The 71917-nt window shown below is 44.4% G+C and overlaps 2 protein-coding genes across 2 annotated transcripts; both read right to left on the minus strand.

Annotated features, from left to right (window-relative positions):
• Positions 1 to 7465: 7465 nt before the first annotated feature.
• Positions 7466 to 35791, minus strand: SHISAL2A (shisa like 2A). Its single transcript, XM_068963210.1, has 3 exons — positions 35613 to 35791; positions 22045 to 22195; positions 7466 to 7699 (listed from the first exon to the last, which is right to left on the minus strand). Exons 1-3 carry the CDS (start codon positions 35789 to 35791, stop codon positions 7466 to 7468), a joined length of 564 nt encoding a protein of 187 aa, XP_068819311.1.
• A 14357-nt stretch (positions 35792 to 50148) lies between these two features.
• GPX7 (glutathione peroxidase 7) lies at positions 50149 to 57690 on the minus strand. The gene is made up of 3 exons (XM_068965863.1): positions 57538 to 57690; positions 52570 to 52831; positions 50149 to 50868 (listed from the first exon to the last, which is right to left on the minus strand). The coding sequence occupies exons 1-3, from the start codon at positions 57670 to 57672 to the stop codon at positions 50705 to 50707; spliced, it is 561 nt and encodes a 186-aa protein (XP_068821964.1). The 5' UTR covers positions 57673 to 57690; the 3' UTR covers positions 50149 to 50704.
• Between the last annotated feature and the right edge of the window lie 14227 nt (positions 57691 to 71917).

Below are 71917 nucleotides of genomic sequence, written 5' to 3' on the forward strand. Positions count from 1 at the left end.
TTATCAGCTCTGGGGGAGAGCTACAGCCACAGAAGAAACGGCTTAAAGACGAGGTGAATGGGGGAGGGGTGCGGAACAGCAGGGAGCTGCGAGGGGCTTTGGGTCTCCATGGTAACGCAGGGCAGCCTGGAGAGGAGGCGGGGCTTGGGAACCGGCTGCCGCAGGGTTTGAAATTGAAGGTTTCACAAAGAAAGCTCCCTTCTCCCAGGAGAAAGGCCTTCTCGGAGACAGAGCTTTGCACTCGGACAGGCCTCTGCGCCGAGTGCATTCTGCTTTTTGCCTCGTGTTATAGACACGGAGAACAGGTCCCCAGATAGGTCGAGAGTCTTCAGCAAGTCACTGGCAGGGCAGGCATTCCTGACCTCTGATCCGCTCTCTGGTCTGTACCGGAATGCTGTTTCTCTGAACGCTGGTCTCCCCGTCTGTACAATGAGACAATTGAAAGAGTAGGTTTCCAAGGACCCTTTGCGCCCTGAGAGTGTTTGATCAAACTATTAGCAAACACAATGGAGGTGGTGAATGCTAAGATGAGGATCATGCAATCTGTGAGGCATGGACTGATTTGTCTCTGGGTCCCCCACCCCAACACGTGGCGAGGCACAGAGGGGACATCTGGTATTTGTGGAATGAATGTTTGTGTCAATAGACACAGTCATTCTTTTGTTCCAACAGGTTTAAAGAGCACCTACTAAGTGCCAGGGTAGTTCAGAGAAGGTCTCACTCACTGAGGGCTGAAGCCCTGTTGGCCAAGGAAGCCCTGAGTGCAAGAAATGGCTGCCAGGCAGGTGCAGGTGAAGGAGAGGATGTCTGCTACCTTGGACTGCCCTACAACATGCGCGGCATTCATGTCCTGGGGCTTCCTGGCCAACCGTGATTTCTCCCAATCCCCAGGCTCCGGAAGGGCAGAGTTCATTCTCAAGGATCCTGCTAGACGATGAGGAAGGCAGCCAGGCCAAGAACTTTTCTTGGAAAAGCTCAAAAATTTCTGTGGAAGATAAGGCTGGAGCAGATGGCCCCTGCTGGCTTCTCCTAGGAGTGCCCACTTTGTTGTTTGTTTTCTTTCCCAACTGGCTTATAGGATGGAAGGAGGGCGTGCCTCTTCCTCACCTGCAGGGCAGAAACAGCACTGCACTGGGAGTCTGAGCCTTGGATTCCAATTCTGACTCTACCTCCAGCTCAGTGTGTGGGCTTGGGCAGGTGGTTTTTCTTCCTGGTCTTACTTTGCTTGAATTTGAATTGAACTGAAGTTGCTTAGTCGTGCCCGACTCTTTGCGACCCCACGGACTGTAGCCTACCAGGCTTCTCAGTCCATGGGATTTTCCAGGCAAGAGTACTGGAGCGGGTTGCCATTTCTTTCTCCAAAAACCAAAAATATATGGGGATAGTGATCTTCATAGTGGTGTAGTAAGAATCAAATGAGAAAATGGTTATGAAATCCCTCTTACCTCCCCACCAAAGTCATATTTGTCATTTACTGTGATCCAAAGATTTTACAAACTTTATCTATAATCCAAGCAATAATCCTGCAGTGTTGGTGTTTGTTATTTAGCATATGAGGCTCAGAGGAGAGAAGAAGTTTGCCCGAGTTCACACAGGAAGCCACAGAGCCCAGATGCAGACCTAGGTCTTTTTGACCAAAGTATATCAGCAGATCCCTTGGAATCTCATTCCTTCACCAAATGATATTTATTGAGCATATACCATGAGCTAGGTGGCAGCTGGGGTGGGTCAATAATACACAATCAATGTTGGGAGGAAACAGATGGCATTTCTCAAATTGGATACTTTGAGAAGGGTTTTAATAAAGGGATTATGTAATGCAGGGAAGAGGAATAGGGCAATACTGCAGGGCAACTAATATTGAGGCACTAGTTACTACCCTTAGGCTTAAAGGAGCAAGGAGGGAGCAATTACAAGAATCTGGAGTCAAAGAGAGCTGTGGTAAGGGCAGTCTGACAGGAGCTATGTTCTTGGTATAGAGATGCCGCCAATCCATGATGTAACCTCAGGGAGGAAGCTAGGGGAATTTATACTCTGCTTGGACTTTAGTTGGCCAAATCCTACTAGAATCCAAGGGCACAGTAATGCCTTAAGGTAAACCATACAAATCCTCCTGTTAAGATATGGATCAAGGTCAAGAAAGGAAGAGAGTGGGTCTAGAGTAGCAAACAGAAGATAACACAAAGACCTTTTTTTAACTCTAAGGAGGAGCTCACCAAATAATGGAGAAGACAGGTATATTCACAATTGTAATGAAATATGTGAAAAGAACTATATCAGTAATCTATCCTTGTGTAACAAACTATACCAAGACATATGGCTTAAAATAATAACCATTTGTTAATATTTGCTAATGAGTCTATGAATTGGCTTTGGGCTGGGCTTAGCTGGTGGTTCTTCTGCTTATCTCACCTGGGATCACTCAGTAGCTGCAGTTAACTGGTAGTTCAGCTGGGTGCTGGTTGGCCTGGGAGCCTCAGTGGAGAGCTCACATACGTTCTGCATGGTCTCTTCTACCAGCAGGCCAGCCCAGGCTTCCTTACATGGTAACACTGCATTCCAAGAGGGTGAGAGAGGAAGCTGCAAGGTCTTTTGAGGCCTAGGCTCAAAATAGCACAGTGTAACTTCTGCCACTTGCTGTTTGTCAAAGCAAGTTGCAAAGTCAGCACAGAAACAAAGGATGGGAAAATACATTCCACTACTTGATGGGAGGGGTGGCAAAGTTACATTGTACTAATGTAACACCATGTAAGTTTGTATAACCTATCTTAATGGTAAGCCATCTTTCAACCATTGGAGAAATAACAAAATCATAGCACTTTCCAAACTATTCTAATTGTGTATTAACCTATCAGTCTTCCCCCAATAGCCTAAGAGCTCCCCAAGGATGTGAATTATGACTGATTGATTTCTTTGTTCCTAGAGCTCAGGGCAAGGCACCCCAAACATATTAAATGTAGTTTGTTAAATGACTATGGCTGGGGGTGGGGCTGGTGAATGGTCTACTTGTCCAAAGCAGTGGCTCTTCCCCCAATAGCCGAAGAGTTCCCCAAGGATGTGAATTATGACTGATTGATCTCTTTGTTCCTAGAGCTCAGGGCAAGGCACCCCAAACATATTAAATGTAGTTTGTTAAATGACTATGGCTGGGGGTGGGGCTGGTGAATGGTCTACTTGTCCAAAGCAGTGCAGCCACAAATGGTACTCTCTTTAAATATGAAGTTGACATTATAGAACACTTTCCCTACCTCACTGAGACCCTTTGAATATTGCCATGGTCCACCAGGGTCAGATTCAATCCCCACATCCTCCATAAAGGTGTTCAGACTACTTCTTTCCTCCTGTTTCAGAATCTCTGCGACTCTCATGGCCTATACACCACAGCTTGACATTGGCTTTCAAAATCTTATTGCTCTCTAGGGGTCTCATGGGTCAAACCTAGTTTTCATCTCTAGTGAGTAAATCCCTAAGGGCAGGACTGCATCATGTACCCTCAAGAACTTGTCACCATGGTGGGCCCACAGTACATCCTCAGTCAACACTCCCTACGTGGATCATGCACTCTGGGCAGGCTAGACCTTATGAGGTACGTAGAAGGCATGTAGGGAGTCATTCACACCCTTGCAAGTGTTCCCAGATCTCTGGGATAGAGCAAGGCACATTTCCCTTGGGCTCTGACCTGTGGCTTGGGATTTGTTTGTCCGCACTCTGGCCCCTGCGCTAACTGGACCCCGACTAAGAGGAACAGTGTCCCAACTGGCAATGGAATGACCTCCTCCTGACAAGAGGAGAGATGTCCAAGGCTTGAGCCATTTATTACAGGCAAAAGAACCATCACTGTCTGTCAGACTTCTGACATTTCAGGAACCAAAGGGGCAGTTATTGACTAGATCCCAAAAGCAGAGCTCCTGGGTGTCAAATTTCACTTCAGTGTCACAAAGAACGTAAAAAGCTGTCACATATGGTACCGAGTTCCTTCTAATGCTTTGAATTCTTTCCCAAGGCTCCCCCTTGCCCACAGGATGAAACCCAAGCCCCTTGATATGGCAAGACTTAAGGACTTGGCCCATATACCCCTTTAGCTTCATCCCTTACCATCTCCCACATTATAGTGTCCACCAAACTCAACTACTGATTGTTTTCTTGAAATCATCATTTGCTCTCTCTTAGCCCCGGGTCACTGTGTTTCAGTTCCCTCTGCCTTGAATGCTATTCTCCATCTTGTGCCACAAAGTCCCTTTCCTTCAAGACTTAATTTACACATCAATTTCTCCAAGAAGCCTTCCCTGAAGCCCTTGGCTGGGTTAGGGATCTCTTGTAGATACCACAGCCATGAACTCCTTGAGGATGGAAACTGGGACTTTCTTTAGCCCAGATTCTGGCAGAGAATCATTGTCAGTGATGCTGAAGGAACAAACAATTGTCCGTGTTTGAGGAGAGGCTGGAAAACCACCTGACAGGAGTGCTATAAAACCGAGAGGAAGGTTCTACTATTTCCACGTTGTAAGATTCAGTCCTCCTAATTCTTGGTCAAAGAATCAGACTTGGGCTCCACTCCATCTGGAGCATCCCCTCCCCAGCAAGCCACCTCCACCCGTGCCCTCTGAGTGTTTGTTCTCAGGCAGGCACACACACATGTTCTGAACATAACCAGGAAAGCAATTTACCAGAAATAATTGCCAGCCGGTCGATGTGTGCTTGAGAGCAGCGGTGACCTCAGACTATTTCTGTCTGTGCGTCAGCCCACCCCGCTTCCTTCCTCTTTGGCTGCCCTGAGGGAGGGGGTTCCTGCTGCACAGGTTGGGCAGCTTGTTTCCAACCCGGGACTGAGGCAGGCCAACACCAGTGTGAGCCAGCTCTAGGGGCTGATGGAATTCAAATGAGAGATGCTGAACAAGGGCCGTGGGGAGGAGCTTTACGGGGGCCTGGGATGTGTAGGTCAGCAAAGGCAGCACACAGATCTGTTTCCCACCTATCCCCACCCCGCCCACACTGGCTCTGCTGGGGAGATTCCACTAGGCCTTGGGGCCCTGCTCAGTGTGAGGTCTCCTTCTAGCCTCCCCAGCTCTGAATTCTCTTTGTTCTTCCTGGCCAGTCATTCTCAAAGGGTGGTCCCAGACCAGCACCGCCTGGAACTCATTAGGAATGCAAATTCTGAGGACTTACTCCAGACCTACCCAATCAGACACTCTGACAGCAGAGGGGGCGGGGAAAGGGGGGCGAGGATCTGTGTTTTAAGCTAGTCCTCCAGCTGATTCTGACCTTGGCTGAGGTTTGAGGACCACCGCTTAGGCCACTGATGACCATTTAAATTTTTAGAATTTACAGATCCTCTCCCCCTAACAGACCAAGAGCAGTCTAAAAGGAAGGTCCTTATAGGATTCTTCCTTTAACCTTCTAGAAGGTGCTCTGAGGAAAAATCTCTGAGGATTTTCCTGATGTGGATACCAAGAGACAGACAGGATCTGTCCTGTGAAAGGTCACAAAGTCCATCAGTGACTACACCCCCTACCTGTCACCCATTCCCGCCACACATGCGTGCACACACACATACCCTAAGCTCTCTCTACAACAAATGACTTGCAATGCTTAGGCTGTGCTAGGCTTTTTTCTTACTGTTTTTGAACAGATTGTACTCTGGCCGTAATTTCTAATGATCCTGTCTTACCTGGAAACTGACTCATCTCTGATGATTCAGCTCAGACATCGCTTATTCCTCCCTCAAGCCGCATGAAGGGTCACAGTGGGCCCATTGCGCTTTTGTGTGCCCATCTCACCCGTCACATGGACTCCCTGAGGGGAGAAGCTGTGGATAATTCCCTGTTGTTTCTGGTAACCTGAACAGGATAAACACCACGGAAAGCACAATAGGGGAAAAGGTGCTGGGTTTAGAGTGCTGAAAATTACACAGACACGTGCCACACAAGACCACAAATAAAGCAAGACCAGAGCTGAGATCGCTTGATCTGCAGCCTAGGGCACTTCTGAGGGTGACTCACCTGGCCTTTCCACCTGTCATGTGTCCTTGGCTGGTTCAGGCCCCACGCACAGAGGTCTAAGAGTGACCATTTCACTGTTGCCAAATCCAGTGGCAGATCATGTCAATGTCAAACATGTCAAGAACCGCTTTCTGTGGCTTCTGAGTCTCCCCATCCTTGCCTTATACCCTCAATGAAAAGCCTAAAGCCACTGACAAAATAAAGATAAGGAGGATACCTGGGAGAGAGGGGCGGCAGTAGCATCCTACCCTAAGATTCCTTCGCTGTCAGACTAATAATATTTTAAAACCTAATAAGAGCTAACGCAATGCTTTCCATTTGCCAACCTTGTTCTAATTACACGGTTGAAGTGATTTAGTCCTCCCCCAAATGTTATGAGGTAAATATTACTGTTATCCCTGCTTGTACAGACGATTAGGTACAAATGTCACTTAGCAAGTAAGGGCAGGGATGGGATTTGGACCAGGCATTGGGCTCAGAAGTCCCTGCTCCTAATCACTGTGTTACATTGAAAAATACTCACCTATAATTTTTTAAGTCTTTGTAGCACTTTCAAGTTTAGGAAGAGAGTTCATATACATCATCTCAACACTCACCATAACCCTGCAAGGGAACTGAGGCTCAGAGAGACTAGGGGACTTTACCAAAGCCATGCTGCAGATCCTATTAACCACTCATTCCCTCACTCGATTATTCACACTCTCATTCACCTGCGGGGCTGAACGATATTACACATGGCGGGGTCCTGTGTATGTTCTCTGTAGTAATATTAATGCTATGCTCAGTCATGTCCAAGTCTTCATGACCCCATGGGCTGTAGCCCGTTAGGCTCCTCTGTCCATGGAATTTTCCATGCAAGAATACTGGAGTGGGTTGCCATATCCTTCTCCAGGGGATCTTCCTGACTTAGGGGTCAAACCCATGTCTCTTGTCTCTCTTGCAGAGGCAGGTGGATTTTTTTACCCCTGCACCGCCTGGGAAGTCCAGTGAGTATGCTCTATTCCCTCTTATTCCGTTCTTTGGCGAGGGACTCACTCCAGGAGCAATGCTGAGCTGTTGGAGAGGCAGAAGTCACTGCCTCTGAGTCCCAGTCATCTTCCCTGGATTTCCTAAGTACATCTGCTCTGTGGCAGGAAGACTAAGTCAGAATTCCCTGACTCCCCGGTTTAGGTGAGGGGTTTCTCTGAATCTCCACAGGCTCCAGACTTCTCCCTGATCACATGGAGTTGTCATGACCATTTTACTGGGGACCCATGTCTAAACTCCCTTCAGCCCACAGTGGGCCAGGCAGAGCACTGTAGCTGGGTTCACAGTGGAACCTGAGTGGATTTGCTAGGAAAAGCACTCATTTATCCTATTAGGTTTCCAAAGTCCCTTTGATTATCCCCACTCCCACCCTTTTTTTCCTTTTTTAACACCAAAAAGAGACTCCAGAAGAGGATGGTGTAGAGACATTTATTGGATGTTTATGGGGCTGGGTATAGTAGATTGGGGACGGGAACTTCCTCAGGGCTCCCTGGAAGGTCACCGGCGGTCACTGTAGCCATGAAGCAGTGCTGGAGGAGGCATTTGGGATCCTTAGCCTGCTCCTCATTGCAGTCCAGCCATGAGTTCAGGAAGGGGTGACTCTGCCTGAGAGGGCTCACTCCTGGCACCTCCACTGAGTTGCCCATGTTTCCACCTTGGCAATCAGGGGGTACCTCATCAGGGTCTGGAAAACAGCAAGCCAAGGGCATGGGGCTTCCTCCTGTAAGCCCTTCCTTTCCATCAGGATCATATTATACATGTTGGCTAGCTTCCCTGAGTGCTTACCTTGGACAGGGGTGGGCTCAGAGTCTTAAATGCATCATTCATTTAAACAAATATTCATTAATAGTATACCACATTGTGAACTACGAGCTATCAATGTTTCTCATGAACTTAAAGTTTAATGGAGCGGACAGACAATAAACATTTGCTAGCAGATATGAAGACTTCACCTTCACCATAAACTCATAGGGTGCTGCTACTGCTAAGTCACTTCAGTCGTGTCCGACTCTGTGTGACCCCATAGATGGCAGCCCACCAGGCTCCCCTGTCCCTGGGATTCTCCAGGCAAGAACACTGGAGTGGGTTGCCATTTCCTTCTCCAATGCATGAAAGTGAAAAGTGAAAGTGAAGTCGTCCAGTCATGTCTGACTCTTAGCAACCCCATGGACTGCAGCCTAGCAGACTCCTCCATCCATGGGATTTTCCAGGCAAGAGTACTGGAGAGGGGTGCCATTGTCTTCTCCGAAACTCATAGGGTAGGTACTATTAAAAACTCACTTGTTAAATAATGATTCAGGCTGACTTCACAGCTAGCCTGCGGGGAAGTGCAGTAATTTAAAAAATGCATATTGTTCTTTACTTTAAGAATGGATTTCATGACCCTCTTCACCGACTGCTTGATCCTCTCCTCGTTTTATCCTGGACTTGATAGGAAGCTCACTTGGCTGTGTTATTTCCCACTTCCCATTCATGACATTCTGCTGCAACCTACTTGGTTTCTGCCTGTAACACAACTTAAAACTTTTTGTCATTAAATCCCATGGTTACTTATAAATCATCGTCTCCTTTGACTTATTGGGAACATTTGACACAATTAAGCACTCTTGCCTTTTTTGAATAAAAGATGTATCAAGTGTTCAAGCTAGAAATCAAGTGTATCCAAGTGTTAACTCTCACACCTTCTCTCCCTACCCATTCCCAAGGTCAAGCAATTCACTCCAGGTCCTGTTAATTCCACCGTTTCACTATCTGCTGTACCCACCCATTCTCTCCATCCTCAAGGCACCACACTAGATCTGGTTTTCATTTTCTTCTGCCCAGACCAAAAGACATCCTTTGATTGGGCCATCTTCCAGAGAGATCTTTCTAAGGTTAAGTGAGTCCATGTACTACTCTTTCTCAAAAGCACTCAGTGTCTTCCCATGACCTGTGATACTTGAGGTGGCATTCCAGGTTCTTTAGGTATGGGCCCCAACCCTTCTCTAGCTTTTTCACTACTACTCTTCTCTGAAGAACTCAATGCTTTACTACACCAAAATTTTATTGTTCCCTGAATGGGTCCATTCCTTCATATTTCTGAGTTTCTGCTTTTACTGTTTCTTCTGTCTGGAATGGCATTTTATACCTTCTTTATGTAGAACACTCCTATGCTTTAAAACCCATTGATGGAAGAGACCAAGGATGAATGGTGCCTCTGAAAACAAGGAAAGAGGGAATTTCAAGAAGGAGGCTGTATGGGACACAGGAGTTGGCTACGCAATATCCATTCCACCCTCTTTCCACCCAGCAATTATGTCTGGTTGGGACTGACCCCATCTCAGCTCCAGCAGAGGGGCCCGATTGATATGAGGCTGTCAAGTAATCCTGTCCCTTTGCCACAGGGGCGGGCATTCAGTGCATAGCATTTCCCTGGATATAGTGATGGGCACATGACCTGAGGTGGTCCAATCAGAGTCAGGCCTCCTCCTCCCCCAGGGGAGGGATGAAGGAAGAGAGCGCTCCTTCTTTCTTCCCCTGGCGAGATGGGAACAAAAAGAACACAGTCCCAAGGACTTCTGGAAGCCAACTGACTACCATGGGAAAAATCAGTCTGAGGAGAAAGCTAACACAAGAGGGCAGAGTTGTGAGAATCTCAGAGGATGGAGCCATAAGCCCGAGGACACTGAACTTCCACTTAAACCATTCCTAAAGCTCACCCTACTTTTGGACTTCTCATTTACAGAGCCAATAAAATTTCTTGTTTGTTTCGAACTCTCTATTTTTGATAATTTAAGCCTCACAAAAAGTTACAATGTAGTAGAGAGTTTCATTGTACCCTTCACCTAGCTTTCCCTAATGATAATATCTTATATAATCATGGAGTAATTTCAAAACTAGGAGACTGACATTAATATAGTATAACTGACTAAACTACAAATTCTATTCAATCTTATCCATTTTTTAAATATGGACTATTTTGGGGTGTTCAGTACTATGAAAGTTTATCACAGGTATGCGTGTGTGCATGCATGCTAAGTCTCTTCAGTCATGTCCAACTCTTTGTGACCCTGTGGACTGTAGCTTGCCAGGCTTCTCTGTCCGTAGGACTCTCCAGGCAAGATTATTGGAGTGGGTTGGTTGCCATGCCCTCCTCCAGGATATCTTACCGACTCAACCATCGAACCCTCACCTTTCATGTCTCCTGAGTTGGCAGGCTGTTCTTCACGACCAGCGCCACCTGGGAAGCCCTATCATATGTACAGCTTTATATAATCACTGCTGTAATCAAGACAAAGAACTGTCCCATCACCACAAAGAAAAATTTCCTTATGCTACCCCTTTACGTCAGAACTTCCTCCTAAACCTAACACTGGTAACCACTAGCTCCTTCTCCATACGTAACTTTGTCATTTAAGAAATGTTACCCAGATGAATTATACAGCGTACAACCTTTGGAGATGGGCTTGTTTCACTCTGTTTAATACCCTTGCAATCCATTCAAGCTGTTATGTGTATTGATAGTTCATTTGTTTTTATGGCTGCATATATTCCATTATATGGTTGTACCATTTGCCCACTAAAGAACCTTTGGCTTGTTTCTAGTTTTTGTCTATTAAAAATAAAGCTGTTATGAGCAGTTGTGTATAGGTTTTTGTGCAGACATATATTTTCATTTCTCTAGGATAATAATATTGTTTTGAGTGGCATAGTGGACTGAATGGTGACCCCCAAATATATCAGGTCCCAATTTCTGGAACCTGTAACTGTTAAGTTCTATGGTTTTTGCAGATGTGATGAAAGTAAGGACTTTGAGATGAGATTAACCTCAATTATCTGGATGGGCCCTAAATACCATCACAAATGCCCTTATAGGAGAAAGGCAGAGGGAGATAGACACTCACAGACAGTGATGTAAAGACAGCGATAGAGACTAGAGTGAGCTACAAGCAAAGGAATGCTGGCAGTCACCAGAGACTGGAAGAGTCAAGGAACAGACTCTCCTGTGGGGTCGTTGATTTCTGCCCAGCAAAACTGATTTTGAATTTCCAGCCCTGAGAACTGTGAGAGAAGACATATCTACTATATTAAGCCACCAAGTTTGTGGTAATTTGATACAGTGGTCATAGGAAACTAATACACATAGTGAGGATGATTAACTTTATGAAAACACTGTCTTCCAAAGTGGCTATATATCATTTTAATTCCCACCAAAAATGTGTAAGAGATCCAGTTGCTCTATCCTCCCTGGGAATTGTCAGTGTTTTTACTTTAATATTCTGATAGGTGAGAAGTGGTATCTCATTGTGGCTTTAATATGTGTTTCCTTAATGGCTAATGAAGAGGAAACATATTCTCATGTGCTTCTTTGCTATCTGTATCTCCTCTTCAGTAAAGTATCAGTTCAAGTCTTCTGCTCATTTTCTAACAGCATTGCTTGTTTTCTTATTTTTTGTTTATTTTTAATTCTAATTAATTTATTTATTTTTGGCTGGGCTGGATCTTCGTGGCTGTGTGGGTTTTTCTCTGTTTGTGAAGAGCAGAGCCTACTTTCTAGTTATGGTGCGTGGGCTTCTCGCTGCGGGGGCGCTTCTTGTGGAGCAGAGGCTCTGAGGAATGCAGGCTTCAGTAGCTCAGGAGGTGTGTTTCCCAGGCTTCAGAGCACAGGCTCAGTAGTTGTGATGTGGGAACTCGTGTGCACACCTAGTTGCTCTGCAGCATGTGGGATCTTCCTGCATCTGGGATGGAGCCAGTCTCCTGAATTGGCAGGCAGGTAGATTCTTTACCACTAAGCCACCAGAGAAGCCCTGTTTGTTTTCTTAATGTTGAGTTCAGGGGATTCTTTATATGTTCTGGGTGAAAGACCTTTGTCAGATATGTGAATATTATTTCCCAGTTAAAGGCTCTTCTTTTCTTCTTAATAGAGTCTTTATCAGCACAAACATTTTGAATTTTGATCTAGATCAATGACTAACTTTTTTTTTTTTTTAAGATGACTAACGTATTTTTTTGTGCTTTTGATGACATGTCTAAGAATTCTTTGCCTAACCCCGGGTCATGACGATCTTCTCCTGTTTTCTTCTAAAAGTTTTATAGTTGTATAGGTTACATTTTGGTCCATGATTTATTTTGGGTTAATTTTTATATAAAGTATGAGCTTATGTAAAAGGTGTTTTTTTAGCCTATGGAAGTCTAGTTGCTTCAACATTATATATTGAAAAGACTATTCTTCCCCCATTGCACTGCTTTTATACTTTGTCAAAAATCTTCTGGACATATATAGCACGTGGGTCTATATCTTTGATAGGAACAAAGTAGATGATTAAATAGTTAATCTCACTAGGGGACTGTAAGTAGAAAATATATGAGAGACACCTATAAGTTAATGATCACTCAAGAAAGCAGGTTTGCTTAACCACAAAAATTACATGGTGGATTTAAAAAATATGGGAGACCCCTGTAAGTTAATGATTACTCAAGAAAGTGGGTTTGCTTAACCACAAAACGAAGCAGTCTTGCTTAGCAACAAAACCATGCCACAGAAAGATGAGATATGCCCCCAAACAAGGAAACAATGGTGGCATGAGCCCCACATCCTGCCCAGTGAGTTCAGTAAGTTAATGATCCCTTGGACATGCTCTCTGCACACATAAAAGACAGTAATTTGTAGACCTAAGTTTGACCATTGTGGACAAAAAACTCCCCTGCCCAAAGGAGGAGAAGATGATGATGGGAGCATGACATCTACTCAAGACAGACAATGTTCTTCTCCCCCTCCCCACTTTTCCTTTGATTATAAAACTGTAGCCCAGTAAGTTCTTGGGGTGAGGCACTTCTCACCTGCTGGCTTGTAAACCTCACAAGCTTCTTATTCTAATAAATCCCTTCTTATCTATCATTTTGCCTCTTGCTGAATTCTTTTCTGCACTGAGATATAAAGGACTACAGTACCAGGGCTCTTCAGCCCTGAAATGACACTCAATCAGTTTTATCTTGATCTAGGTGTCTGTCCCTCCGCCAGTACCACACTGTCGTCATTATTGTTGCTCAATAATGTCTTAAAATCAAGTAGGGTGATTTCCTCCAACTTTATCTCTTTCAATATTATTTTAGCTACTCTATCTCCTTTGTCTTTCCATATAAATTTTAGAATCAGTTTGTCTATATATACCAAAGAGCTGCTGTGGTTTTTAATCTTTACTATGTTGAGTTTTCCAATTTATGACATTGTGTGTGTGTGTGTGTGTGTGTGTGTGTGTGTGTGTGTGTGTGTGTGTGTGTGGCTCAGTCATGTCTGACTCTTTGCAACCCTGTGGACTGTAGCCCGCCAGGTTTCTCTGTCCGTGGAATTCTCCAGGCAAGAATGCTGCAGTGGGTTGCCATTTCCTCCTTCAGAGGGTCTTCCTGACCCAGGTATCAAACCTGTGTCTCCTGCATTGGCAGGCAGATTCTTTACCCCGGAGCCACCAGGGAAGCCCATGACATAGTGTATCTCAGGCCATTTATTCAGGCCTTCTTTGATTTCCTTCACTAGCATTTTGTAGTTTTTATTGTATAGATCCTATACATGTTTGTTAGCTTTATACCTCATTATTTCATTTTTTAGAGTGACCATAGATGATATTTTATTTTATCTTTTAAAGGTCTGTCTTTTTAGAAAACATTTATTTATTTGGCTGCACTGGGTCTTTGTTGCTGCACGCACCCCTTCTCTAGCTGTGGCAAGTGAGAGCTACTCTCTTGTTGCAGTGTGCCTTCTCTTGTGGAGCATAGGCTTTGGGGAACAGGCTCAGTGGCTATGGCATTAGAGCTCAGGTGCCTCGAGGAATGTGGAATCTTCCCAGAGCAGCAATTGAACTCCTGTTGTTCCCTGGATTGGCAGGCAGATTCTTAACCAGTGGACCTCCAGGGAAGTCCCTATATTTAAAATTTTAGTCTCTAGTTGTTTGTCGCTGATACATATATAAATACCATTGATATTTGGTTCTGACCTTACGTACTATGACCTTGCTAAGTGCACTTATTAGGTTTAGGAGGTTGTTTACTGTGTCTCTCTCTGTGTGTTTTGTAGATTCTTGGGGATTTTTTGTTATTTAAGCTTGCATTTTAAGGCATTCCATTTGGCACAAGGATTTAGTTCAATTTTCTATTCAATTCAAGAATCTCCTTCAGTGAATCCCACATTTAGCCTTTTCCTGGTTATCTTCCAGGCTTGGGGGTGCTTTTTAAATGGAGAGTTACAAATTGGTGAATCAAATATAGCCCTCATGTAACTTTCAGGGTGCACTTTACGAAAGAATTTCAGGTCTTAGTCTAAGAAAGACCTAGCTTTTTTGAATCAACATCTGCCTCCCTATGGCTTCTCCCACTGATTCAACTCTGTTCTCTGATGTCTCATAAAATATCTCTTCCTCATGCCCCAGGACAGCCTTGCAGAGGCCTGGAGTCCTGGGATGTGAGCCCTGAGCCTACTTTGCTCAGGGCCAAATGTCCCCAGCTCTTCAGCCCATATGCACATAATCTGGTTCTCAGACCAAGCTGGTCACTCACCTCTGATCACCTTCTGACTGATTAGTCAAGGTTCTTCTTAAATTGTGGGGCCCTGAGCCGCAGGCAGTCAAGGGTTGGGAGGAATCCTTGGGCTTTTAGGAGTTATAAAACCGTGGCTTAAATCCTCATCCTGATATCAAATTATTACACTACCTTGGGCTAACCCCTTCTCCTCTTTGGATCTCAGTTACTATTCTATCAAATGGGGTGGAAAGTAGGGCTGGCCTCATTTTCCTATCTGTTTTCCCTTGAATTCCAAATTGTAAAGAATTCTGTCTCTTTAATGGACTGCCTTTATTAGGTACTAGCCTCCTCACGCCCCATGACCATTTTCTGTTAATCAAAGAGTTCTGATTAACAGGAAAGAGCCCATGCTAATTACCCTCCTTAGCCTAATACAATTCTAGCTCACAACAAAACTTAGTCCCAGTGAAACCTTTGAAATACTGGAAATTGCTCAAGAATCCTCTTTGCTATATCTGGGGACCCTTGAGTGATATATTTGGAACCCAAAGTTGTGAACCCATGGAGTAGACGCTAAAATGTTAACCTCTGAGATGTGATGGCCGATATGTTCTAATTCAATTGGGGGTAGAGAAGGACCATCATTCTCTTGCTTCTAGACTCTATAATTCTGTTAACATGACCTGAGATTTCACTCATGTTTTTTTTTTGGCAGATACATCAAAATGCAGGTTCACACTGAACTTGTGGGCCCAATATGCCTTTTTTTTTTTAAACATGATTCTTCTTCCCAGATGCCACAGATTCCCTCTCATGAGTATCCCAGGGTCTTCAAATCCACAACTCTTCAATCCCCTTCTAGGGAAACTAGCAAAATAGGGAGTGGTCCAACTCTTGAGTACACTATTTCTGCCTCTTCCTCTGGCTGATATATAAAGAAAGTTATTAAAGTCCCTCAGTGGTGCCTGAAGCCTGGGGGAAGGAGAACCATCTTATAAAGGTGCTAGCCAAGAGGAGAGGAGGATGCCTACAGGCACATATAAAAGATTCAATTTTCAAGTTACAATAAGAAGATTCATGTTTGGCTAAAACACGCTGGCACAATCATCTTATTCAATTTTTCTAACGATTCTCTGAGGTGAATGTTATTATTTCATGTTATAGACAAACACAGAGAAGGTTACCATTGATACAGCTATTAGTACTGGATCCAGGATACACTTTCAGTTCTACTTGATTCTGAAGCTTGGGCTCTTTCCACAGAGCAAGTCTACCCTTAGTATAGGTTAGGAAATCTGCTAGGTGCTGGGGATTCAAAGGCATTTAAGACATGATTCCTATCTTTGACACATCACAGTCTGAGGCGACTAACGTGTAAAAATCTAAATGCCTAACAATAATAAAAATGAGGGTTACTCACTTTTAAAAGCCACCATGTATTAGAAACCGAGCTCCAATGTAAGCATCATCTCTAGTTTTATTGCTTTCTTAGTGGGTATTATTGTACACATTTTACAGAGTAAATTAAGGTCCAGGGAGAAGTGACTCACCTAAGGCCACACAGTGAGAGTAACAAAGCCAGAATCAGAGCCAGGTTCTCTGACATCCCAGCAGGGTTGTGCTTTCCCATCTTTTTTCAGGGACCTTTTGGCCAGTCCCCCCATTGCCTGGGGTCTTAGCCTGTGGTGACCATCAGGAAATGAGTTCTCAGATTTTCTCCCTGATTGGAGATAAGTCAAGACTGACTTGGAGAAGGCAATGGCACCCCACTCCAGTACTCTTGCCTGGAAAATCCCATGGACAGAGGAGCCTGGAAGGCTGCAGACCATGGGGTTGCTGAGGGTCAGACATGACTGAGCGACTTCACTTTCACTTTTCACTTTCATGCATGGGAGAAGGAAATGGCAACCCACTCCAGTATTCTTGCCTGGAGAATCCCAGGGACACGGGAGCCTGGTGGGCTGCCGTCTATAGGTTCGCACAGAGTCAGAAGCAACTGAAGTGACTTAGCAGGCAGCAGGCAAGACTGAGTCATCGCTGAGGCTTGTTTGGGTCATAGGTACCACCTCCCCAAGTGTGGTTAAGTAAAAAGCAGAGGCCTCTGAGGAAGTGCAACACTTCCTGGAAGGTCAGAGGGCCTGCTATAGGAAAAGATCTTTGGCTCTGGAAGCAAAGTATTGGCCAATTGGCTGGGTGACCTTGGGCATATCACTGTCACTTTCTGGGCCTCAGCAACCCATTGATAAACTGAGAACATCAGGCTCGATTCCCAGGAGCCCTAAGAGTTAGAGGGACTTCCCAGGTGGTGCTAGCGGTAAAGACTTCACCTGCCAATGCAAGAGATCCAGGAGACCCAGGCATAGGTTCAATACCTGGGTCGAGAACATCCTCTCGAGTAGGAAATGGCAACCCACTTCAGTATTCTTGCCTGGGGGAATTCCATGGACAGAAGAGCCTGGTGTGCTACAGTTCATGGGGTGGCAAAGAGTCAGACATGACTGAGCATCAGAGCCACAAGCCAATTAATGCCCAGTAGTTCTCTGAGGTGGTTGTTAACTGTATTCAAACCAGCAATGAATGAGAGAGGTGAGAGATGAGTTAGTGAAAATGATTGATTAATGATATCCCCACCAACATTTTTCAGAGGAGGATGAGTCCCCCCACCTCCCATTTTTTTATCTCTTATTAAAGGTACCTAGGTTAGAATACTTACCTCACTCACCCCATCTGTAAAATAGAGTTGATAATAACCTAAAGTAGCTGAACAGGTTAAATGGGATAATGTGTTTAAAGTCCTTGGCATAGTGCCTAGCACAAAAGTAGGTGCTTGGTCAGTCTCTGATCAAGCTAGTTCCTCACAAAGTACAAGAATGACAGAGCTATGGTCTTCATTGCATCCCAAGTTTGAGGGATGGGTGGGATAGGGTTGACGGGACAGTAGAGAATCCCTGGGAAGCAAAAGGAGCCTATCTTCAGAAACTGTTCTATTTTCACTCCGCTCCTGTCAAGGAACTCCCCACCCCACCCTTACCCCCAGGCTCAGAGATTAGCACCCAAGGTACGGTGTGTAATGATTGTGGGTTTTAGAGTAGGGAAATCGGGGTTGTCATCCCCGCATCACAGGCCCACTAGCTGTGTAGACTTGGGCCAAGGCTCTGATTTCCTCTGTAAAATGGGGCTAATGATCTCTCTATGGGCTTCCCAGGTGGCACTAGTGGTGAAGAACCTGCCTGTGAGCGCAAGAGACATGAGAGACTCAGGTTCAATCTCTGGGTCGGGAAGATCCCCTGGAGGAGGGCGTGGCAACAGTATTCTTGCCTGGAGAATGCCATGTCGGACAGAGGAGCCTGGCAGGCTACAGCCCATAGGGTCGCACAGTTGGACATGACTGAAGCAACTTAGCACACATGCATGCACACACGCTCTCTCTACAGGTCCTACTGTAGAAGGAGACAAAAACAGATGAAAGTCTGTGTAAGGGGGAAAGCTCTGATGAGTGTAAGGTAGTGGCCTGTAAACGCTGATGCTGGGTTTGATCAGCCCAAATGTTGGGTTGATGCTGTGGGTTCAGAGGAAGGAGAGGACAGCACTTCATGAAGAAGAAAGGAAGGAACTAAGAGCTGAGTTTAGGCAAAAGACAGAGAGAGCTGAAAGCTGTTACTTAATAAACAGGAAGTGCATTTTCCATTTTAGAAATAAGAAGCAAAAAGCAAGAACACAAGTTGTATCAAACCCTGGTGATTGAATAAGCAAAAAATCTAGCCAGTGGCTGAGCAGTGAAAAGCAGGAGGGTGGTCTTCATTCACAGGACTGCCAGGCGAGCTGTGTTTCATTGATTTAGAAAGGCTGCAGGTGATAGGGTGGGGGGAGATGAGGGGAGCAGGGTACAAGCACCCTACACACCTGGCCTGGTGAGGTAGAAAGAATAGGACTTCGGAGGCAGAAAAACACACACATTTGAATTACAGCTCTGCAATTTACAAACTGTGACCCCTGTGGGCAAGTCATCTGACCTCTTTGAAACAATGTTTTCACATCTGTAAGATGGGCGATAATAATACCTACCTCACTGGGGTAGTTGGGAAAATTAGACAAGATAGGGCATGTAAAGTTCCAAACAGTGTCTGGCATCAAGTAGGGACTTCCCTTCCTCAGCACAGGGATAAGGAGAGGAAGGAAGGTGGAGATGGAGTTGGCTCTATCATTCACTCACTAGGTATGTGGGCCTTAGTCTCCACATCTGTAAAATAGATTTTAATAAGATCCATACACTGCCTGGTTATTATGAGGAGCTGCCGGGAGCCAGCATGGGAGATCCCACCCATGACAAAGTCATGCGGAGGAGACCTGACAGGCAAGGCGGATCAGGACTCGAGGGACTCCCTGGACCTGCTCGAGCATCTGCCCCAAACCAAAATCTGTCTGTCTATTGTCTATTATATGATGCCTTTCACCACCTCTTCTGACGTTAACAGGGGGCTATCCCCGACCACCTTTCTCTGGAGAAAATCAACTTAGGGCTCTAGCTGATAAGTCTCCTGGGCATGAAAGGAGAATTTCAATTCAAACCCCACTGTTAGCATTCTAGCTTGCTTGGCAGCTTTATCCAGACTCTTGCAACTACGCATATGATTGTTCACAAACCATGACACGGGAAGCCTAAGCATTCTAAAAATATAGAGCCCTTCAAGGGATGAAAAAGTTTTATTAAAATAATACTGGTGAAGGGTTTCATTGTTGAGCCAATGCTTGCTGCTAAGTTCCCATATCCCTTATCCATTGTGTGCCTGGGAGTGCATTAGTTAATATAGTTGGAATGTAAGAAAAACAAGTAGCAGCCTTGGTATTAACCACATCAGACCTTTGAGCTAATAAGTTCTTTTTTGTAACCCAATGCACCTTTGCTCCATGAGAATGTAACTCTGTTTAGTACTTTCTGAGGCTCACACAGATTAGAGGTATAAAGAAAAAACACTTCAAGGGAAAACAAGTTTTCTGGTTGATCAACCTTTATCAAAAAGGGGTCATAAAATGTCAACAGGGCTCCAAGGCCAGAAGATAATGTACACAACATAAGACCCCTGTTTATGGGAAAGGTATGCAGAAAAAATCCTGGTTTCGATAAGGGCAAAACTGCTGAAACGTTTGAGCTGATTCTGCATGACTTTGCATCTTTCATTTTCCTCTATGTACAAGTCAGGGTATAAAAGCTCTTTTTGAAAATAAAGTTACGGGCCTCGCTCACCGAAGCTTGGTCTCCCCATGTCATTCACTCGTTCGCCGATGCCGTTCATCCTGAGGGTATCCCTGGACTCTGCTGAGGCTGGACCCCAGCAAGGAGCAAATGAAATTGCCTATTTAGAGTTAATGCATTCCTGTTAATGACAGTATTATTTTTCATTCCTCCTATGTTGATGAACATTTAGTTTATTTCCAGTGACAAATTGTCATGGTATCCACCTTTACAAGTCCTCTCCTAGTGCAACTGTCTCTAAGGCAGATAATTAGAGGTGGAATCACAAATAGGCTATATACATTTTCAGTTTAAATGGATAGTGCCAAAATGCTCTACAAGTGGTTTTGCCAATTTACCCTTACCAGTGGTATATGAGATTACCCATTCCCCCATGTAACCTTCTCACTATCAGTGGGATCCATTTTTAATTTTTGCCAATGTAATTGTTTTTTAAATCATTCTTTGAAAAGGTATAGCATTCTTAAATTGCATTTTCCTGATTATTAGTAAGGTAGAGTATCTTTTTATGTGTGTTGGGCATTTGTATTTTTTGGTGGATTATGTTTTTCTCATGTGTTTAAAGGTACACTTATATATCCTGGATATCAATCTTGTCTCTATTTTATATACAGTTGATTCTCATTATTTATTGTGCACGCATGCTCAGTCACTAAGTCGTGTCCAAGTGTTTGCAACCCCATGGACTATAGCCTGCCAGGCTCCTCTGTCCATGGATTTCCCAGGCAAGAATACTGTAGAGGGTTGCCACTTCCTTCTCCAGGGGATGTTCCCAAGCCAGGGATCAAACCTGCATTTCCTGCTTGGCAGGCAGATTCTTTACCACTGAGCCATGAGGAAAGTGAAAGTGAAAGTTTCTCAGTCGTGTCCAGCTCTTTGCAACCCCATGGCCTATACAGTCCATGGAATTCTCCAGGCCAGAATTCTGGAGTGGGTGGCTGTTCCCTTCTCCAGGGGATCTTCCCAACCCATGGATTGAACCCAGGTCTCCGGCATTGCAGGCGGATTCTTTACCAGCTGAGCCACCAGGGAAGCCCATTAGTCACTGTTATTTTGTTCTATTAAGTTACCATTAACACTGAATTAGCAAATACTGAATCAATTGCCCCTTAGGGAAATACAAATTTAGGTTCCTGTGAGCCTCTGGTCACATTTTTGTCAACCAATCAATATATAACTTTGCTTTATGTATGTTTCTGCTTAAAGATACCTTATTTAATATATATTACTAATTGATAACATTTAACTCATGTGTATTGAACACATGTATTTTTTCCATAAGGCACATGACAGCCTTTTTATGTTGAGGAATACTAGATAGCACTTTAACGTTATATTTGGGGGCCATTTTCAACAGTGAAATTGCCAATAAAAACACACAAAATGCAAAAATGTGACACTAAATATACCATGAAAAGGACACTTGTTCATAGTATGAGAGCTGAAACAAAAAGGCAAGCTTGGCCTTGTGCAGCCTCAGCTGGGCAACCTCAGTGTAACAGGGCAGCTCAAAGTTTTTGTTGCTCTGTGCACATCCACGTCTGCAAATGACCTCAAAAACACTGAAAGTATTGATTTTTGAAGTTACAAATTAATTCTAGCAAGTAGACAAATTCACCAATATGGAATCTGCAAATAATAAGGGTTGACTATGCATCTGTATTTACAGTATCTTTGCAGTCCACCACTTGTTTTTTTTAAATTTTATACATAGTCTCTTTTGTGTTATTTGCATCTGTTGGAGGGAAATTTGCTAATATTTCTCTTATTTAAAAAATTATTCATGTTACTATATTTTAATTAGTCTCTTTCTGGAGTCTTTTTCTATTCTAAGGTTTCTCAACATCAACAATATTGACATTCTGGGTCAGATAACCTTTTTTTTTTTTATTTTAGACCTTGTTATGCAGCCTGTGAGACCTTCCTTAACCCGAGATAGAATCTGTGTCCCCTGCCCTGGAAGCACAGAGTCTTAACTGCTGAACCACCAGGGAAGTTCTGAGTCAGATAACTCTACTCTAGGGTGCTGTCCTCTATATTGCAGGATGTTTAGTAATATCTCCCTGTAACAAATATAGAATTATTTTGATTATCAATGAGCACATGAAGAGTTTGTGATGGAAATGTTCATATCAGAACCTCCTGCAAAATGTGCTGGTGCTTCTTAATATATTCCAGAAACACACATGAGGCAAATAGTCCAAACATTATTTCCAAATATCTCCCCTCTGAAAAGGTGCTAGCCTGCTGAATACAAGGAAATCACATGGCCTCTTTCTTATCTGTAGTCTGTAAGTTTAAGCCTGGGTCCAACTTTGTGTGGGGTTTTGAGCTGATGAACAGGTAACAAAGCACACAGGCAGTGATAATGAAGGCCAGGAGGACCACTGCTGCTATGGACAGGCCCACAAGAGCACCAATACTGGGGACAGAAAACCACAAGGAAGCAGTGTCAGGAAAGGACTTAAAAGGCAGCATGTTACAGGAGAAATGTTGTAGGTGTTATAGGAATCAGCCAGCCTTAACTTTTGTTCTGTCTCTGCTTCCCTTAAACAGACTTTTGGGGCCTAAGCCTGGGAAAGAGCATCAGCTATGTGGCAAGTCCTCACCACATACATAACTTGATGTGGCTTTATCCATATACATATACAGTGCCATCATGTAGTTGAGACTGAGTTTGTGTTCCCTTTCTTCTCCTCTCCTTTCCTCAACCTGTTGCCACCCCAAGAAGCGAGAGATGATCTTTTTCAGTAATTAGTTTTTATTTCTGTATACTTCATCGGGCTGCTCCATGTCTTAGTTATGGCATGTGAACTCTTAACTGTGGCATGAGGGATCTGGTTCCCCAACCAAGGAGCAAACCCAGCCCCCTGCATTGGGAGGGCAGAGTCTTAGCCACTGGACCGCCAGAAAAGTCCCTAAAGATGATTTTAAAGAGCCCTCCCCATACTGCCATTTCTTAAAAATCAAGACACATAGCAAGCCTCAATTTTATATCAACTGTCCTTCCATCCTCAAGGTAATTTCTGACCCAGTCTCTAGTGGGTCATCACGGCAGTGTGGACTCCACATCTAGAACCCCTTTTCTGCTGCTGGTCCCTCACCCCTCAACCTCATTGCCTCTGCACCAAGTCAGGCCCTGGTCATCTGGTCTCCAGACTACTACCTTCTGGCTTGTTCAGGGAGCCACCGTCTTTCTGTTTCATGTGATCCCTCCCATCATCTCCCCACATCGGAATTTTACCTGTCCTTGAAGGCCCATCTCAATGTCTCCTCCTCAATGCTTTCCTTGGTCCCCTTTCTCTTTCTTTTCTTCTCCCAGGCCAGGCCTACCCACCTAGAACACCTTACTCGGGGTCATTAGCACTCCTTCCGCTTGGTCAGGGAGTCTGGTGTGGTAGGGAAAGAGCAAAGAGCTTTGGAACTCTCACAGATCCACCTGGTAAATTTAGGACCCAGATCTGTAACTAACTTGATATGACATCTTGATGAAATTATTAAGCCTGTTGAGTCTCAGCTTCTTTGCCTAGAAAGTGAGAATGATCAAAACACAGCACCTTTCAAGTGGTAGTGAGCGTGAATGATACCTATAATATTCTTAGCACATAGTAGTTCAACATATTCCCCATGCGTTCTTTGTAGGCATACTGAGGCCATGTTTAACTGGCTCTGTTCTCCCCTTGCACGAGCCCTAGCACATAGTATGCACTTAGCAATGGCTATTTAGTACCTAATTTGTGTCAGTCACTGTGGGATGTTCTCCCAGTGGTAGGACCAGGCTTGGCTGTGTGCCCCTTTTGCCTACGACTCCTTCTGCAGCTTTTCTGCCTTCCCTAGCCCAACCCTGACCCCAGCCTCAGATTCCTGCCTTTGCCATTTCTGCTGGATTTCATTCCCAGCCAGCTGATGGTTATCTTCCAGTAAACAGAAACACCTTAGAGCTTTGGAGAGTCTGCTTTCCCAGGGCTAAATAAGTTATTGGTTATCCCTACAATGGAATAGTATAGAGTCATTAAAAACATGTTTTCAAATAAAATTTAAGATCAAGGATAAATTCTGATGAGTTAATGTGAAGTGAAAAAGGCAGGACCCACTACTAAATATATAGTGTAGCCCTAACTTAAATACATAAATATAACATGTACATATATAACATAACAAGGTGAGGTTGGATGGAAATACACTAAATGTTAATGGGCTGTCTCTGGGTATAGCACAGGCTGTGGATGACCTGTCCGTGTCCCACTGGATCTTAAAAGTCTGGAATATTCTGGCCAAGGTTTCAATGCCAGCATATGTATCTCTTTGTCTGAAAGCTTTCTTGGGCCCAGAGGAATCTCTGCACACTGAACAGGTCAAACGTATAGGAAAATGGATGCCTCCCTTCTCCCTGCAGCATACAGCCAATGACTAAAAGAAACTGATATGTAAATACCCAGCTTCCTGGCCCTCAGCTGGGATGACTCTGAGATGCATCTTCTAACCACAGTGGCTGGCACAGGATAGCAGTTTAAACGCTGGTGGCCCTTGGTGGTGACTTGCTTGGTAGCACACCATCATTAGCTCCTTCCCTTTCCCATCTCACTTCCCTACCCTGTACCAATATTTTCTAGGATCGTTTGTCATGTAAACAGCTTGCCTTAAGAGCTTTTGTTTCCCAGTCTTCTAGAATCCAAGGTAAGACACGGGGTATCTCCCATGATTGCTTTTCTTTTCTGTTTCTCCTGGCCTTCCTCTTTTTTTCCCACACTGAGCATGTAGTACTCTGTAGTTGTTTAGTATTCATTTAATACTTTTTAGTTTTGTATTTTAATTAAATATTATTCCCTTTCTTTAGATCTACTCACTGTTTATAAGGCTGTTATCTGTGGCTCAGATCATGAACTCCTTATTGGCAAATTTGGACTTCAATTGAAGAAAGTAGGGAAAACCACTAAACCATTCATGTGTGACCTAAATCAAATCCCTTACAACTATACAGTGGAAGTGACAAATAGACCCAAAGGATTAGATCTGATAGACAGAGTGCCTGAAAAACTATGGATGGAGGTTCGTGACATTGTATAGGAGGCAGTGAGCAAAACCATCCCCAAGAAAAAGAAATGCAAAAAGGCAAAATGGTTGTCTCAGGAGGCCTTACAAACAGCTATGAAAAGAAGAGAAGCAAAAGGCAAAGGAGCAAAGGAAAGATATACCCATTTCAATTCAGAGTTCCAAAGAATAGCAAGGAGAGATAAGAAAGCTTTCCTCAGTGATCACTACAAAGAAATAGAGGAAAACAATAGAATGGGAAAGACTAGAGATCTCTTCAAGAAAATTAGAGATACCAAGGGAACATTTCATGCAAAGATGGGCTCGATAAAGGACAGAAATGGTATGGACCTAACAGAAGCAGATGATATTAAGAAGAGGTGGTAAGAATACACAGAAGAACTATACAAAAAAGATCTTCACAACACAGATAATCATGATGGTGTGATCACTCACCTAAAGACAGATATCCTGGAACGCAAAGTCAAGTGGGCCTGAGGAAGCATCACTACAAACAAAGCTAGTGGGGGTGATGGAATTCCAGTTGAGCTATTCCAAATCCTGAGAGATGATGCTGTGAAAGTGCTGCACTCAATATGTCAGCACATTTGGAAAACTCAGCAGTGGCCACAGGACTGGAAAAGGTCAGTTTTCATTCTAATCCCAAAGAAAGGCAATGCCAAAGAATGCTCAAACTACCCCACAATTGCACTCATTTCACACACTAGCAAAGTAATGCTCAAAATTCTCCAAGCCAGGCTTCAACAGTATGTGAACTGTGAACTTCCAGACGTTAACTGGATTTAGAAATGGCAGAGGAACCAGAGATCAAACTGCCAACATCTGTTGGATCATCAAAAAAGCAAGAGAGTTCCAGAAAAACATCTATTTCTGCTTTATTGGCTATGCCAAAGCCTTTGACTGTGTGGATCACAACAAAGAAATTCTTAAAGAGAATTACACCCTGTGTGGAAAATTCTGAAAGAGATGAGAATACCAGACCACCTTACCTGCTTCCTGAGAAATCTGTACACAGGTCAGGAAGCAACAGTAAGAACTGGTCACGGAACAACAGACTGGTTCCAAATTGGGAAAGGAGTACATCAAGGCTGTATATTGTCACCCTGCTTATTTAACTTCTATGCAGAGTACATCATGAGAAATGCTGGACTTGATGAAGCACAAGCTGGAATCAAGACTGCTGGGAGAAATATCAATAACCTCAGATATGCAGAGGACACCACCCTTATGGCAGAAAGTGAAGAGGAGCTAAAAAGCCTCTTGATGAAAGTGAAAGAGGAGAGTGAAAAAGTTGGCTTAAAAGTCAACATTCAGAAAACTAAAATCATGGCATCTGGTCCCATCCTTCATGGCAAATAAATGGGGAAACAGTGGAAACAGTGACAGACTTTATTTTTTTTGGTTCTAAAATCACTGCAGATGGTGACTGCAGCCATAAAATTAAAAGACGCTTGCTCCTTGGAAGAAAAGCTATGACAAACCTAGACAGCTTATTAAAAAGCAGAGCAATTACTTTGCCAACAAAAGTCCATCTAGTCAAAGCTATGGTTTTTCCAGTAGCATGTATGGATGTGAGAGTCGGATTAGAAAGAAAGCTGAGTGCCAAAGAATTGATGTTTTGAACTGTGGTGTTGGAGAAGACTCTTGAGAATCCCTTGGACTGCAAGGAGATCAAACTAGTCCATCCTAAAGGAAATCAGTCCTGGGTGTTCATTGGAAGGACTGATGCTGAAGTTGAAACTCCAATACTTTGGCCACTGGATGCGAAGAACTGACTCATTGGAAAAGACCCTGATGCTGGGAAAGATTGAAGGTGGGAGAAGGGGATAACAGAGGATGAGATAGTTGGATGGCATCACCGACTCAATGGACACGAGTTTGAGTAAACTCTGGGAGCTGGTGATAGACACAGTCTGGTGTGCTGCAGTCCCTGGGGTCACAAAGAATCAGACACAACTGAGCGACTGAACTGATTGACTGACTGATCTGGAAGATTCGTGTTCAGGTTGGGACCACACCCTTTACAAGGGACATCTATGGGTACTTGGCTGGAAAAAGCCAGTAAAAGTAGGATCCTTTGAGGAGTGGGTGAGAGAGTTGGGGGGGGATGCATTCTAGACCAGCAGACAGTCAGGTAGTAGGCACTGCACTGAACGTCTTCCAGGGGACAGGGGAACCAGCTTCAGGGACAGAGCTGGGAACAACAGGGGAGGGTCCAAGGGGGCAAATCTGTCCTTAGTATAAGATGAACTCCAAGGAGTTCCCTGGTGGTCTAATGGTTAGGATTCTGGGCTTTTGCTGTCATTGTCTGGGTTCAATCCCTGGTCAAGGAAAGGAGATCTCATATAACATATGATGTGACCAAAAAAATATAAGTTCAAAAAATGAACTTCAAATGATCAGAGTTGTCCCATGGTGAATGTACTGCTTCAAGAGGTGATGAGGGTTTTATTATCAGACAGGTTTGCATAAGACCTGGATCGATCCACCTTTCAATGAAGTTAAAGATTCTTGCTGATGATGGGTAACTGGCCTGAAGAGCCACTAGCCTTCTAGAATTTCACAGACCTACAACTCTGAAAGATAGGTAACTCACTGTGACTTCTGGGAAAGAACTGGAGGGGTGATCTGACATTTGTTAAGGTTTTTGAGTCAGGCAGTTCTAAGTCTGAATCCTGGCTCTCTCACATATAAGCTAAAAACTCCTTCACCTTTTGATCTTCATTTTCCTTCATTCATAAAAGTCACTATCTCACCAGGTGTCCATACAGATTAAATGAGATAATGTATCTACAGTGCCTGAATGCCAGTTCTGCCCTTCAGCAAGGCTGCAGCCCTTGGGCTCACATCTTAATCAAAAAAGGAAACTACTGATAATGGGTGTTTGGAAAGTCTACCAGACACGTGATAACACCAGCTGCTTCCCCACAGGGAATCTTCAATTCCTGAGACATGCTTTTATTTTTTATTTTTTTTTATTTTTATTTTTTTATTTTTTTTAATTTTAAAATCTTTAATTTTTACATGTGTTCCCAAACATGAACCCCCCTCCCACCTCCCTCCCCATAACATCTCAGTGAGTCATCCCCATGCACCAACCCCAAGCATGCTGAGACATGCTTTTAAAACACCAATTCTCCTTTATCACTATCCAAGGAAACAGTTTACCTGAAAAATTTTTAAAGGCCAGCTTTCATGAAAAGGGCCAAATGGAGTCCAGAGCAAAACAAGGTCTCCACCCTGCAATGGTGGGGCTCGACAGGAACATGCCAGAAGGGTTATTTCAGGGTCTGGAGTACACTGATCACCTAAATATCCTGAGGACCCCAGTTTCCCTTCTCTACTTTGAAATTGTCTGTGATGTTTATGAACCATGTTCTAGCCAAGCCTAGGGGGCTTCCCTTGTGGATCAGTGGTAAAAGAATCCACCTGCAGTGTAGGAGCCACAGAAAACATGGGTTTGATCCCTGAGTTGGGAAGATCCCCTGGAGAAGGGCATGGCAACCCACTGCAGTATTCTTACCTGGAGAATCCCACAGACAGAGGAGCCTGGCTGGCTGTAGGATATAGAGTCACAAAAAGTCAGAAACGACTGAAGTGACTTACCATGCACTCAGGAAAAGTCAGCCCTGCAGGCTGCCCTTGGGGTCATAAACTTTGAAGCACACTGATGTGCAACGTGACCTCATAGCTCACTTCATGCAACCTTCAACCTCACTGTCTGAGCCACTAAGGTACTCCATGCCTCAAGAGGGTTCAAGGCAGGGAGAGGAACCACAAGGGGTATATGGGGAATCGGGTGGTAGGAGTGGAATGGGATTCTGACTGGGTGCTGAGGGGTTTATTCATTTCTGTATCCCCAAGTGCCACAGCAGTGCCCAGAAGACAGCAGAGTCAGCCAGTGACTTTTCAAGTGATCTGAGTAGAGCAGGTTCAGTTCAGTTCAGTTGCTCAGTCGTGTCCAACTCTTTGTGACCCTATGAACCACAGCATGCCAGGCCACCCTGTCCATCATCAGCTCCTGGAGTTTACTCAAACTCATGTCCATTGAGTTGGTGATGCCATCTAACCATCTCATCTGTCGTCCCCTTCTCCTCCTGCCTTCAATCTTTCCCAACATCAGGGTCTTTTCCAATGAGTCAGCTCTTCACATCAGGTGGCCAAAATATAGGAGTTTCAGCTTCAACATCAGTCCCTCCAATGAACACCCAGGACTGATCTCCTTTAGGGTGTACTGGGTGGATCTCCTTGCAGTCCAAGGGACTCTCAAGAGTCTTCTCCAACACCACAGTTCAAAAGCATCAATTCTTTGGTGCTCAGCTTTCTTTATAATCCAACTCTCACATCCATACATGACCACTGGAAAAACCATAGCCTTGACTAGATGGACCTTTGTTGGCAAAGTAATGTCTCTGCTTTTTAATATGCTGTCTAGGTTGGTCATAACTCTCCTTCCAAGGAGTAAGCATCTTTTAATTTCATGGCTGCAATCACCATCTGCAGTGATTTTGGAGCCCAGAAAAATAAAGTCAGCCACTGTTTCCACTGTTTCCCCATCTATTTGCTATGAAGTGATGGAACTGGATGCCATGATCTTTGTTTTCTGAATGTTGAGCTTTAAGCCAACTTTTTCACTCTCCTCTTTCACTTCCATCAAGAGGCTCTTTAGTTCTTCTTCACTTTGTGCCATAAGGGTGCTGTCATCTATATATCTGAAGTTATTGATATTTCTCCCAGCAATCTTGATTCCAGCTTGTGCTTCATCTAGCCCAGCATTTCTCATGATGTACTCTGCATAGAAGTTAAATAAGCAGGGTAACAATATACAGCCTTGACATACTCCTTTTCCTATTTGGAACCAGTCTGTTGTTCCATGTCCAGTTCTAACTGTTGCTTCCTGACCTGCATACAGGTTTCTCAGGAGGCAGGTCAGGTGGTCTGGCATTCCCATCTCTTTCAGAATTTCCCACAGTTTGTTGTGATCCACACAGTCGAAGGCTTTGGCCAATAAAGCCAAATAAAGCAGAAATAGATGTTTTTCTGGAACTCTCTTGCTTTTTCCATGATCCATCAGATGTTGGCAGTTTGATCTCTGGTTCCTCTGCCTTTTCTAAAGCCAGTTTGAACATCTAGAAGTTCATGGTTCACGTATTGCTGAAGCCTGGCTTGGAGAATTTTGAGCATGACTTTACTAGCGTGTGAGATGAGTGCAATTGTGGGGTAGTTTGAGCATTCTTTGGCATTGCCTTTCTTTGGGATTAGAATGAAAACTGACCTTTTCCAGTCCTGTGGCCACTGCTGAGTTTTCCAAATGTGCTGACATAGTGAGTGCAGCACTTTCACAGCATCATCTCTTAGGATTTGAAATAGTTCAACTGGAATTCCATCACCTACACTAGCTTTATTCCTTTATTCATAGTGATACTTCCTAAGGCCCACATGATTTCACATTCCAGGATGCCTGGCTCTAAGTGAGTGATCACACCATCATGATTATCTGTGTTGTGAAGATCTTTTTTGTATAGTTCTTCTGTGTATTCTTGCCACCTTTCTTAATATCTTCTGCTTCTGTTAGGTCCATACCATTTCTGTCCTTTATCGAGCCCATCTTTGCATGAAATGTTCCCTTGGTATCTCTAATTTTCTTGAAGAGATCTCTAGTCTTTCCTATTCTATTGTTTTTCCTCTATTTCTTTGCATTGATCACTGAGGAGGGCTTTCTTATCTCTCCTTGCTATTCTTTGGAACTCTGCATTCAAATGGGTATATCTTTCCTTTTCTCCTTTGCTTTTCACTTCTCTTCACAGCTATTTGTAAGGCCTCCTCAGACAGCCATTTTGCTTTTTTGCATTTCTTTTCCATGGGGATGGTCTTGATCCCTGTCTCCTGTACAGTGTCATGAACCTCCATCCATAGTTCTTCAGGCACTCTGTCTATCAGATCTAGTACCTTAAATCTATTTCTCACTTCCACTGTATAATCATAAGGGATGTGATTTAGGTCATACTTGAATGGTCTAGCGGTTTTCTCCACTTTCTTCAATTTAAGCATGAATTTGGCAATAAGGAGTTCATGATCTGAGCAGGTTTATGAGAGTCATTGAGCCTTAGATATTCATGGAGCAGGTCAAGCCAGGGCTTGGGACCAGACAGCCCTGAGTTTTCATCCTAGTTCTGATACTTCTTCTCACTGAAGTAATCTACGATAGTAACTTAACCTCTTACGAGTTTCCTCACCTGTACAATGGAGAGCAGAAGTGGCAGGGCTGTGAACGTGTGAAAGCAGCTAGCCCTAAAGTGGTGTGAAGTACTGTTCTTTCACCACCAGACACATGCACAAGTGAGCACTGTTCCCACTTTGGCCCAGCTCTCTTTCTGGAGCTATTTCTCCACTCTTCCCCAGCAGCGTACTGGTCACCTACTGACCTTGAGCGCTCATCTTCTGGTGTCATATCTCTTTGCCTTTTCATACTGTTCATGGGGTTCTCCAGGAAAGAATGCTGGAGTGGTTTGCCATACTTTCCTTCAGTGGACCACATTTTTTCAGAACTGTCCATCATGACAGTCCGTTTCATGGATGTCGATGTGGTTATGTCTGGTGGTGAAAGTAAAGTCCTCTGCTGTAAAGAACAGTATTGCAAAGGAACCTGGAATGTTAGGTCCATGAATCAAAGTAAATTTGATGTGGTCAAACAGGAGATGGCAAGAGTGAATATTGACATTTTAGTAATCAGTGGACTAAAATGGATGGAAATGGACGAATTTAATTCAGATGACCATCATATTTACTACTGTGGGCAAGAGTCTCTTAGAGGAAATGGAGTATCTCTCATAGTCAACAAAAGAGTCTTAAATGAAGTACTTGGGTGCAATCTCAAAAACGACAGAATGAGCTCAGTTTGTTTTCAAGGCAAACCATTCGACACCATAGTAATCCAAGTCTATGCTGCAACCACTGATGCCGAAGAAGCTGAATAGTTCTACGAAGACCTACAAGACCTCTGGAACTAACACACACACAAAAAGTCCTTTTCATCATAGGGGTTGGAATGCAAAAGTAGGAAGCCAACAGATACCTGGAGTAACAGGCAAGTTTGGCCTTGGAGAACAAAAATGAAGCAAGGTAAAGGCTAACAGAGTATTGTCAAGAGAACACACTGGTCATAGCAAACACCCTCTTCCAACAACACAAGAGACAACTCTGCATATGGACATCACCAGATAGTCAATACTGAAATCAGATTGATTATATTCTTTGTAGTCAAAGGTGGAGAAGCTCTATACAGTCAGCAAAAACAAGACCTGGAGCTGACTGTGGCTCAGATCATCAGACTCTTATGGCAAATTTCAGACTTAAATTGAAGAAAATAAGGAGAACTACTAGGTCATTCAGGTATGACCTAAACCAAATCCCTTATAATTATACAGTATGGAAATGAATAGATTCAAGGCATTAGATCTGGTAGACAGAGTGCCTGAAAACCTACAGAAGGCAGTGGTTGTCTGAGCAGGCCTTACAATAGCTGAGAAAAGAAGAGAAGCAAAAGGCAAAGGAGAAAGGGAAAGATATACCCAACTAAATACGGAGTTCCAGAGAACTGCAAGGAGAGATAAGAAAGCATTCTTATGTGAATAATGAAAAGGAAGAGAGGAAAACAATAGAATGGGAAAGACTAGCGATTTCTTCATGAAAACTGGAGAAAGGGAAAGTTTCATGCAAAGATGGGCTCAATAGAGCACAGAAATGGCAAGGACTTAACAGAAACAGAAGAGATTAAGAAGCGGTGGCAAGAATACACAGAACTATATAGAAAAGATCTTAGTGACTAGGATAACCACGATGATGTGATCACTCACATAGAGCCAGACATCCTGAAGTGTGAAGTTAAGTGGGCCTTAGGAAGCATCACTATGAACAAAGCTAGTGGAGGTGATGGAATTCGAGATGAGATATATCAAATCCTAAATGATGATGCTGTGAAAGTGCTGCACTCAATATGTCAGCACATTTGGAAAACTCAGCAGTGGCCACAGGACTGGAAAAGGTCAATTTTAATTCCAATCTCAAAGAAGGGCAATGCCAAAAAATGTTCAAACTACCATATAATTGTACTCATTTCACTTGCTAGCAAGGTAGTGGTCAAAATCTTTCAAGCTAGGCTTTAGCAGTACATGAACTGAGAACTTCCAGATGTAAAAGCTGGATTTAGAAAAGGCAGAGAAACCAAAGATCAAATTGCCAACATCCACTGGATCATAGAGAAAGCAAGAGAATTCCAGAAAAACATCTGCTTCATTGACTACACTGAATCCTTTGACTGTGTGGATCACAACAAACTGTGGGAAATTCTTCAAGAGATGGGAGAAACAGACCACTGTCTCTTGAGAAACCTGTATGTGGGTCAAGAAGCAATAGTTACAACTGGACATGGAACAACAGACTGGTTCAAAATTGGGAAAGGAGTACCTCAAGGCTGTATATCGTCACCCTGCTTATTTAACTTATATGCAGAGTACATCATGCAAAATGCCAGGCTGGATGAATCACAAGCTGGAATTAAGATTGCTGGAAGAAATATCAATAACCTGAGATATGACACCACCCTAATGGCAGAAAGTGAAGAGAAACTAAAGAGCCTCCTGATGAAGGTGAAAGAGGGGAGTGAAAAACCTGGCTTAAAACTCAACATTCAAAAACCTAAGATCATGGCATCTGGTCCCTTCACTTTATGGCAACCAGTTGCGGGAAAAGCGGAAACAGTGACAGATTTTATTTTCTTAGGCTCCAAAATCACTGCTGATGGTGACTGCAGGCATGAAATTAAAAGACGCTTGTTCTTTGGAAGGAAAGCTACGACAAACCTAGACAGCATACTAAAAAGCAGAGACATCACTTTGCCAACAAAGGTCTATATAGTCAAAGCTATGGTTTTTCCAGTAGTCATGTATGGATATGAGAGTTGGACTATAAAGAAAGCTGAGTGCCAAAGAATTGATGCTTTTGAACTGTGGTGTTGGAGAAGACTCTTGAGAGTCCCTTGGACTGCAAGGAGATTCAACCAGTCCATCCTAAAGGAAATCAGTCCTTAATATTCATTGGAAGGACTGATGCTGAAGCTGAAACTCCAATACTTTGGCCACCTGATGTGAAAAGCCAGCTCATTGGAAAAGATACTGATGCTGGGAAAGACTGAGGGAAGGAGGAGAAGGGGGTGAGAGAGGATGAGATAGTTAGATGGCATCTTCAACTCAGTGGACCTGAGGGAGATAGTGAAGGACACACTCGGGGAGATAGTGAAGGACAGGGAAGCCTGGCGTGTTGTAGTCCATGAGGTCGCAAAGACCTGGACACGACTTCACAACTGAACTGTGCCTAGCATAACACCTGGCACAAAGAAAAAGCTATAATCAACAAACAAAAATATGGATGAACAGAGAATATATGAATATAATTCTGCAGGCGACAGCTGCCAAATGTGCAGGATTTGAAAACCTGGCCATCTAAAAATCCTTTGAAATTACAAACCGAGCTGTCTAGAAAAAGCAATGATATCTGTAATTGTTAGTGGCACATGCCAAGCTGATTTTACCTTGATCTTGATCTCATTTGGCCCTTGCCCTAGTCAGCATCATCATCCCCATCTGATAAATGAAAAGACAGTGGCTCGAGACGGTTTGAGGCAGGCTGTCCTTTCACACCCAGAGGGCATGCAGCCTCCAGTCACATACCTCCAGGGACAGGAAGATCAGTGTCTCCAGAGACGGCCCACCCCATTTTTGCTGATGCCTGTTTTCCAGAGCAGACTCAGGATCAAGTCGTGTTTTCTGGGTGAGGCCTTTGGAGACCTGGAGAGACTGAGATCTATTATCTATTGCCCTCTCAGCTCCACACTTAGGTTCCAGGAATGTCAGCACTGGCCTTATCATCTCCTTCTCTGAACAAGTGAGGAGACTGGGGTCCTGTGGATGGGGGTTCCCCACAAATACACTGATCTGGCTTCTGCTGTGGCACTATGTCATTGTTTAATGATGAACTTGAAGGCAACTCTGAATCTCTGGTCATCTGCCTTCACTCAGAACTCACCACAGGACCTGACATGTAAGTTCACAGGCAAGGGTGGCTGAAAGAATGACTAAATATGAGCGGACTGAGGCTGGGCTGAGACTTGGGTTGAGTTGGGGAATAGCATCTGATGAGGTATTAAGGCTTGTGAGTGAGGTCTAGATAATGTCTGGAGTCAGGGTGGGGAAGGAGAGCTGAGGTGGGGTTGCAGGGAGGGTGAAGGAGGAGATCAGGGCTTCTGATAGAGTAAGGGCTTGGATCAGTACTGGGGAGTGGGTAAGGTCAGGGATGAGGCTGGTGATGATATCAGGAAGGGGACCCTGCTGGGCCCACAGATAAAGGAGGAGTTATCCTGTGAATGGTGCAGGATGGGAGTTTGCTGTTCGGGTGGGGGTTGTTATGTAATTTGGGTTGAGGGTGGTGGATGAGGACATTCGGAGTGGGGATGAAACGAAGCTTTTCCAGGGTGGAGTTGGGGTAAGGTTCAAGGATGGATCTGAATAACGGTTGAGTTAAAATGGGGGAATGGAGCGGAGAAGCGGCTGCAGCGGGGATCTGGGCTGGTGAGAGCCTGAGGGCGTAAAGGCGGGGTGGGGGTCGGTGTTGACTTTGGAGTGCGCACTTGGATGAGGACTGAGGGTTTAGCACGCGGTTGGGCCGAAGATGGAGCAAGGTGGCTAGGACGGGCGCGCGGTACTAGGTGGGGTGAGGGCCAGGGCCGGTACCTGAGCCACCACATGTAGCTGTGCTCGTAGGGGAAGAAGCTGTGCGGGTCGTCGCAGCAGTACTTGTCGCGGAAGCCGCAGCAGAAGACCGCGGCCGCCTCGCCCCCCGGCCGCGGGCAGCTGAAGCCACGCACCACCTCCTGCTCGGCGCTCACGTAGCTCGTGCAGGCGCCGCTCATCGCGACCCGCCGCCACCCCGGGTCCCCAGATGGACTGATGGACTGACGGACGGAGACAGCAATGAGCCCGAGAAAGAGACACACAGAGAGGCAGAGATAAGCAGACAGAGACTGATACAGAGACGGAGAGGCACACAGATGGGCGCAGACGGAGCGGTGAGACACCCAGAGCCCCCAAGACTCTAGAGAAGATCGAGGGAGGCAATCGGGCGCGCGGACAGGTCTTGCCAAGAGGAGGGACTGAGGAGGGAGAGAGAGGAAGGAAGGAGGAGGGCCGAGGAGCCGTGGGAGTGGAGAGGGGCGGGAAGGCGGGCGGGGGATCGCGCCCGAGCGCGGGGCGGGGGGCGACTCGCAGAGCCGGGAGGAGGGAGTCGCCGCTCTTCTGGGCCCGGGGCTCCCAACGGCCCCACTCCGTTCCCGGTGGACGCACTCAGGCGCTGGGTGCTCAGAGAGACGAGGGTCACTGGAAATCCCGGGGCAGTTCCAGGCTAGTGTAGGACACGGACGAGGGACCTGTCATCGACCCCACAGTAGGGTCAGTACAGGTATGATTAATACACGATCTCACTTAACCTTCACAACAACCCAGAGAACCAGGGATTTTCAAACTTGTTTTATAAATGAGAGCTAAGGGTCAGATGAGAGTCATTTTCCTGAGCTCTTAAGCCCATGGGATTTTAACCTGGGTCTTTCTTGTTCCCAAGCCCTTGATCTTTCTGGCGTTCCCACAGCGCCTCTTTTTCAGTGACTTTTACATGTTGTCATCCTTTGGCTTCCCTGCCTGCAACTTCCTTTCCCTGAGCAGCTAGCTCATGCACTGACATGTTCACACTCTCTCTTTCCCACACTGGCCTAGGATAAGGGGGCTAGTGGATGTTCAGATGGTAACTCCACCTACCCAGGAGCAAAGCCAATAGGCCTGGCCATTCTCACATAACTTTTCCAGATCACAAGGTTAGTGTTCTTATTAGGATCAGAAAAAGCTCCTTCCTACAGTCTGAAGGAGCTGTAGGAAGCCTTTGCAGATTGTCTGTCTGTCCGGTCAGGGTACACTGGGGGGACCCAGGCTCTAAGTTAAGGTGCACATTTTGGCCCAGTTACACTGAACCAGGACTAGGGACTGCTGGGCTTTAGTTGTCAATAATTCCTATTCAGTCATCACAGAGTGCTTAGGCTGAAAAGAACCTGTGAATCATGTAGTCAGCGGATGAGTTACAGCTAGCATTAAGAAAAAAATTAATGGAATAGGAAAAGTAGAGTGCAAATAGCAAAGCTGAGTATTCTTTCATAAAATGTTTCAGTTACATATGTCTGTATGTACTGTGGTCCAGATCACAATGTAAAAAGGATTTCTCATTTTAAGTCAGGTCAAAAAGGTTTGAAAGCCACTGAATCTGACACCTCCCATTGTTCTGATGAGCAGGGACTCGCATACGATTACAAAATCTTTAGCTCTCCTGATTTCTTACAGCAGTGGGGAGAGTAGGAAATAGCTGATGTGATGCCTTGGGAGTCCGCAGTTCCTCTGTCTCTTGCTTTCAATGTGAATGGGATAAATAATGGGCATCAGGCGATCTCAAGCCCTAGCTCTACTCCTTCTCCTCTTTTTTTCTCTCTGTGCTTCAGGTTCCGTTTCTTCATCCAGGCCAGCTCCTCAGATGCTGAGATGTGCCATGCCCTTGACCTGGGCACTGGGCCCCGTGAGAGAGATCAGATCTGGGTCTGCCCAGAAACACAGTACAGAATGGGAGCCAGACAGATGGTCTAGGACAGGGCAGGGAAAGGGGAAATGCAGGGACCATGGCCACAGAGGGATCACCATCTGAAAGAGAAGGGAGCAGTTTTGAGGGGGTAGTATCTTCAAGGGCCACTGTAAGGTCAAATATGAAACCTGGAAGGAATTGTTTTATCCTCTAGAAAATTCCTCCTGTGAATCTCTGCAAACTGGGAACTGGATGACACACTCTAAGGGAGGTGCACTTTGGCCTCTTTATCAGGTAGAGATTAAAGAGGAAGGATTTGGAATCCTGTGGAAAGGAGCAAGGTCTCCTGAAGACATGAGATTCAGCTATGAGATACGAAGCACTCTGCTCTGGCTTTTGGCAAATTGGGAAGCTGCCAACAGTTTCCAAAGCCCTTTCCTGCCAAGAATTAGTTTCTCCAGCAACCCTGTGGAGTGAACCAGGTAGGGATGATTATGCCCCTGAGAGAGATAACAAGCCCAATGTTACAAAGCAGCCAATGGCCCAGGAGAGACTAGTACCATGAATGTCTAGCCAACAGTCCTCTTTGGCACTGATGAAGACTATGGTCCCCTATTCAGAAGAATATTTTTAACTACAAAAAGTAAATTAGAATTACAAAGTATACCAATTATATAGAAACATCATCAAAATAGTTATTTTGTGAATTAGTTCTTTTTTAACATATTAAATAATAAGATATAGAGATTTATTTGTTAACTATTGTTAATTTTGAGGTGGTGAATGAGTATAAAAACAATATTTCAAGATATTGCTACTGTAATGCAATACAAAAATAACTATGATTTCTATTGGTGACAGGGCTTCCCTAGTGGCTCAGATGATAAAGAATCTGTCTGCAAAGCAGGAAATGCAAGAGATGTGGGTTCGATCCCTAGGTCAGGAAGATCTCCTGGAGCAGGGCATGGCAACCCACTCCAGTAGTCTCTCCTGGAGAATTTCATGGACAGTGGAGCCTGGCAGGCTAGAGTTCATAGGGTTACAAAGAGTTGGACATGACTGAAGCGACTGAGCTCACACGCACCACTGGTAACAAAGTCACAGGTTCTGCTAATACTATGTGACATTGCTTATGCGCATGATAGAAGGAAATGCTGTTTGACTTAGAGGTAGTAAAAACAAGGATGTCACTTTTTTCAATCCAAGTTCATGGATCTCTCCCTGGCTGAGCTCTATCTGTGGACCCCTTGGGCTCTTTGGAATCTATGCTAGAATCTTTGACCTCTTCTGGTCTAGAACCTACTGTAATGCTTGTTCCTTTATCATGTGCATCATGTTCCTTCCTACAGACACTTACTGCAGACCTACTGTATGCCAGGCAGTTTCCCACCTTGTATGTCATGTAGTCCTTGAAAACTTTCTTTTTTTTCTTCCCATTCTGCAGACAAAGTAACTGAGACTCAGAGAGGTTAAGTGATTTATCCAAAGCTACACAGCTAATAAATAGAATTCTGTACCACCACACGTTCTTCCCAACCTGAGGTCTGGGGGCCAGAGTCTCCAACCAGAAGGGCAGGTAAGTGTAAGAGGGAAGAGTGAGCAGGGAGAACTCACATTTATGGAGACACACTGTGAACTAGGAATTGTGCTCAGTGCTTTCCACGGTCTCCTTCAATGCTTACAATTCTGTGCTGTTGCTCTCTTCATAAAAATAACTAGATACATATGTATTCATTATGAAACAACAAATTAGAAAATAAGGATAAACCAGATTAAAAATAACAGTCACCCAAAACCTCATCATGTAGAAATATCCACTGATACTTTGGTATGGAGTCTTCCAGATACACACACGTATACACACACAACTTTTTACCCACTCTACCCATAGGAAAACTGGACCCAGAGAGGTGAATTAACTTGCCCAAGGGTATACAAGTATCAAGTTTCAATCACCTGCGGTGTGACCGCAGGTCACTTTCCCTCTCTGCTTTAGGGCAGTAGTTGGTGGCACCAGGCCACCGCGCAGTAACTGGAAGCCTCTTGTGCGTGGTTCTCCTTGCTCCAGAGCCGGATCCTCAGGGGTCTGGAAACACATGCCCCTTGCTGTTAAGGGTTGCGCAGCTCAGTGACTGAAGTCCACAAGGAGAATGAGAATCCGGGCACAACCCGCGGTGAGGGTTCGAGTCTGCTCTCTGGGTGGTCCGCTACGAGTCCCTGGACTCTGGACACCGCGGAGCAGCCCCATCCTCTAGCCCTGCTGCCTCCAGCTGTGCCGGCCCGACACCCCTCCCCCAGGGCTCCCCCATCTCCTACCCAGGTCCCCTTCAGCTTGCAGGTCACTGCATTGGAGAGGCAAAGAAAGGATGCCGAGAGGGCGAGGGTGGGATGATTTGGGAGAATGGCATTGAAACATGTATATTAACATATGTGAAACGAATCGCCAGTCCAGGTTCGATGCAGGATACAGGATCCTTGGGGCTGGTGCACTGGGATGACCCATAGGGATGGTATAGGGAGGGAGGTGGGAGGGGGGTTCAGGATGGGGAACACGTGTACACCCGTGGCGGATTCATGTCGATGTATGGCAAAACCAATACAATATTGTAATTAGCCTCCAATTAAAATAAATAAATTATATTTTTAAAAAAAGGATGCCGACATGCATTAATTCCCTTTGAGTGCAGGTCTAGGCACGACCACTCTTCTGATGCCCACGATGGATTCTTACCCTTTTTTTCCAGCATGAGGCTCCTGCCTCTCATCCTGAAAGAAGTGGCTTTGCCAGGTTGGAACATGAAGTCCAAGGACAAATTGGACCAAAGCTCAGATCTCCTGATACCAGTTAGACACTCTCCCAGCTGGAGGTGGTCTTTGGGTTTAGGTTTTTGTTAGTTTGTTGTTTGTTTTCCTGTGAAATCTTTAAAGCACACGAACAACATAAAGAATAATACAAGAACTGCCCATGCACTCTCTACTGGTAAGAAATTGCTTCCACTCACAATTACTCTCCTGAATTTGGTGTTTATCATTTCTATATTCTTATTCATGCATTTATCATGTACGTGTGGATCTTTGAATAATGTATAGGATTGCTTTACATGTGATTATATCTCAAATAAATAACATCACATTAATGCATTCTTCTGTAATCTGCTTTTTTTTTTTAATTCAATCTTATGTTTTTGAGCTTTGTCCATACTTATGTGTTTGCTCAATCTGGTTCATTCATTTTTACTGCTGTACAGCTCCCCAGTTACTGAATATATGATGGCTTATTATCCATTTTCTTTAACATTTATATTCCTTCCAATTTCTTTTATTACTATACAATGCTGTTTCTCTTGAGATTTGTTTTTAATCAATTTTACTGAGGTATATTTTACAAACAATAGAATATACACATTTCAAGTGTGCAGCTTGGTGAATTTATACTCATGGAGCTACCACTGCAGTCAAGATACAGAATATTTCCGTCACCTGTCACTGTCCCTTGGGGTGCAATCAACTCTCCTCCCCACCCCTAGCCTTGCCTGAGACAACCTGCTTGCCCTCCCTGTAGATTAGTTCTATCTGTTTTTGAATTTTTGTCTTAATAGAATCAGATGGTATGCCCTCTTTTGTGTCTGATCTCTTTTGCTCACCACAGCGCTTTTGCGATAAACAGAAATTGTTGCATGTAACAGTAGTTCCTTCCTTTTTATTGTCAAGTACATGGAAATACACTCTTTATATGAAAAATTGCAATTCGTTCATTCAACAGTTCTTGGGCATTTGAGTTGTTTCCACCTTGGGACTATTGTGAATAAAGTTGCTATAAAATTTTTGCATATATGCTTTTTTGGGGTGCCTATGGTTTCACATACCTTGGGTGAATCCTAAAAGTGGAATTTTGAGGTAATAGAATAGATATATGTTTAACTTTGGGCTTCCCAGTGGTGCTAGGAGAAGGCAATGGCACCCCACTCCAGTACTCTTGCCTGGAAAATCCCATGGACAGAGGAGCCTGGTAGGCTGCAGTCCATGGGGTCGCGAAGAGTCGGACACGACTGAGCGACTTAGCAGCAGCAGTAACAGCAGTGGTGCTAGTGTTCAAGAACTTGCCTGCCAATGCAGGACATGTAGGAGACAGGGGTGCGATCCCTGGGTTGGGAAGATCCCCTGGAGAAGGGAATGGCAACCACTCCAGTATTCTTGGCTGGAGAATCCCGTGGACAGAGGAGCCTGGCGGGCTACAGTCCATAGGGTCACAAAGAGTTGGACATGACTGAAGTGACTTACCATGCGTGCATCCTTGGCACATCAGACAGTTCTCTGATCAGAACAGTTCTGATCAGAACTCAGGCATCCGCACTGTAAGCACCAAATCCTAACCATTAGACCACCTGGGAACTTCCCTATCTTTTCTCTACTGAATTAACACCTTTGGTAAAACTCAATTAATCATGTATGTATGGATTTATTTCTGGATTCTCTATTCTATTTCATTGACCTTATCTGAATCTATCCTTATGCCAGTTCCACTCTGTCTTAATTACTGTAGCTTTCTAAGTAGGTCTTGAAATCAGGTAGCATAAATCCTCTAACTTTGTCCTTATTTTTCAAAATTGTTTTAGTGCTTCTGAGTCCTTTGCATTTCCATATCAGTTTTAGAAACAACTCATTGATTTCTGCTCCCCCAAAATCCTGCTTGGGTTTTGCTTAGGATTACATTGAATCAATAGATCAATTTGAAGAGAATTAACATCTTAATATCGAGTTTCCCAATCCATGAACATGGTATACATCTCTTCTTTTATTTTGTTCTTAATTTCTCTCAGCAGTGTTTTATACTATTCTATGTACAGGTCTTGTACACATTTTTTAAAACTTTTCCCTTTTTCTTATTTTTGATGCATTGTAAATGATATTTTTTGAAAATGTGATTTTCCAATTGTTTGTTGCTAATTTATAGAAACACAAATTATTTTCATATATTCACCTTGTATTCTGGGATCTTGTTAAATTCACCTATTAGTTCCAGCATTTTTATAGGCTGCTTAGGATTTTTTTTATGTTAACATGAAAAAATTTCCCCACAAGCAATATATTTTAAAGGCAGTTTTACTTTTCCTTTACAGTTGGTGCTTTTTCTTTCCCCCTTGTTTTGTTACACTCTCTACGATTTCCAGTATAATGTAGAAGAGAATTCATTTGACTTTTGAGGTGGAGTTATATGATTTTTTTTCTCTGCACTTTGATTCTCTCTCATCACACACTTATCAACAGAGAGATCCTCTGAAGGCTTGACCTGAGCTGTTTAAGCAGCCCCAGTGGTTCTAGTCTGACCTCTAAAATATGAAACTGTCCATATCTCTCCAACTATACCTGCCTCTTCTCTCCTACAGGAATCCTCTCTTTCAGCCAATCTGCCCTGGGAAAGGAGCCTCCTTTCCCAAGTTTTGCCTATGTTGTTCCCTTCTTCTGCTTATCTTATTCCTCTATACTTTCCAAGGTCCGTCTTGAAGACCACCCCCACCCTGTCCCACAGAAAGCCCTTCTGTGACCAACACTCAGAGTACCATTCTTTTTTTTTTTTGCAGTATCTGCTGTTCTCTCTGCCATTCATTGAGCACTTCCATGTACCATCATATCACTTAGGAACCACAGCCTCAGACTATAGGCTCCTCTAGGACAGAAATTGTACCTGCTGCAGGTCTGGTTTCCCTACACTCAGTCTAAGACCTGGTTCTCAATGGCAGGGGTGCCATTTTGTGCCACCTGGTTCTTTATGTGCTTTTGTGCAAAAAAAAAAAAAAAAGTACCCCTTCCTCTGGCCTGATACAGCTCTATGCCAAAGGCAAAGCTGGGTAAGTAAGAATTCAGGATAGATTTCAACTCCTTGTTTCTTCTGCTGGCCACCTTCAAAATCTGCATAGCCATATGGGTTAAAGGGAGAGGAAGAATTAATAAATTCCCCTAATAAGAGAACAAATGATTCTATGTATAGGTATTTTATACATAAAGATATTGAGTCTCAGCAAGGTTTGTCTCACCCAAGGACCCAGCCAGGAATGGTAGAAACTAGGATTTGGCTGTATATTGTCACCCTGCTTATTTAACTTATATGCAGAGTACATTATGAGAAATGCTGGGCTGGAAGAAGCACAAGCTGGAATCAGGATTTCTGGGAGAAATATCAATAACCTCAGATATGCAGAGGACACCACACTTATGGCACAAAGTGAAGAAGAACTAAAAGCCTCTTGATGAAAGTGAAAGAGGAAAGTGAAAATGTTGGCTTAAAACTCAACATTCAGAAAACTAAGATCATGACATCCAGTCCCATCACTTCATGGCAAATAGATGAGGAAACAGTGAAAACATTGGCAGACTTTATTTTCCTGGGCTCTGAAATCACTGCAGATGGTGATTGCAGCCATGAAATTAAAAGATGCTTGTTCTTTGGAAGGAAAGTTATGACAAACCTAGACAGCCTATTAAAAAGCAGAGACATTACTTTGCCAGCAAAGGCCCATCTAGTCAGGCTATGGTTTTTCTAGTAGTCATGTATGGATGTGAGTCAAGTTGGACTGTAAAGAAAGCTGAGTGCTGAAAAATGGATGTTTTTGAACTGTGGTGTTGGAGAAGACTCTTGAGAGTCCCTTCCAGTCCCCAAGAGAGACTCTTGAGAGATCCAACCAGTCCATCCTAAAGGAGATCAGTCCTGAATATTCATTGGAAGGACTGATGCTGAAGCTGAGATTCCAATACTTTGGCCACCTGATGCGAAGAACTGACTCATTTGAAAAGACTCTGATGCTGGGAAGGATTGGAGGTAGGAGGAGAGGGGACAACAAAGGATGAGATGGTTGGATGGCATCACCCACTCGATGGTCATGAGTTTGGGTGGGCTACAGGAGTTGGTGATGGACAGGGAGGCCTGGCATGCTGCGATTCATGGGGTCGCAAAGAGTTGGACTCGACTGAGCAACTGAAATGAACTGAACTGAACTGAACTGAGCAACTGAACTGACTGATTGACTGACTAAGGATTTGTCTCGGGCCTTCCAGTCCCCAAAGTTCAAGGAAACAAACCCTGCCTTTGTCTACGTCCTTCTTTGGTTTTGACATGAGTCCAGCACTCTATTTGTTTTCAAGCATTTTTCATATTCACAGTTATTTTTCAGCCTGAGATTAGCCACCTCTCCAATTTACTTCAAGACTGCTGTACCCTGGAGTGAATGGCTTTCTCCCAGAATAAAAGTCTCCAACCTTAGACCCTCCCCATCCCTGCTGGAGTGTTACCAGAGCCTAGAAAGCAGAGAATAGAGGGAGAGGGCAAGGACTTTGGTATCATGTCAGCTTGAATTTTTTTAAAAAGTTGGTCATTAATAAGGACAGTGAGTTTATTTTAAAAATATATTTTTTAAGTCTTTATAGAATTTGTTACAATATTTCTTCTGTTTTTTGGTTTTTTTTTTTTTGGCTACGAGTCATGTGGGACCTTAGCTTCCTAACCAGGGATCGAACCTACATCCCCTATATTGAAAGGCAAAGTCTTAACCGCTGGACCACCAGAGAAGTCCAAGCCTGGATTTCAATTGCTACTTGGCAATTGACTTGCCAGGAGACTTTAGACTTCTCATATTCTCATCTGTAAAAATGGAAATAATAATACCTATCTTAAGATATTAGATATAGGTATGTGAGCACTCAGTAAAATTCTCCTTTTCCTTCCACTTTCCTGAGAGCAAGCTTGGTGTCTCATCTTAGGTCCACACACAAGAAAACTGCAGCCTTTGTCAACAGAAGATTCTTGGTGATGTTTGTCAACCCCATGAGTAGAACTGCTTTTTCTCTTGACCTTAGGCAAGTCTGTTCCTCTTTCTGAGTCTCACTTTCCTATCTTTTAAAGGGGGATATGTGTGCGTGCATGCTAAGTTGCTTCAGTTTTGCCCAACTCTTTGTGACCCTATGGACCATAGCCCTCAGGCTCCTCTCTCCATGGATTCTCCTGGCAAGAATACTAGAGTGAGTTGCCATGTTCTCCTCCAGGAGATCTTCCCAACCCAGGGATCAAACTGGCATCTCTTACATCTCCTGCATTGGCAGGCAGGTTCTTTACCTCTAATGCCACTTTGGATGCCCTTAAATGGGGACAGCAGTACCCAAATAACTGTAAGAAGAACTATGATTTACTGAATGTTTACTAGGTATCAGGTACTCCAGTGATTTATGGGCATATTTTCATTTAATCATCATAATAGGCCTATGAGGCCAGGGCTATTAATATCCCCAAGGTCTCAGAAGAGGACACTGAGGCCCAGAGAAGTAAAGTCCACGAGTCAGCCAGCAGCTAAGTGGCAGAGCTGGGATATAAATTCTGTTTCTCAGTACTCCAGACCATGATTTCTCAACCAGATGACATTTTAAGCCAGGTAATTCCTTGCTGTAGGGGATGGTCCTGTGTACTATAGGAGGTTTAGCAGCATCCTTGGTTCCACTCACCAGATGCCAGCAGTACCATCACCCAGTTTGACAACCAAAACTGTCTGCAAACATTGCCAAATGTCCCCTGTGAGCAAAATCACCTTCAGTTAAGAATCATTGCCCTAGACACTAGATCCCAGACACTGTTCTTTCTCTACAATAACAGCAAGCCAGGGAAGCTTCTTTCCCTTCAAGTTTTCAGTAAAGAAAATCAGCTACAGATAGCTATTACACTAATGCTAATACTATTTCATATTTTACAGTCCACTTCCACTTAGAAAGTGCTTTTTCAGACACTAGTTTGTCTGAATATTCTAGGGGAGACAGCATACACACAGAAGTGTCTAACACTGCATCCAGCAAGTATTAGGTGAAATCTTGGTTTCCTTTTATTGGCTAGATGAAACAGTGGAGGTTCAGGGAGATTAAGTGACTGTCCCAATGTTACACAGCTAGTAAGGGGATATTGTCATTTGTTATATTGATTAGCCAGTTAACTGTATACTCAATTCTTGGACTTTAATCCTGAGTCTGCTTTCACTGGGAGTTACAGGGTAGATCAGAAGGCTATATAGTTCAACTTCCTATTGTGTGGTATTCAATCCTGGATTAGCATTGCCAGATAAAATGCAAGATGGCTAGTTAAATTTGAATATCATATGAAAAATTAGTAATTTTTAAAATATGTGTGTCCCATGCAACTGTTACTAATACCAGGGATGACAGTGGCCCTGGGACCCCGTCTGGAGAATGAACTGCAGGGTGCAGTTGGTCATGTGCTCAGAGGGGAGCACTCGTATTCTAAGAGATTAGAGGAAAGGCCTTCTGACCAGGCTTTCCCATCTAACTGAGACTGGTCAGCTCTCTCATGGGAGGACTTGAGACTTTTAGGGGGAACCCAGCTGAGGCAGAGGTTGAGACAGTCTCCAGGACATTCAGAAATAGACGCAGATGATGACAATGAAGCCTAATCAGGCAATATATGCCTTTTGAACACCTACTATGGGCCCAGCTGCAGAGGTAGGGGTGCCTCAGATGGCAAAGAATCTGCCTGTAATGCAGGAGACCTGGATTCAATCCCTGGGTTGGGAAGATCCCCTGTGGAAGGGAATGACCACCCATTCCAGTACTATACATGGTCACAGTTTCTTGTACTTCTTCCTGGTGCTCATCATAATTGTAATTGTATAATAATTGGTGTAATTATTTAATGTTTGGATTTTCTTTTATTCTCTTAGCACCATGACAGCTGGGACATTGGTGTTTTATTCACTGATGTACCCTTAAAACCTAATGCAGAACTTGACACGTAGGCAATGCCCAAGAAGTATTTGTTGACAAACAAATGTCCCTTCCAATCATAATTTTATAGAAATTCCCCTGGCACATGCTTTCCTCCCTCCACACTCTAGCCCAGCTCAGAGAGGTAAAAAGCAGTCAGAATGGGTCCACTCTTTCTCTAAAACCTGGACCAGTTGATAGTGAATGAGAATCATCTGAGGGTGGAAAGAGTTCAGCAAAAGACAGAGGCCCTTACTGTATCCACAGCCAGAAATGAATCCTTCTCCAACTAAACTGTGAAGTGCAAAGATATAACCTAATAAATACAGTATTTGACTTACAAGTAAAGTGTTACAAGATAATGAAGGCATTAGTATAAAATCAAATATTAACTATTTAAGTGTTAGCTGATAACCAAGGAATTAATTTAAAACTAAGTTGTTAGCAGATATTGCTTAACCAATGACTGAGGTAACAGTTGATAACTTAAAGTGAGATTTTTCCTAGGGGAACCCTTGCCCATTGGAGGGGGCTTGGAAACAGCAGAAAACTGACAAAACCTAGGAACAAAGGTCTAGTAGGGACTGCAAAATCCTCAGCTGGACTCTAAACTTCTGCAGAAAACTGTTGGCTCATCTGTGGTTTTCCAGATAAGGTCTAGGCAGAGACGGCATGGAGCCAGTGCTCAAAATGCTTCCCATACAAATTAAGTTTAACCTGCTGAGGGCCAAGCACTGTGCTGAGGACAGAAGGAAAGGCAGTTGCATAAAGAATGAGACTGCGGTAAGTGAGCAAGTGAGTGATGTGTGTAAGGAAGGGCTTAAGGGGTTCATGAAGGCTGTGGAGAAGGGAGGGAGGTGTGTTAGGGAGAGGTGATGAGCTTAGTTCTGGAGACACTGAATAGAGGTGTCTCTGGTCATGCCCAACAGGCAAGTGGCTATGAGTCCACTGTAGATACAAAGTAGAGATTTAGGTATCATCAGGGTGTGGATGGGAGAAGGCAATGGCACCCCACTCCAGTCTTGCCTGGAAAACCCCTGGACGGAGGAGTCTGGAAGGCTGCAGTCCATGGGGTCGCTGAGGGTCAGACACAACTGAACGACTTCACTTTCACTTTCCACTTTCGTGCATTGGAGAAGGAAATGGCAACCCACTCCAGTACTCTTGCCTGGAGAATCCCAGGGACGGGGGAGCTTGGTGGGCTGCCGTCTATGGGGCAGCACAGAGTCGGACATGACTGAAGCGACTTAGCAGCAACAGCAGGGTGTGGATGGTGGTCAAGATCTTGAGAGAAAATGAGATGGCTATGGCAGAGCATGTGACATGAGAAAAGGGACCAGCCTAGAAGCCCAAGGAAGACCAACAGGAAGGAGTGGGCAGCGGAGGAAGAGTCACCGACAAACACCCAGAAGGAAGGAGCACCGGGAGAGATGGGGGAAACCGAGAGAAGGCAGGGGCAGGAAAGCTGAGGGAAGAGCATGTGTCAGGGAGAGAAGCAGTACAGTCAGCAACGTCAGATGCGGCTGACAGGTCAAGCAGGGTGAGGTCAGAGAGATGTCCATTGAGAATGTGGTTCTGAGATGTTCATCACAAACATTTCTGCGATAGCTGGGTTTCCCCGTGTATGTGTGTGTATGTGTGCCCGTGTCGCTACAGAAATGATCACGTGGCAAGCCAAAGCATGGAGAACAATACGCAAGGACAGGCTGGAGGCCACCACGGGGTGGTTTGTGGTCAGCCCACAGAAGGCCTTCATTTACTCTAAGCTTTGGGGAAGGAATATTAAAGTAGGCTTTGAGGATTGTGAGTGCAGATCAACCCTTTCTCTGTCCAGTGGGAAAATGGAAGACAGCAGAGAGGGAACCATTTTCTCAGTCTGTGAGTCAAGGGCACAACCAGAACTTGAATCTGAGTCTCCTGCTTCTAGAAGAGTGGCTTTGGGAGAAGTGGACATGAAATTCTCATTGGCCAATAAATTATAGATCAGTGACTTTGCTCATCAGCTCAGTTTTTAGATACCTCCTTTTTAGATTTATATAAAAGTGAAATACATATTTTACATACAAAATGTAAACATTAAAAAAATACCTAACAAAGAAAGCGAATGACTCCTGTTATCCCACCCTATGCCCTCACAGACAGCAACAATTAACAGTTTTGTCCATATCCCTCCCTCCCTCTCTCACGCTTAACACTGAAATTTTTAATAAAAATATTATTCTTGTTTATGCTGGATGTTGTTTTGTGTGTGTGCACGTGTTCATTATAACTTGCCTTTTTTCACTTTTGGACAACTTTCAGCATAGAAATTAACTCATTTGAACAACTGTACTAGTGGATCATTTGGTTTTGTGTCATAATTTGCTACAAAACCATACTGATAGACACAAGGTTACATAAAATATTCACTATAATGAACAATGTACATGTATATTACTGTACATACATATTTGCACAGTTTGGGAGTCTTTTAAAAGGAGAAATGATGGAGCAAAGTGTGTAGACATTTTGTTTTAAAAGATACTGACAAGTCATCCTCTAAAAACCTGTACCAGTTTGTCCCACCAACAGCTTATGTGAATGCCCATTTTCCCACATCCTTACCAACAACAGGTATTATCATTTAACAAAGTCTTTCCAACTTAAATGAAGCTGAACATCTTTTCATATCTTCATGATCCCTCTCTATTTTTCAGTGAATTGCCTATTCATATCCTTTGCCTGTAATTGAAGTGTATTTTTGGTCAGTGAATTCTTATCGGGCAATAATGATTGGTTTGATTAAAATAATTCTGAGAAGATTTTGTACCAAATTGCTAAAAATTTACCTCCAGGGACCAAGAGTACAGAAAATGAGGGAGATACTTTCATTTTTTATTTTGTATCATCTTGTATTATTTTACAATGAATTGTGTTGCTTTTGTAATTAAAAAAAATACATAGGAAAACAGTTAACAGCTACAAATGTTTGGCCTGGATTCTCACGGCTATAAATTCATGTTGAGTTCAAGTTTTTATTGATCACAACTTATTTTTTGGTGCATATGCAAAAACCACTTATTGAATGCCTCCTGGTTAGCTGGCACTGCCCTTGGCACTTTCATAGGCTTTTCATCCTCATCCTCACAACAGCCCTGTGAGGTAGGAATTGGTCCTGCTTTATAGGTAGGAGATTATTGCTTGAAATGCTTCTATTTGCCACACATTTTCATGGGCTAGAGGTTCCTATCGGCTGGTGAGTCATTGGTCAAGAACTCTCACTGGTCAGGAGTTCCTAGAGGTTGCTCTAAGATTCAAATAATCAAGCTACTAGAATTTTCCCCCAATAGGAGTGATGGGGTAGGGGGGATAAGAGTGGAGGAGAGTCAGTGGTCTCTCCCTTTGTAGCACCATTTCATTTCGCTTTGGTCACTCATGCACGGTCTGGGGAGGGGTTGGGGGAGAGGAGGGAAAGTGCTTATAAATCTTCTCGCTTCTTCAGGATGAGCTTCCTCACAAGCGCTGTAACCTGGGGCCTGATTTCCTCCACCGACACGGTTGGGTCCCAAGCTCCTACCACCTTTCCATCTGGGGCCACCAGGTACTTCCAGAAGTTCCAGGTAGGCTCCTTCCCAGAAGTCTCTAGAGAAAATGAAGGAGAGCAAAGTGTGCTTCTTTGTGCCCCGTCTCCTGGAAGTCCATTAGCGGTATCCATCCCTCCCTTGAAGCACTGGTTCTATTAGTTAGAATGAACGGCAGAACTTTTAAAGGTCCTGATGTCCAGTCCATACGCACAGACCACTTAAGGAAGAATCTCTGGGGGTAAGACTCAGGCATCAATCTTTTCTAAAAGTTTTCTAGGAGATTCCGATATGGTGCCTGGGTTGAGAACCATTGCTTTAGAATTCTGTCAAGTGCCTGATAAGGCAATATCTGACCTTCCTTTATTAATGATCTCAGAGACTTCCCTGGCAGTCTAGTGGTTTAAGATTCTGCTTTCACTACAGGGGGCACAGGTTCAATCCCTGGTTGGGAAACTAGGATTCCGCATGCTGCATGGTGTGACCACAAAAAAACAAAAAGTTTTAATGACCTCAAACTACTGCCTAGTCTATAACCTGCTCTCTGATTTAATCCCTTTTTTAGGAGTGTTAATTTAATTTATTATAACACTGTTTCATGTTTTGGTTTTGTGGCCACGAGGCATGTGGACTTTTAGTTTCTCCCACCAGAGATTGAACTAGCGCTCCCTGCACTGGAAAGGGAAGTCTTAACCACTGGACCACCAGGGAAGTCCCTGATTTAATCTTAATGGTTCCCATATATTAGTGCTTGGACTGGTTGCATCTGAATCATGGTGGTGGTGGTGGAGCGGGTGCTTATAATTAAACAGATTCTTGGGTCCTGCTTCACTAGGTCTCAGGCTCATGTATTTTAAAGAGCTCCCCAGGTGCTTCTAAAACATGGCCAGGTTTGAGCTATAGCTATGGGAACTGGGAAGGAACTAATAAAAACACACAGAGGGGGAAAAATATTAGGACTGACCCACAGAGCAAAATTCAAATTGCCTCAGTAAGGGACCTTTGGTTTGCAACACTGCTGTTTGTCATTTACTCTTCCAGGTGAATGGATTCTGGGGGAGGGCAGTGAGGGATATGAAAGCAACCAGAAGCATTGAGTGGGAGGTGGGAGAAGGCAAAAATGGAGCCCCCAAAGGAAGGGAAAAGCCTGAGAAAGGAAACAGGATTTAATGACAAGATTGGCTAATGACCCCATTTTGTGGTTCTCAGGCTTCTGGGAAGGGATCTGTTTCTCAAATACTAAGATCTTTTCTTCTTTTGTGTATTTTGGGGCTTTTTTTTTTTTTTTTTCAGCCATGCCTGGCAGCTTGAGAGATCTCAGCTCCCTGACAAGGCACTGAACCCAAGCCCTGGAAGGCAGTAGAAGTGCTGAGTCCTAACCACTGGACTACCCAAGAGCTGGTATTTTAGCTTTCCCTCCTGTGGTCCCCAGACTGACTGCCTCTGCCTCAGGACAGGAGATACCTGTCAGCCCTCTCCAGGAATGTGGTGTCGTCCGTGTGAAGCTAAAATCTGAGAGTCCAGTTTCCTTCTAGGAGCCCCTGCGGATGGTAACAAGAGTGGAGAGAAGCCTGCAGAGTGACTCTGGGGGAAACTGCAAGGCAATAAGGGTGGAGATATTCTTAGGCAGGAATATTCTTCAGTTCATCCTCACAGATTTGTGCTAGAATAGACCATCAACCCAGCTGGGGGCATGAAGAAGGGGCCCCAGGTCACCCAGCCAGCCAGTAGCTTCTGCTGCCCAGCCAGCTGAGGGACTCACCAGTCAGGTACTTGAAGGCAGGGTGGGCACCAGTGCCGGTGACGGCAATCTTGCTAAACATGGGGAAAGAGACACTGTACGTGCGGCGGGCAAAACTCTCGATGTCCTTGTTGCTGTCGGGCTCCTGCTGGCCAAACTGGTTGCAGGGGAAGGCAAGCACATTGAAGTGGTGCGGCCCCAGGTCCCGCTGTAGCTGCTGCAGGGCCCGATAGTGCTGGTCTGTGAAGCCGCACTCGCTAGCCACATTCACCACCAGGGACACCTGGGCAGCAAAAACAAAACCCAAACACATACACAACCCAGAGAAGAGGCACATGCCCTGACGTGCCCACATGTGTGACCCCTCAACAATAAAAGCATTCTCTCATATATGCAAGAACACAACGTATACGCATGTAAACAATGCTCTCACATATACACAAACACATACACACAGGCACAAATGAAATCAGACATGCAGGGGCTTACAGATATGTGTGCATACACGTCCATAAACAGAATAAGCACACAGTAGACATCAATGGGTCTGCCTATGGCCCAGGACATAAAGATACTTTGGCACACATCACTCATGCCCACACACACAGAAAGAACACCATCACAGAGAGAGGCACACATACTGGTGAACTCCCACCAGGAGGTGATACAGGAGACAAAGGCAGACCTGCGTTTAATTTCTGGCTCAGTCAACTAGCAGTCATCTTTCTATACTGGAGTTGCCTATATACCTGTTGGTCCTCCCTTCTAGAATGTGAACCTGCTGAGGGCAGGAGCTATGTTCACTTCACTGGGGCTGACACATGGAAAAGTCTTAGAACGTATGTGCTGAGTGAATGAGTAAGTGTGCACATATAAATGATTGCCTATGTAATGGGTACATAGACAGACGTGGTTTCCTTGATAAAAGGATCTCAAGAACCTCGGGGCAATCCTTTTTAGCCCTTCTCCCTCCAGCAAAAAAATATACCACTTCCTTCTGTCACTAGACTAACCTTTAAATTTATAATTGCCTTATAACACATTTATTCATTGCCTTCACGTGATAAATATAAAGCTGGCTGATGGAACTCGATTATATGACTGCAATTACAATTTTGGCACCAATGCTCTATTTTTTAGCTTCTGGTTACATATTATTGCAGGATTTAAAATCTTACCCTGTATCTGGGCAGCCAAGTCCTATCAATCTGGCCACCTGTTAATACAAGCGGCGGGATTATACCAGTTGGCTCCGTAGAGAGCCAGGGGCAGCTCAGGGCACTAGACATGCTCAGGCTGGGCAGGGTTTCTCAACCTCAGCACTACTGACATTTGGGGGTGGGTAATCTGTGTTGTGAGGTGGCTGCCCTGTTCACTGTAGAATGTTTAGCCACATCCTTGGCCTCTACCCACTAGCTGCCTAGTCTTACTAATCAAAAATGTCTCCCCCAGACATTCCTGAAAGTCCCCTGGGGAGAAAGATCACCACCAGCTGAGAACCACTGGGCTGGATGATGAGAACCATTGAGCTGTAACTCCCTCACCCATTTCTTGGGGCCCCAGCCTGTGGCCATTTTGTCATCATAGGCCATATTGTGAGACCCCTTCAGCTCCCTTCACTAGTTAGAGGTCTTCCTCTTTCTTCTCTGCTGGATCCCTGGGCGCTGAGAGCATTAAAGGTTGTTTATCTCTAACCTACATCTTGTGTGTCTGCCCATACTTTTAGAGAGAGGGAAATCCTACTTCTATTTCCATGCCTGAATCCAAAAAGCTTATCTTTAAGTGACCAAAACACAGACATGCCTATGTGCTCAGTCACGTCCAACTCTTTGTGACCCCACAGACTATAGCCCACCAGGCTCCTCTGTCCATGGGATTCTCCCAGGCAAGAATACTGGAGTGAGTTGTCATTTCCCCTTCCAGGGGATCTTTCCAACTCAGGGATTGAACCTGTCTCCAGCACTGGCAGGCAGGTTCTTGACTACTGAACCACCCAGGAATTTTGAAAACACAGATACACCCAAATACACACAGTTAATTTGTATATATACATATATCAGTACGGATGCAAACTCACATGTGTATGCAAAATAAATAAACCATTCACACTGTTGGGGAGTGGGTTTCCCTGGTGGCTCAGATGGTAAAGAATCCACCTGCAACGCGGGAGACCTGGGTGTGATCCCTGGCTTGGGAAGATCCCCAGGAGGAGGGCATGGCAACCCACTCCAGTATATTCTTGCCTGGAAAACCCTCTTGGACAGAAGAGCCTGGCAGGCTACAGTCCATGGGGCTGCAGAGTTAGACATGACTGAGCGACTAAGCGGCACAGGCCTACATGTACATAACCTCACAGCACAGGCAAGGGCATTCCGAGTGTCACGCATTCATCTGCACTCCACACTGGTCTAAAGGACTGTCTCCCAGCTTGTGCCTGAGGACACAAGCCACTCAACTTTGCCCATGGCTATGTCTCCCTGTGGCAGGCACGTAGCATTTGTAAGGAAGCCAGTGTTTTTTTTTTTTCTTCTAATTAAAAAACAAAAAAAACCTGTAGTAAAATACACATAATGAGCCAGTAGCTGTTTGCAGGTGAATGAATGACTATACTGCCAAAGGAGCAGACTAAGCTTGGGTTAATTCATAGTTATCATTTACAGCTTCCTGGCCTGTCTGTTACTGGTTTCCCTCTAAAGCTGGAGATTAAGACATGGGCTCTGGAACTGGACTGCCTGGCCTCAAATTCTAACTCTACCTGTTGGCATCTGGGTGAGTTTGTGGATTTTTTGTTTTTGTTTTTAAATTTCTTTCTGATTGAATTCTAGACCTCTCAGTCCAATGCTTTTTAGGATTTATCAATGACCTAGAGGATGAAAACATTCAGAATTCTGGGACCACTTTCTGGGTTTTTTCCAGGATTTCTGTTCCTCACATCCTAGATGCCTTATTACTTCTAAAAACAAACAGTCTGTGTCTGTTTTTGCCTTAGTACCTTTTACTATTAGAAATTATATTGTTCGTGTCTCTGTTCTTTTCTTGTCTGTCTCCTCTCGACCTCATATAAGCTCTATTAAAATTGAAACTTAGCCACTTTGTTCACCGTTGCATCCCCTGTACCCTCAGGGCTGGCATGGTACTTAGTATATAGTAGGTTCTCAATACTAAATGAGTTAACAAGTAGAAGAGCTGGTCAAGTGTTAAACCTGGGGCTCTCTCTGATGAGCTGCACTAGAGGGAACGGAAGGCCCGAATGGGAATGGGTCCTGCTCTGACTGGCTATTTCCCTGAGTCCTGGATGAGATTTCTGCTGGGGCCCAAGAATCACAAGCACACAGCACTCTACCAAGGGTTTCCACACTGCAAGTCATTTGAACCTCACAGTACCTTGGGGAGGGGGGGACCCTGGACAAGGGCTACTATCCACAGGACTCCCAGCATAATTGAGAATTTCAAGGGGTAGAGAGTACTTTCTTCATTGAAGATGGCCTTGCTCCTGGAAGATTGCTAACAGCCATTTTCTTGTGTGGTTCATCCAAACCTGGAGGCTGGGCCTACCGGTCCATTAGAGACCAACTCCTTATCCTTTCCACACACAGCCCCAGGTCTACCTTGAGAAGTGAACTTGGAGGGCTCTTCGTTTCATGCAGTGAAACATTTAGGTCCCTGAATAAAGTGTTTAAGGCCCCTTTTGATCACTCCCTACCCTCTTCAGCCTCATCTTTCAGCGTCATGCTTTATACTCCTTCAAGCAGAATGGCTTGAGGACTTCACTACCCCTTGTCACCCTTCTTGCTGTTTATTTCTGAGCCTTGCTTCCCTGGTGGCTTAGATGGTAAAGAATCCACCTGCAATGCAAGAGACCTGGGTTCAACTTCTGGGTTGGGACAATCCCCTGGAATAGGGAATGACTACCCACTCCAGTATTCTGGCCAAGAGAATTCCATGGGCAAAGGAACCTGGCAGGCTACAGTCCATGGGGTAGCAAAGAGACCGGCTGAGGGACTCCCACTTGGCACTGACAGTTCTCTTTGCCTGAAATGCTCTTCTTGGTTTTGCTAAAACTCTCTCTTGTTTCAAAGACTCACCCAGGCACACTTCCTCTCTCAAGTCCTCTCTGAGCTGAGATGCCCCCTCTATAAGGAGGTAGCAATTTTACTGGATGACTTCCATCTCAATCTGAGCTGCCATCTTAAAAGCTTGCCTAAAGGAGACCACGGATGGATGGGTGGTTCTCCTCCAGGCTCCCTGCTTTCTAGCGCTGTGTGACCCTCCATCTCTGGGTCTTAGTGTACTCTCTAAAACTGGGCTCCCCAAGTTTTAGAGAGAACTCTAAACTCTGCTATGTCCTCTGGGCTTTATTTCCTGATGACCTGAGGTGGAGCTGATATAATAATAGAAATAAAGTTCACAATAAATGTAACGCATTTGAGTCATCCTGAAACCACCCCACCCTCCCCACCCTCTGAAAAAATTGTCATTAATGAAACCAGTCCCTGGTGCTAAAAAGGTTGGGACCGCTGTTCCAAAAGACGATGTGTAAGGCCCCGGTGCATCTGAAGTGATTACTTCCTCTGCACCGAGCTTTCATTTCCAGTGTTCTCACTGCACTTAATATCGCCAACTGCCTCTGTTCCAGTCGCGGAAACTGGGGATGGGAGAGACAAAGGCTGCTACTGTTAATTTTTAAACCGGTGCGTGACAGGCTGTGCCCCGCTGCCCAAAAGCGCTGGGAGGGAAATCGGCGCGAGCAGCGAGAGTTTCGGGTTTCACCGCGCACGCCGGGCCGTGCCACGTAGTCATGGGACAGACCCGGCCGAGGATCTGGGGGTGCCACGCCCGGGGGGGATGCCTGGGTGGGGGCGGGGAGCCAGGGCTGGGTGACCGAACGCCCCGAGCCCCACGGAGCCCCACCCGGCAGGGTCCTGGGCGCTCGGCTCCCCGGCCAGGGTCCGGTGGGGCGGCGCCGAGGCCCGGCGGGCGGACACTCACCGAGCCTCGGTACTTCTCCAGCGACACCAACTTGCCCCGGATGTTGACGGCCTTGAAGTCGTAGAAGTCCTGCTCCCGCGGCGCGCAGGCCGCCGCAGCCAGGAGCAGCCACGCCGCCGCCCGTGCCGCCACCATGACTCGCTCCGCAGCAGGCGGCGTGGCGAGGGCAGAGGCAGGGCAGGGGGCACAGGCGCAGCGGGGGCGGGAGGCAGGAGGGGGGCGGCCCCGGCGCCACGCGGCCCTCCAGGGAGGACGCGCCCCCTTCTTCTCCGCGGGCGGTGGAGCGCCGGGCTCTGGACCTCGGTCTCCCCATCTGTACTGCAGGAGTGATGGGCTCCGCGCCCCTTCCCCGACCCCAGAGCCGTGGTTTCAGGATTCTGACCACCGAGATCCGAATTCGTTTCAGTGAGGTTTCCTCTTGTTCCAGGATGCATGGAGAGGGAGTGGGGAAACTGCAGCTGGGAGCTCCCCTTCTGATCAGTGCCCTTTGGCTGGTCGCTTCACCTTTCTGGGCCCCAGTTTCTCATCCGTTCCCTTCCTCACGCACCTAGACAGGACCGAATGATAGCAATAGAAAAATGGATGTGAAACGTTTTGAATGGTGCCTGTGAACTTTGGGTGAATGAATGAATATTCCCTAAAAGTGATGGGACCAAGAAGACAAGCTGCTGCTGCTGCTAAGTCGCTTCCGTTGTGTCAGACTCTATAGACGGCAGCCTACCAGGCTTACCCGCCTGGGATTCTCCAGGCAAGAACACTGGAGTGGGTTGCCATTTCCTTCTCCAGTGCATGAAAGTGAAAGGTGAAAGGGAAGTCGCTCAGTCGTGTCCGACCCTCAGCGACCCCATGGACTGCCGCCTACCAGGCTCCTCTGCCCATGGGATTTTCCAGGCAAGAGTACTGGAGTGGGGTGCCATCGCCTTCTCTGAAAGAAGACAAGACAGAGGGTGGATTTCAGATTCGCCCTCTGGGAAGCAGATTCCGAGATGGAGATTTGCAGTACAGGGTGTTTGTGGGGGAGTACCCTTGGGATGAACACCTGTGGAGGGAGGGGAGGAAGCGGAGTCGGCAGAAGCCCAGAGCACCGTGCAAACTCAAGCACAGTCGTGGCTGACCCCGCAGGGGCTCTGGAGCTAGAATGGCCCGCCAGAGTTGTCCCCAGGTGAGCTAAGATGACCAGACCAGGCCTTTATATCCCTGCCTTCATCTCTCATGGCGTGTGGGGCCGTCTGGGAAGAGGTCTGACAGGAGCCAAGCTGTCTGTGGTGCGTGGCTAACAGTTAAAGGCTCTTCACTGACAGTATTCCCAACAGCTGGTGTTCCAAATCTTCCCTGATGGGGCTTCTGGGATGCATGTCACAGTGTCTCCCAAACTTGGAATACCCTTATGGCACCCCACTAAGTGCCAAGCATGGTCCTGGATGCTGACACTCTCCAGAGGCTCACAAGCTGGTGTGAGAAAACTAGAGCTTTCATGTAATGCGGTATGGACTAAGCACTTCTGCAGTCATTCAGCAAATGCTTCTTCCGGTTCTATACCGGGTCCTGCTCTAGGTGCTCTAGGTGCCTCTCATACAAAGGATAAGAAGAAAAGACAGAGAGGCAGGTAGGTGTGAGGTCACACAGTCCCAACAGGCCACAGTGAAAATTATGACCCTTAAGCCAAGAAATAAAGCTGCTTTTTCTCAGGCCCCATGGGTTTTGGTATTTTTTATTCCCTGACCAGGGACTGAACCCGGGAGCTCAGCAGTGAAAGCCGAAGAGCCCAAACCACTGATCCTCTAGGGAATTCCCCCAAAGCTTCTTCCTTTTTTTTTTTTTTTTTTAAGCAGGGGAGAGACGGTGAGTCCTATGTTGCAGAAAGAGTCCTCTGGATAGAAAGGGGCAAGAGCAGATGTGCTCCACACGCTGCAATAGAGGAAATTCTGGGGTTTTGAGACCATCGCTAACCTAGCCACCAGGGAAAGCCTCCTGGAGGTGGTTAACACCAGGATCATGTCTGCAAAGAGGAATGGGAATTCTCCAGCTTGGGAAGGAGGAGGGGAAAGATGTCAACCGAGGTAACTGTCTGTGGAGACACAGAACCCAGAAGAAGTACTTGGCTGTTAGATGAGAAGGGGTAAGCGATAGATGAGGCTGGAGGGGTCATCAGGGGCCAGAAGAAGGGTCTTGAGAGCCAAGCCAAGGAGCTTGGACTTCATGCTCTAGAGTATGTCTGGCAAAGGTTTTGAAGCTGGGCATAAGGTTATACAGCTGATAGGACTCAGACCCGGGCCTTCAGATTCAGAACATGAGCTCTTTCTGTACACCAGGGCAGCTTCTCTCTTCAGAAGCAGACAACATTTTAAGGAGGTGTGGAGAATAGGAAAACGGCTGCTCTAGGCAAGGGCCAAAGCAAAAATAAAGTACTCCTGCCTTCATGCTCCTCCTTCCCCATGTCTTGTGGGAGTCTTGAGGCTGTGATGGGTCCTGTGGAATAAAACGGTCCCCTCTTCTCTGCCCTGCCCTTGTGAATCTTTTGGTCTCACTTCCTGCCATTTGTCCCTTTCACTCAGCCTTTCCTTGCATGTCCCAATCACCAGGAGTTCTCAAATTATGTCCCACAAAACTTGGGAGTTTTGCCAGCTTGGCCAACCTATTTCCTGTTACAATCCAGATAGCTAGGCATTTCTAGTAAGCAGAGAGGGGAAAAATTGTAGTGAATTTGTAAATTTCGCTTGTAAATTTCTCACTGGGCATTTCCCTCCTTCCTGTTCATGCTTCAGAACCCAGCTCAGATAACATCCTCCTCTGTGGCTGCACTTAATCAACCTGTCCTCTGTTGCCTTTGTACTTAGGACATTTTCCTGTTAGTGAGCTGATGATAATATTGTGTAGCCGTCTGTTTCCATGGTCTATCACCCCATCATACCCGAATCATCTTTGTGCCCCCCTGGCACAAGCTAGCTATTCAGTAAATACTCATTTTTCTTAAATGTTCTGGTGACTTTTCACTACTAGTCTATACTGGAATCTAATATGAAATGCTGATTTTAGCCAACAGTATATATTTTATCAGGTTTCCCAGATGGTGCTAGTGGTAAAGAATCTGCCTGCCCATGCAGGAGACATAAGAGATACGGGTTTGATCCCTGGGTTGGGAAGATCCCCTGGAGGAGGGCATGGCACCCTGGGTTAGGAAAGTCCCCTGGAGGAAGGCGAGGCAACCCACTCTTGCCTGGAGAATGCCACGGACAGAGGACCCTGGCAGGCTACAGTCCATAGAGTTGCAAAGAGTCAGACACGACTGAAGCAACTTAGCACACACGCACATATTTTATCATTTTATTTTCAGTCCACTGTATAAATTTTTGGTGTTTCTGAAAGAGCACAGCTGTTTCTAGGTAGTCCATTGACACAAACATGAGGCCTCCAGGCACAGACAAATGCACCCATAGTCTCAGCGGAGCATCGGAGGAGTAGAGGACTCAATCTGGACCCCCCGTACTCCTCTTTCCTATAATAAGCTCAAAGAAGGGTTTTATGGGCATTTAGAATACTTACTGGGTTTTCCTGGTGCCTCAGCTGGTAAAGAATCCATCTGCAGTGCAGGAGTCCTGCGTTCAATCCTGGGTTGGGAAGATTCCCCTGGAGGAGGGCATGGAAACCCACTCCAGTATTCTTACCTGGAGAATCCCCATGGACAGAGGAGCCTGGGGGGCTCCGTCCATGGGGTCACAAAGAGTCAAACATGACTAAACGACTTAGCATAGCACAGCCCAGAATACTTATTAATGTTTGGCTTGTTCAACAAATTGTTGAATACCTACTATGTACAAGACATTAATTTCATGGCCAGGAATATAGTAGTTAATAAAACAGAAAAAAATTTTTTTTGAACTTACATTCTAATGGGGACAGGAAAGGATAATAATTAAAATTTATAATATGGAACATACAGTACATTAGATGGTGACAAGCAAGAGAGAGGGATAGAGACTGTGGTGGTGGTGGGAGGGGATTACAACGTTATTTCAGAGACCAGGAATCCTCACTGGAAAAGTGGTTTGGGCAAAGACTGGGAAAAAGAGAGCAAACAAGAGAGAAAACTTGAAGAAAAGTAACATTCCAGGTAGAGAAAACAAGTAAAAGGCCTTGAGGCAGGAAATGATGTGTTTGGAAAACAGCAAGGAGGCTAGTGTGGCTGCACTGGAGAGAGGGAGGGGAGGAATAACAGGGCATGAGGTTAGAGAGGTAATGGGATAGGAGTGGGGCAGAGACTTAATAGCCGCTCTAAAGACATAGGCTTGGAATCTGAGTGAGGTGGGGAGTCATTGAAGAGTTTTAAGCACAGGAATGACATTTCTATTTTAACAGAATCAGTCTGACTGCAGTACTGAAATAAGGAGACTAGTCAGAAGGCTGTTGTAGTCATCCAAGAGGGGAGGGGGCGGGCAACATAGTCTTAGACCAAGGTGATAGCAGCAGAAGCAGTGGTAGTCCAGATCCTGAACGCATTTTGAAAGTAGAGGCAAAAGGATTTCTTGACAGGTTGGATGTAAGGTTTGAGAGAAACAAAAGAGTCACAGATGATTTTAAAGTTTTTGGTCAGAAGCACTGGAAGGGTGAAGTTGCTATTCATTGAAATGAAGACGTCATCATTCTGCAGGGACAACTGGTTTGGAATGGGAAATCAAAAGTTCAGTTTTGGACATGTTAAGTTTGAGTTGCCTGTTAGTAGTGGTATGCTGGTAAATGTTTAACAACTGGCTCTCTAGGGAAAAAAGCCGTGTGTAAGTGTGTGTGTATGTGTGTGTGTGTGTATCCCATATCAGTTTGTTATAAAGTTTTCTGGTATAAATGATGCATAGCAAATAATTGACAAATAATAATAAAATATACAATACTCCCTATTGTAAATTCCACATGGCCAATTTATACTTACAGAATGTTTATGCAATTTTTGCCAAACTTGTATTGGTAGCCAACTAATGGCTGAACTGCTAAATGAGTATAGTTCTAGGATGAACATTTGCTGATATTTTCATTTGCATTAATGTTGAGATGAAAGTGAAACAATAAAGACATGTTGGAATTCACCAGAGAGACATAAGTGACTTCTATGCTGAATGGGTTAATAGTTTTCCAATACTAAAAAAATATTTCCTCAAGTTTTAAAGTTATTTACAATGTAATAGCTAGACACAATACACTGTAAATTTATTTTGCATTATTAATATTTTCCTATCACTTAAAAATTATGTATTTATTTTTAGCTGTGCTGGGTTTTCACTGCTGTGCGGGCTTTTCCCTGGTTTCAGAGAGTGGAGCTGCTCTCTAGTCGTGCTGCAAGGCGCGTGTCATTGCCGTAGCATCTCTTGTTGCGGAGCATGGGCTCTAGATCGTGTGGGCCTCAGTAGCTGCAGCACATGGTCTCCATAAGCTGCAGCTTCTGGGCTCTAGAGTACAGGCTCAGTAGTTGTGGTGCAGGGGCTTAGTTGCTCCACAGCATGTTGGATCTTCGTGGACCATGGATCAAATCTGTGTCCTCCACATTGGCAGGCAGATTCTTTCCCACTGAGCCACCAGGGAAGCCCTTTCCATCACTCTTAAGTCTAGGCAGTCAACAAAGCAATAAACCAAACTCTAACTGGTAGCATTTGTCAATTTCTGTTGTATAATACTCTCACCATTGTTGATTTCAAGCTACCAACTTGATGTCATCGAACATGGAGTTAGGAAGGGATGCAAGAGTAGCACACCATTATATAGTATTTCCATTATACAAGGAGAATAGATGAAAATAACCCTGAGTATAAAAAATAATAAAATATACTGAAAAAATTAGAAAGTGATTAATTTTTAATTTTTATTTTTATTATAATTTATTTTATTTTAAAAATGTACAGAATTTAAATTTTTAATAATGACTATGTTTAATACTCGATACTCTGATACCTGTTCAGATCGTATGACTCTTTCACCCTTTTCAAGAGGGTTTGACAAGAGGCTGAAAAACATTCCTGAAAATGTAGCAATTGGTATGAGGGGTCAGCTCCAGACACCACTTCTATCTCTAGTTAGGTTGGATATATGAGTCTGAACTTGGAGGAGAGATCTAGGTCAAAGATAGAAACTTACTGGATGATGATGGAGAGTTAGTATTGACAAGAGAAACAAAGATAGTCCTTGGGACTCCAAAATTCACCTTCAGGGAGATGAAGACATCAGGAAAATAAGAGAGAACCAGAAGAGAAGACCGAAAAAGAATAGCCAGAGGAACTTATCGTTTAGTCGCTAAATAGTGTCCAACCCTTTTGAGACCTCATGGACTGTAGCCCTCCAGGTTTCTCTGTCCATGGGATTTTCCAGGTAAGAATACTGGAGTGGAGTGCCATTTCCTTCTCCAGGGGATCGTCCCCACTCAGGGATCAAACCCTCATGAACCTGCATTTCCTGTATTACACGCAGATTCTTTACCACTGTACCACCTGGGAAGCCCTAGCTAGAGGAAGAATAAAAACCAAAAGAGCTCAATGGCATGGAGGTCAAGTGACACATTTGTCCCAAGAAAGAGGGAGCAATAAATTAGTTAAATGCTGCTGATAAATCTAGTAAGAATAGGACTGAGAATGGAACATTGGATTTAAGAATATGTCCTTCACCAATAAAGGGAATTAAACAAAAATATAATATTTTCATGCCTCTTTTTCATTGCTCATGCTGCTCCCTCTGCGTGAGTTTGTTTTTTTCCCCCTTCCTTATCCTTAGAGCAAGGTTCCATCCTGCTTCTAGGCTTTATCAGTCTCAAAAGGAAACAGATGACACACTCAGATTAGGATAATTAGACAAAATTTATTCACAAGGAGTTCATGATCTGAGCCACAGTCAGCTCCCGGTCTTGTTTTTGCTGACTGTATAGAGCTTCTCCATCTTTGGCTGCAAAGAATATAATCAATCTGATTTTGGTGTCGACCATCTGGTGATGTCCATGTGTAGAGTCTTCTCTTGTGCTGTTGGAAAAGGGTGTTTGCTATGACCAGTGCATTCTCTTGGCAGAACTCTATTAGCCTTTGCCCGGCTTCATTCTGTGCTCCAAGGCCAAATTTGCGTGTTACTCCAGGTGTTTCTTGACTTCCTACTTTTGCATTCCAGTCCCCTATATGAAAAGGACATCTTTCTTGGGTGTTAGTTCTAAAAGATCTTATAGGTCTTCATAGAACTGTTCAACTTCAGCTTCTTCAGTGTTACTGGTTGGGACATAGACTTGGATTACCATGATATTGAATGGCTTGCCTTGGAAATGAACAGAGATCATTCTGTCATTTCTGAGACTGCATTTCGGACTCTTTTGTTGACTATGATGGCTACTCCATTTCTTCTGAGGGATTCCTGCCTGCAGTAGTAGATATAATGGTTATCTGAATTAAATTCACCCATTCCAGTCCATCTTAGTTCACTGATTCCTAGAATGTCGACGTTCACTCTTGCCATCTCCTGTTTGACCACTTCCAATTTGCCTTGATTCATGGACCTAACATTCCAGGTTCCTATGCAATATTGCTCTTCACAGCATCAAACCCTGCTTCTATCACCAGTCCCATTCACAACTGGGTGTTGTTTTTGCTTTGGCTCCATCCCTTCGCTCTTTCTGGAGTTATTTCTCCACTGATCTCCAGTAGCATATTGCGCACCTACTGACCTGGGGAGTTCTTCTTTTGGTGTCCTATCTTTTTGCCTTTTCATACTGTTCATGGGGTTCTCAAGGCAAGAATACTGAAGTGGTTTGCCATTCCTTTCTCCAGTGGACCACATTCTGTCAGACATCTACACTATGACCCGGCCATCTTGGGTGGCCCGGCCTGGCATGGCTTAGTTTCATTGAATTAGACCAGGCTGTGGTCCATGTGATCAGATTGGCTAGTTTTCTGTGACTGTAGTTTCAGTCTGTCTGCCCTCTGATCCCTTAGCTGACTGTGGCTTGGATCATAAACTATTTATTGCCAAAATCAGACTGAAATTGAAGAAAGTGGAGAAAACCAGTAGATCATTCAGGTATGACCTAAATCAAATCCCTTATGATTATACAGTGGAAGTGAGAAATAGATTCTTAAATCTAGAGACTAGATCTGATAGACAGACTGCCTGATGAACTATGGTCGGAGGTTCATGACATTGTACAAGAGATAGGAATCAAGACCATACCCAAGAAAAAGAAATGCAAAAAAGCAAAATGGCTGTCTGAGGAGGCCTTACAAATAGCTGTAAAAAGAAGAGAAGTGAAAAGCAAAGGACAAAAGGAAAGATATTCCCATTTGAATGCAGAGTTCCAAAGAATAGCAAGGAGAGATAAGAAAGCCTTCCTCACTGATTAATGAAAAGAAATAGAGGAAAACAACAGAATGGGAAAGACTAGAGATCTCTTCAAGAAAATGAGAGATACCAAGGGAACATTTTATGCAAAGATGGGCTCGATAAAGGACAGAAATGGTAGGGACCTAACAGAAGCAGAAGATATTAAGATGAGGTGGCAAGAATACACAGAAGAACTGTACAAAAAAGAGCTTCATGACCAAGATAATCACAAAGGTGTGATCACTCACCTAGAGCCAGACATCCTGGAATGTGAAATCAAGTGGGCCTTAGAAAGCATCACTACGAACAAAGCTAGTGGAGGTGATGGAATTCCAGTTGAGCTGTTTCAAATCCTGAAAGATGATGCTGTGAAAGTGCTACACTCAATATGCCAGCACATTTGGAAAACTCAGCAGTGACCACACAACTGGAAAAGGTCAGCTTTCATTCCAATCCGAAAGAAAGGCAATGCCAAAGAATGCTCAAACTACTGTACAACTGCACTCATCTCACACGCTAATAAAGTAGTGCTCAAAATTCTCCAAGCCAGACTTCAGCAATACGTGAACCGTGAACTTCTAGATGTTCAAGTTGGTTTTAGATAAGGCAGAGGAACCAGAGATCAAATTGCCAACATCTGGTGGATCAAGGGAAAGCTAGAGAGTTCCAGAAAAACATCTATTTCTGCTTTATTGACTATGCCAAAGCCTTTGACTGTGTGGATCACAATAAACTGTGGAAAATTCTGAAAGAGATGGGAATACCAGACCACCTGACCTGCCTCTTGAGAAATCTGTATGCAGCTCAGTAAGCAACAGTTAGAACTGGACATGGAACAACAGACTGGTTCCAAATAGGAAAAGGAGTACGTCAAGGCTGTATATTGTCACCCTGCTTATTTAACTTATATGCAGAGTACATCATGAGAAATGCTGGGCTGGAAGAAGCACAAGCTGGAATCAAGATTGCCGGGAGAAATATCAATAACCTCAGATATGCAGAGGACACCACCTTATGGCACAAAGTGAAGAAGAACTAAAGAGCCTCTTGATGAAAGTGAAAGAGGAGAGTGAAAAAGTTGGCTTAAAGCTCAACATTCAGAAAACTAACATCATGGCATCTGGTCCCATCACCTCATGGCACATAGATGGGGAAACAGTGGAAACAGTGGCTGACTTTATTTTTCTGGGCTCCAAAAGCACTGCAGATGGTGATTGCAGCCATGAAATTAAAAGACGCTTACTGCTTGGAAGGAAAGTTATGACCAACCGAGATAGCATATTCAAAAGCAGAGACGTTACCTTGCCAACAAAGTTCCGTCTAGTCAAGGCTATGGTTTTTCCAGTGGTCATGTATGGATGTGAGAGTTGGACTATAAAGAAAGCTGAGCGCCGAAGAATTGATGCTGTTGAACTGTGGTGTTGGAGAAGACTCTTGAGAGTGCCTTGGACTGCAAGGAGATCCAACCAGTCCATCCTAAAGGAGATCAGTCCTGGGTGTTCATTGGAGGGAGTGATGTTGAAGCTGAAACTCCAATACTTTGGCCACCTAATGCGAAGAACTGACTCATTTGAAAAGACTCTGATGCTGGGAAAGATTGAGAGCAGGAAGAGAAAGGGACGACAGAGGATGAGATGGTTGGATGGCATCACCGACTCGATGGACATGGGTTTGGGTGGACTCCGGGAGTTGGTGATGGACAGGGAGGCCTGGCATGCTGCAATTCATGGGGTCACAAAGAGTCAGACCCGACTGAGGGACTGAACTGAACTGAACTGAACTTATTCACAAGAGGACTAATTTCAAACATAGGGTGGGTATAGAGAAAGACAAAGGATAGTTCAGAAACCTATCTGGGCTGTTAATACCCCTTGACCAGAACGGGTGGGGATAAAGGGGAGAGATTATGGAATCTGAAGAATCCTATTCATCAAGCCATCTTGAGAGTGGAATTACCTTCAAAGGAGGGTCATAGCCAGCCATAGGCACTTACCAGGACATAGCCAGGGAATTACTACCTGCCTGCCCTCTCACCAATCTCGTGCTAGGGTGTTGGCCCATACTTAAGCTGAAGCCAGTGAATAAAGGAACCCGTTCACTTACTGCACAGTTTCAGTGTATTGGGCAGACCGTGGATCTAAAGGATCAAACAGAAGGTATTCAGTGCACAAAGTCAGCTCAAAAAACAACTTCTCTTTGAGGCTTTTCTCAATACGTTTAGATAGTTAGATGCTCCTATATTATGCTTCCCTTTAATGTAGTGCTTATACTTTATTGCACTGATCCTCAGACCAGTTGCACCTTAGAATCACCTGTGGAGCTTTTAAAAAAATACCAATATCCAGGGAAATCGGAGGAATTGGGAGATTGGGACTGATACATATACACTATCAATATTACATGTAAAATAGATATCTAATGAGAACATACTGTATAGCACAAAGAATGCTATTTAATGGACCGGGTGATCTGAAAGGGAAGGAAGTCCAAAAAGAAGGGGATATATGCACGTGTATAGCTGATTCATTTTGCTATACAATAGAAACTAACACAACATTGTAAAGTGACTATATTTTAACAAAAACTAGCTAAAAGCAAAACAAAATTAAGCAATGAGTGTATAATGAGGTTCAGGGTCCACTGGAAGTCTATTATTCCACCATCATGGATCTATCTAGTTGATTCTCACTAGTTTACGTCATATCCTATGGCTTTGCCCTGCCTCCCTCCCTCCTGTTTCAACTCTGGAACCCAAGAAGTAAAAGAGTTTCCAATGTGTTTTTCCCTCATAATGTTCCCTGTTATCAATATATGTGCATGTCTAAATAGCAAAAATAAATAAATCAAAATATAAATATCCAGGCTCCATCACAGACCAACTGAATCAGAAAGTCTGGGAACAGAGACTCAACACTAATTAGTGCTTTAAAAACAAATCTTCTGAGTGATTCTAAGATGCAACCAGGATTGAGAACCACTGCTGGCTGTCTTTGCCTACGCACCTGTTTCCTTGAGGAGGCTGTGAATGCTTTAAGTGCAGGACTGTGTCTGATTCAAACCTATGTCTTTAACCTGCAGCATGGAACCTGATACGGGGCATTAAAGAGTATGACAACGTCACATTTTGTGCAATTTTGTTAGGGTTGTGGTATATATGTTGACTAGGGCCTTGTTTTTCAAACTATGTGTTTCAAATCATTAGTAGGTCATAGAATCAATTTAGTGAGACGGCAATGGCAACCCACTTCAGTACTCTTGCCTGAAAAATCCTATAGACAGAGGAGCCTGGTAGGTTGCAGTCCATGGGGTCGCTAAGAGTCGGATACAACTTCACTTTCACTTTTCACTTTCATGCATTGGAGAAGGAAATGGCGACCCACTCCAGTGTTCTTGCCTGGAAAATCCCAGGGATGGCGGAGCCTGGTGGGCTGCCATCTATGGGGTCACACAGAGTCGGACATGACTGAAGTGACTTAGCAGCAGCAGCAGTGGCTCAGAACAGCGTGAAAACAAAACAAAAAAAAGAATAGAAAATGTTGAGTGTGTCCCCCATAGTAAGGATTAGTATAGTATTGTGAAACAGGTATGTGTAATCTAACGTATAAGGTAAACTATGTTTCTGCTATGTTCAATTCAGTTCAGTTCAGTCACTCAGTCGGGTCTGACTCTTTGTGACCCCATGAATTGCAGCATGCCAGGCCTCCCTGTCCATCACCAACTCCCGGAGTCCACCCAAACCCATGTCCATCGACTCGGTGATGCCATCCAACCATCTCATCCTCTGTTGTCCCCTTTTTCTCCTGCCCTCAATCTTTCCCAGCATCAGAATCTTTTCAAATGAGTCAGTTCTTCGCATCAGGTGGCCAAAGTATTGGAGTTTCAGCTTCAACATCAGTCCTTCCAATGAACACCCAGGACTGATCTCCTTTCGGATGGACTGGTTGGATCTCCTTGCAGTCCAAGGGACTCTCAAGAGTCTTCTCCAACACCACAGTTCAACAGCATCAATTCTTCGGCGCTCAGCCTTCTTCACAGTCCAACTCTCACATCCATACATGACCACAGGAAAAACCATAGCCTTGACTAGACGGAACTTTGTTGGCAAAGTAACGTCTCTGCTTTTGAATATGCTATCTCGGTTGGTCATAACTTTCCTTCCAAGCAGTAAGCGTCTTTTAATTTCATAGCTGCAATCACCATCTACAGTGATTTTGGAGCCCAGAAAAATAAAGTCAGCCACTGTTTCCACTATTTTCCCATCTATGTGCCATGAGGTGATGGGACCAGATGCCATGATGTTAGTTTTCTGAATGTTGAGCTTTAAGCCAACTTTTCACTCTCCTCTTTCACTTTCATCAAGAGGCTCTTTAGTTCTTCTTCACTTTGTGCCATAAGGGTGGTGTCCTCTGCATATCTGAGGTTATTGATATGTCTCCCGGCAATCTTGATTCTAGCTTGTGCTTCTTCCAGCCCAGCATTTCTCATGATGTACTCTGCATAGAAGTTAAATAAGCAGGGTGACAATATACAGCCTTGATGTACTCCTTTTCCTATTTGGAACCAGTCTGTTGTTCCATGTCCAGTTCTAACTGTTGCTTCCTGACCTGCATACAGGTTTCTCAAGAGGCAGCTCAGGTGGTCTGGTATTCCCATCTCTCTCAGAATTTTCCACGGTTTATTGTGACACACAGTCAAAGGCTTTGGCATAGTCAATAAAGCAGAAATAGATGTTTTTCTGGAACTCTCTTGCTTTTTCCATGATCCAGTGGATGTTCTGCTATGGGTTGCACTCAAAATGCTAGAAATCCACTGACCTAGGGCAAGTAATATAACTCCATTGGCTTCTGTTTTGTTATCTTTAATATGGGGATAATATTAGTACCTCCTGCTCATGGGATTGTAATGAAGATTAAATAAACTAACATATATAAAGTACTTGGTGTCTAGGACAGAGTAAATAATCAACAGCAGCTGTTTTATTGTTCAACAACAAAAAACATTTTTGAAAAGCAGAATATAAAGTTGTTTATCCTACGATTACTGCTGTCTAATTAGGCACAGAGATAGATAATGGCATTCTGTCTCTTTTAGATCAGTTATTATTGGTACATGCTAAAGCAATAAATAACCTTTTACAAACAGGAAGCTGTGTACCTAACCTCTTTCCTTTTCTTGAGGCCAGGAATGTTATGGGGCCTGACTGGGGTGATGGAATTACTGCCTTACATTCTATCTGAGGCTCCGTCCTATTAATATCTCTACTGCATCTGACCAGTTCCCACAGGCTATCTCTGCAGCTGCTCTTGGAAAATTAACACAGCTCAGTTTAGAGGCCCTGAGAGGAGGAACTCAGCAGGGCTTATTTATTTAAATATCCAAAGCACTTAGCATCATGTCTGGCACTCAATAAATATGGGATAAATTGAATTGGACTATTGATAACTATTTTGTGACCTTGATCGAGTCACTCTCACTCTGGACTGGAGTTTCCTGTATAAGGTAAGGAAGGTTGCGTGGAAGTTTAGATGTAGAAGGCAACTCTGATTTTATAAGTGAGGAAGCTAAGATTCACCTAGGAAAAGGGACCTGCCCAAGTTCACACCACATGTTAGTAGAGGGGCAGGGGCTATAGCTGAAGTCTCTCCACTCAATGATAAAGCACTTTCTATGGCATTGTATTGTCAATCTAATTCTTTAATTCTAGGAAGACAATAGACTAAAAATAAACATGTAGCAGGAATAGATCTTGAAAAATATAATGTGGTGTACTGAAGTAAGTTACAGGGACTTCCCTTGTGGTCCAGTGGTTAGCTCACCTTGCCGTACGGGAGATGTCGGTCCCATCCCTCGTCAGGGAAATAAGATGTCACATGCCTCTAAGCAACTAAGCCCAAGTGCCACAACTAGACAATCTGTGCGCCTCAACAAAATATCCTACATGACACGGTGAGGATCCTGTGTGTCCCAGTGAGAACCCAACACAGTCAAATAAATAAATAAATAAATATTTTTTTCAAAAGTAAGTTACAGAAAGAGATACATAACT

This window comes from Capricornis sumatraensis, chromosome 2 (assembly GCF_032405125.1).
Source record: "Capricornis sumatraensis isolate serow.1 chromosome 2, serow.2, whole genome shotgun sequence".
NCBI lineage: Eukaryota > Metazoa > Chordata > Mammalia > Artiodactyla > Bovidae > Capricornis > Capricornis sumatraensis.

Bases quoted from the DNA above. Each gene is read 5' to 3' on its own strand.
- SHISAL2A (XM_068963210.1), bottom strand. From the start codon at position 35,791: ATGAGCGGCGCCTGCACGAGCTACGTGAGCGCCGAGCAGGAGGTGGTG. The intron at 22,196-35,612 runs GTACCGGCCCTG...TTCTGTCCCCAG, and splicing joins AGCTACATGTGGTGGCTCAG to TATTGGTGCTCTTGTGGGCC. The intron at 7,700-22,044 runs GCCATGTGATTT...GACCCTGATGAG, and splicing joins AGACTACAGATAAGAAAGAG to GTACCCCCTGATTGCCAAGG.
- GPX7 (XM_068965863.1), bottom strand. From the start codon at position 57,672: ATGGTGGCGGCACGGGCGGCGGCGTGGCTGCTCCTGGCTGCGGCGGCC. The intron at 52,832-57,537 runs GTGAGTGTCCGC...TTTGCTGCCCAG, and splicing joins TGGAGAAGTACCGAGGCTCG to GTGTCCCTGGTGGTGAATGT. The intron at 50,869-52,569 runs GTGAGTCCCTCA...CATTTTCTCTAG, and splicing joins TGCCTTCAAGTACCTGACTG to AGACTTCTGGGAAGGAGCCT.